Consider the following 72,089-nt stretch of genomic DNA (forward strand, 5'->3'; position numbering starts at 1 on the left):
TCCCTCGTCGGGTTTTTGAAAATTCCAAGGAATCTTGAATTTGAACATAATATTGAATTATGTATCAATATTATGTAATCCTTCTTCTCCTAGAAGATCCATGAGGTCATAATGCTCATCATCATTAATTGGTTCTGGATCAAAGTCATCTTGAAGCATGTCTATAACCATTCTTGAATAGAGTTTGCAGTAATTGTCAAAAATATTCTGTGTCTCTGTTTTGAAATGGAACTTGGAATCTTGAAGATAACTTCCAAATTTGATGTAAACCTTGAGAATTGGAGTTGATCCAAATAGAGTGTAATTTTCAAATCTATGGTCTAGGAAATGGTGTTTGAAAGCAAAAGTCTTGAGTCTTTGATGTTTCATCTGTTCGTCCATAGGTCTTGAACAATTGTCGATATAAAATGTTTTCATTGGATCTGTAAAAATATTAAAAAATTGAAGACCTCTGACCCATACTCTATGGGTAGCTGGGTGAAGTTCTGTGTCTATCCATTCTGGAACCGTTGAAGCAATTTCTAATTGAACAAAAGGGAATCTTTTACTGAATTGATTTTGAATAGCTTCTTTTAGTAACAAACTATTGAGACTTTGAAATTGAGCATCATATTTGAATATGAGTTGGGAAATCAATCCTAAATCGAAAAGGTCATTGATATTAAAATGTTTTTTGGTTATTTGAGATATGAAGGTCTTGAAAATAAAAGGCTACTATTGAAGTGGTAACAAGAGAATAGGTAAGATGACCATCTAAAGGGTGAATTCCAATCATTGTTTTATTATCAATGGCTGGACTTTGTGGGTTTGAAGAAAGACATCTTTGGATAATAGAAAATTTTGAGATAAAATTTTTCTTGGCTAAAGAATAAATATATTCAGAAATGAAATTTGGAATAGGACTAAGTATTGATGTAGTTTTGAAGAAAACTCGAGCTTGGTTTATTGGAACTAGAGGACTGGTTTTGTCCAATTCAACAGAACTGGGATTGTCTTGAATAAGATAGTGTTTTTTAAAAAACTCTATCTCTTGGGTTTTTGCAATAAGTGCATTTTGTAATTGAAAAATCTCATCTGATGGTTCTACCATCTTTTCTTTTAATTTTAAATTTTTTATATCCGATTCAATAGAAAAAGGATCAGATAATTGAGAAAGCTTTTGAACTGCTTGAGCCCTGGAGGCATCTAATCTTGCTATATAATCAATGAAAAATTTAGGCCCTAGTCTATTTCTTGCATACTTGAATGCATTTGTCAGCTGGACAAATGAATGAAAGACAGGTTTAGAGTATCATTGATAGATTCTTGCAATCTTTCGAGAGAATTGTAAATTCCATGAAATCTACCATTTAAGAGAACAAAATACTTGGGCTGTGTTTGTGGAGATTTGTACTGGAAAGAGAAATAATTGGCTAAAGCATTTTAAACAAAGGCTTTTTATTTTGAATTATTGGGGGAAATATTCCATAAGGAATTTAAAAGGGTTTTTTGATATTGATCTAGGTTATAAGGCTGGCTTGGCTTGAAACATTTGTTTGATGACTCTGGAAGTAAAGAAAGAGGCATATCTCCAAATACTAAAAACGTATCTTCTTGTGATCTAACTTGTGAAACTGGACTCTTGCGCTTATATGAGATCTTGAGATCTAGCTTAGAGAGAACTACTTTTAGAGATTTTGTAGGGGTGAGTAAAAATGAGATTAACTGGTATCTATTTATAGAGGGTTTTTGTCTTTTTAGTTTTATACTATTAATTTTTTGAAAAATAGATACTTGTTTTAGAGTATGTATATCTCTACTTGTTAGTGGATTGAAAAAAGGAAATGTAATTTTTTGATTCAAAATTATTGAATTTATTCCTTTTTCATTTACATGAAAATGATATAATTGAATTATAAATGGAGTACCAAGAATAACATCTTGTTCTAAATCTTTAACAAGATAAAATATATTTTTAAAACAAATATTTTGATTACACACATGTGCATTTGAGAGTTTGTATTTTATTTTTAAAAGACTTCCGTTTGCACCAAATAATCTTTCGGTTGTTTTTTCGAAATACTTGGTTGAAATTAATCCTTCACGGATACAGTTTTGATCTGCACTGGAATCAATTAAAAGTTTTGTTTTTAATTTGAATTGTTTATTGACAACAATTGTTCCTTGAGAGTACCATTTTTGAAGACTAATTTTATTTATGACACATAGAAGTTTATCTTCTTTGTCGTCATATTCAAAATTAGAATTTTGAGGAGTTGTATTTTTACTTGAAGATGCAGAAGTATTATTTGAATTAACATCTTCTTCAAGAACCGAAACAAGAATATTATAGTCTAAGCAAAGTTATGTCTAGATTTTAATTCAAAAGTTCAAGAAACACCTTCAACAAGTTCTGATCTTCGATTTGAAATTAATCAAATGAAGAATCAAATTCAAGAACTTCAGAAAGATATTTATGATGTTAAAATCAAACTCACTCTTCTAAATCCTCCTTGACCAAACAATGAAGATATTAATTCAAATAATACTTCTCCATCTTCAAGTAAAAATACAACTCCTCAAAATTCTGATTTTGAATATGACGACAAAGAAGATAAACTTCAATGTGCATAAATAAAATTAGTCTTCAAAAATGGTACTCTCAAGGAACAATTGTTGTCAATAAACAATTCAAATTAAAAACAAAACTTTTAATTGATTCCGGTGCAGATCAAAACTGTATCCGTGAAGGATTAATTCCAACCAAGTATTTCGAAAAAATAACCGAAAGATTATTTGGTGCAAACGGAAGTCCTTTAAAAATAAAATACAAACTCTCAAATGCACATGTGTGTAATCAAAATATTTGTTTTAAAAATATATTTTATCTTGTTAAAGATTTAGAACAAGATGTTATTCTTGGTACTCCATTTATAGTTCAATTATATCCTTTTCATGTAAATGAAAAAGGAATACATTCAATAATTTTAAATCAAGAAATTACATTTTCTTTTCTCAATCCACCAACAAGTAGAGATATACATACTCTAAAACAAGTATCTATTTTTCTAAAAATTAATAGTATAAATCTAAAAAGACAAAAACCCTCTATAAATAGATACCAGTTAATCTCATTTTTACTTACCCCTACAAAATCTCTAAAAGTAGTTCTCTCTAAGCTAGGTCTCAAGATGTCATATAAGCGCAAGAGTCCAGTTTCACAAGTTAGATCACAAGAAGATAAGTTTTTAGTATTTGGAGATATGCCTCTTCCTTTACTTTCAGAGTCATCAAACAAATGTTTCAAGCCAAGTCAGCCTTATAACCTAGATCAATATCAAAAAACCCTTTTAAATTCCTTATGGAATATTTCCCCCAATAATTCAAAACAAAAAGCCTTTGTTTTAAATGCTTTAGCCAATTATTTTTCTTTCCAGTACAAATCTCCTCAAACACAGCCCAAGTATTTTGTTCTCTTAAATGGTAGATTTCATGGAATTTACAATTCTCTCGAAAGATTGCAAGAATCTATCAATGATACTCTAAACCTGTCTTTCATTCATTTGTCCAGCTGACAAATGCATTCAAGTATGCAAGAAATAGACTAGGGCCTAAATTTTTCATTGATTATATAGCAAGATTAGATGCCTCCAGGGCTCAAGCAGTTCAAAAGCTTTCTCAATTATCTGATCCTTTTTCTATTGAATCGGATATAAAAAATTTAAAATTAAAAGAAAAGATGGTAGAACCATCAGATGAGATTTTTCAATTACAAAATGCACTTATTGCAAAAACCCAAGAGATAGAGTTTTTTAAAAAACACTATCTTATTCAAGACAATCCCAGTTCTGTTGAATTGGACAAAACCAGTCCTCTAGTTCCAATAAACCAAGCTCGAGTTTTCTTCAAAACTACATCAATACTTAGTCCTATTCCAAATTTCATTTCTGAATATATTTATTCTTTAGCCAAGAAAAATTTTATCTCAAAATTTTCTATTATCCAAAGATGTCTTTCTTCAAACCCACAAAGTCCAGCCATTGATAATAAAACAATGATTGGAATTCACCCTTTAGATGGTCATCTTACCTATTCTCTTGTTACCACTTCAATAGTAGCCTTTTATTTTCAAGACCTTCATATCTCAAATAACCAAAAAACATTTTAATATCAATGACCTTTTCGATTTAGGATTGATTTCCCAACTCATATTCAAATATGATGCTCAATTTCAAAGTCTCAATAGTTTGTTACTAAAAGAAGCTATTCAAAATCAATTCAGTAAAAGATTCCCTTTTGTTCAATTAGAAATTGCTTCAACGGTTCCAGAATGGATAGACACAGAACTTCACCCAGCTACCCATAGAGTATGGGTCAGAGGTCTTCAATTTTTTAATATTTTTACAGATCCAATGAAAACATTTTATATCGACAATTGTTCAAGACCTATGGACGAACAGATGAAACATCAAAGACTCAAGACTTTTGCTTTCAAACACCATTTCCTAGACCATAGATTTGAAAATTACACTCTATTTGGATCAACTCCAATTCTCAAGGTTTACATCAAATTTGGAAGTTATCTTCAAGATTCCAAGTTCCATTTCAAAACAGAGACACAGAATATTTTTGACAATTACTGCAAACTCTATTCAAGAATGGTTATAGACATGCTTCAAGATGACTTTGATCCAGAACCAATTAATGATGATGAGCATTATGACCTCATGGATCTTCTAGGAGAAGAAGGATTACATAATATTGATACATAATTCAATATTATGTTCAAATTCAAGATTCCTTGGAATTTTCAAAAACCCGACGAGGGAATAGTAATGAAAATACTTTCAAGAAGTTGTATTATTGTAATCAATTATTAAAAAGAAAAAACAAAACAAGAAAAAGAAAAATCAGACTACACGTGAAAAAAGCAGTAGTCAGTTGTCAAGAAAAAATACATTTCAAAAGCAGACTACACGTCAAGAAAAAGCAGTAGTCACAATTTTATTTTCAAAAGATGTAAAGATTATGTCGGCCAACACAAGCAATTATTTTTCTTTACGATAAAGAAAATAAAAAGAAGACAAGACATTTACTTCAAGACAAAGCAAAGGAAAAGAAGACAAGACGTCCACTTCGCCACCAAGAAAAGCAATAGAAGATAAGACGTCCACTTCGCTCAATAGTCAAGATTCTTATCAAGTGCTTTCAAGAAAGCAAACAAGACAAGACCCTTCACCATTATTGACAAGGAAGGAATCCTACTACAGGCGTCCTTCAACTGCTATAAAATAGGCAAGACGATCAAGAGGAGAAGAGCCAATTCAAGAACAAATTCAGGAGCCAATTTAGACAGAGCAAAACATAGAGAGATAAATTTTAATATTTTCCCTCTGTATCTGTTTTAAATTCCTCTGATTCAATTCAAGTTTTTGTATTCAATCTTTCAATAGTTTTTGTATTTCATTCTTTTAAGTTTATCAATAAAATAATTCTTCGATCAATCCATCTGTCTACTTCTTTTACTAGTACAATCATGCCTTTCCGCCGCTTCGATACCCTGTCCCCTTGTCGTCCTGGTACATCACCGTAAGAAGCATAAGTTTCTTCATATCGGTTTAGTTCAAGTAGCACTAAAGCCTTTATTATATAGCAAGGCTTCAACTTTTAGGTAGCGTATCGCATAAAATGTATTAATAATAAATCCAAACATTTTGCTATCAATAAAAATACATGCGAGCATATACGAAGACTTCAACTTCTAGCTAGGTGGCGTATCGAATAAAATGTATTAATAATAAATCCAAACATTTTGCTATCAATAGAAATACATGCTAGCATGTACGAAGACTTCAACTTCTAGCTAGGTAGCGTATCGAATAAAATGTATTAATAATAAATTTAAACATTTTGCTATCAATAGAAATACTTGTGTATTTGATCTCTTTAATTTAATGTGTATTTTATCTCTACAATATATATATATTTCATGATTTCAATTATTGAACCAATATCCGAGCATATACCAATGCAAGACTCCAACTTCTACGTAGCGTATGGAATAAAATGTATTAATAATAAATCCAAACATTTTGCTATCAATAGAAATACTTGTGTATTTTATATTAATATTGATGAGTTGTTACACAATTTGACTTTTTTCCGAACTCAAGCCCAGTGACTCAATTCATTTGGGTCCCATATTATTTAGTTATTTATTTAGACACTTTATCAAGGCCCATATATTTTTAAAAGCTCATAAGAGGCTCAAGCCCATAAAACTCTTCGACTATCTAGAAATAGCTCAAATTCTCTCATTCTTAAGGTACACACTCTATAGTCACATGTTCTAGTTCTCTAGAACGTTTATTGGGCAAATAATGACTTGAGCGTCGGAGTGTCTTCGTCGGGCAACCCCTGGCGCCACTCACTTTGCTTTGTGATGCAGGTGACAACCCACGAAGTTCGGTCTTTGTAACAGTTCGAGTATTATCCGGTTATCCAGATCTCCACAAATTACCCAAATTCTCTCCAATCAGGTAATGTCAATTTTTTGCTACATCAGCTTGGCGCCATCTATGGAAAATTGTTCACTGCATCATTGAGAATGCATACTCCATCACAAACAAATAAAAAAAATAATCGCAATGGAGACCCACCTCCAATTTCCAAACCACCGCCTGGATTTAGTTTCACGCAGAAAACATTGACAGCCTTAATGGAAGGAACATCCACACGCGCAACGATTGAAGCGGTCGCTTAGTTCATGGAATCCCGTCAACTCCGAAGCACATACAAGAGAACTCATTGAAGAGAGCTCTCATCTCATGACCTCGGTAACAAAGAACCAAAGAAAACTAAGTCTAAAGTGAATGACAAAGATCCTGATGGGAACGAGAAAAATACTACTCCTAAAGAGGGGGAAGCAAGTGCGCTCTCACAGTTCACGACATCTCTGACGAAAACAAAACCACCAATCCAACCCGTGGAGATGGATCTCACACGTATGTAACTGGAGAGAATTCGTCAACAATCTTGCCTGTACGTCGAAGCCCCTTCACTAACGTCATTCTATCTGAAGCATTGCCTAAGGGAGTCCAAATCCCCAGCCTACCTGAGTTCGATGGAACTAGCGATGTTAAATTCTACTTTAACTTCTACAATTTTTACCCAAAAGCAAGAAGCTAAAATTTGATGCTTTATTGGCTGATAATTTTTTGTTTAAGATATAAAATTACAAGTTGACATATATACCTTTAATAAACTTATCATATTACATATGTTTTTTTTTTATTATTTTTTAATATTTTTTTAATTTTACATTATTATTACAAGTATTTTTTTAAAATTTTTTTAAATTTTACATTATTATTACAACCATTTTTTAAAATTTATATATTACATTTTCATACATTTTTGTAGGGAAAATTAGCATTTTGGTCCTGTATGTTGGCTTATTTTTGGTTTTGGTCCTGTATGTTGGCTTGTTTTGGAAAAGATCCTGTAACTCGATTTTGTTTTTGGATTTAGTCCTATATGTTGCCTTATTTTGGTTTTGGTCCTGTAAGTTGGTTTATTTTTTGGTTTTCGTCTTGTATGTTATCATGTTTTGAAATTTAGAAGTTGATCTCTAATTATTTTTGTAATAAATATTTTTTATTCTTTCATGTTTTATCTTCTTACTGGTTTGAGATAATTACAACTAACTAATAAAAAAAATATTTGTTTACGCTTAAACTTTTTTTAATCTAAATAATTTAATAAAATCTAAAATATGTTAATTTAATGTATTAAATGTAACATACTTTTGTTATTTTAAAAAGTAACAAAAAACATTCATTTATATCGTTCTCAACTATAACTTCGATTTTTTTATTTATTTGGTACTAAGTGTTCACCCACTTAGCACCTATTAATGATCATATAAATAAGTTCCAACCTAAATTAACAAAATTAGCTAAAAAACTAAAAATATATTTATCTTGTTAAAGATTTAGAACAAGATGTTATTCTTGGTACTCCATTTATAGTTCAATTATATCCTTTTCATGTAAATGAAAAAGGAATACATTCAATAATTTTAAATCAAGAAATTACATTTTCTTTTCTCAATCCACCAACAAGTAGAGATATACATACTCTAAAACAAGTATCTATTTTTCTAAAAATTAATAGTATAAATCTAAAAAGACAAAAACCCTCTATAAATAGATACCAGTTAATCTCATTTTTACTTACCCCTACAAAATCTCTAAAAGTAGTTCTCTCTAAGCTAGGTCTCAAGATGTCATATAAGCGCAAGAGTCCAGTTTCACAAGTTAGATCACAAGAAGATAAGTTTTTAGTATTTGGAGATATGCCTCTTCCTTTACTTTCAGAGTCATCAAACAAATGTTTCAAGCCAAGTCAGCCTTATAACCTAGATCAATATCAAAAAACCCTTTTAAATTCCTTATGGAATATTTCCCCCAATAATTCAAAACAAAAAGCCTTTGTTTTAAATGCTTTAGCCAATTATTTTTCTTTCCAGTACAAATCTCCTCAAACACAGCCCAAGTATTTTGTTCTCTTAAATGGTAGATTTCCTGGAATTTACAATTCTCTCAAAAGATTGCAAGAATATATCAATGATACTCTAAACCATGTCTTTCATTCATTTGTCCAGCTGACAGATGGATTCAAGTATGCAAGAAATAGACTAGGGCCTAAATTTTTCATTGATTATGCAGCAGGATTAGATGCCTCCAGGGCTCAAGCAGTTCAAAAGCTTTCTCAATTCTCTGATCCTTTTTCTATTGAATCAGATATCAAAAATTTAAAATTAAAAGAAAAGATGGTAGAACCATCAGATGAGATTTTTCAATTACGAAATGCACTTATTGCAAAAACCCAAGAGATAGAGTTTCTTTAAAAACACTATCTTATTCAGAACAATCCCAGTTCTTTTGAATTGGACAAAACTAGTCCATTAGTTCCAATAAACCAAGCTCGAGTTTTCTTCAAAACTACATCAATACTTAGCCCTCTTCCAAATTTCATTTCTGAATACATTTATTCTTTAGCAAAGAAAAATTTTATCTCAAAATTTTCTATTATCCAAAGATGTCTTTCTTCAAACCCACAAAGTCCAGCCATTGATATTAAAACAATGATTGTAATGCGCCCTTTAGATGGCCATCTCACCTATTCTCTTGTTACCACTTCAATAGTAGCCTTTTATTTTCAAGACCTTCATATCTCAAATAACCAAACAACATTTGATCTTAATATCAATGACCTTTTCGATTTAGGATTGATTTCCCAACACATATTCAAAGATGATGCTCAATTTCAAAGTCTCAATAGTTCGTTACTAAAAGAAGCTATTCAAAATCAATTCAGTAAAGTTTTCCCTTTTGTTCAATTAGAAATTGCTTCAACGGTTCCAGAATGGATAGACACGGAACTTCACCCAGCTACCCATAGAGTATGGGTCAGAGGTCTTCAATATTTCAATATTTTTGCAGATCAAATGAAAATAATTTATATCGACAATTGTTCTAGACCTATGGACGAACAGATGAAACATCAAAGACTCAAGACTTTTGCTTTCAAACACCATTTTCTAGACCACAGATGTGAAAATTACACTCTGTTTGGATCAACTCCAATTCTCAAGTTTTACATCAAATTTGGAAGTTATCTTCAAGATTCCAAGTTCCATTTCAAAACAGAGACACCAGATATTTTTGATAATTACTGCAAACTATATTCAAGAATGGTTATAGACATGCTTCAAGATGACTTTGATCCAGAACCAATTAATGATGATGATCATTATGACCTCATGGATCTTCTAGGAGAAGAAGGATTACATAATATTGATACATAATTCAATATTATGTTCAAATTCAAGATTCCTTGGAATTTTCAAAAACTCGGGGTGGGAATAGTAATGACAATACTTTCAAGAAGTTTTATTATTGTAATCAATTATTAAAAAGAAAAAACAAAACAAGAAAAATAAAATAAGACTACACGTGAAAAAAACAGTAGTCAGTTGCCAAGAAAAAATACATTTCAAAAGCAGACTACACGTCAAGAAAAAGTAGTAATCACAATTTTATTTTCAAAAGATGTAAAGATTATGTCGGCCAACACAAGCAATTATTTTTCTTTACGATAGAAAAAAAAAAAAGACAAGACATTTTCTTCAAGACAAAGCAAAGGAAAAGAAGACAAGATGTCTTCGCCACCAAGAAAATCAAAAGAAGATAAGACGTCCACTTCGCTCAATAGTAAAGATTTCCATCAAGTGCTTTCAAGAAAGCAAACAAGACAAGACCCTTCACAATTATTGACAAGGAAGGAATCCTACTACAGGCGTCTCTCAACTGCTATAAAATAGACAGGATGATCAAAAGGAAAGAAGAGCCAATTCAAGAACAAATTCAGGAGCCAATTTAGACAGAGCAAAACATAGAGAGATAAATTTTAATATTTTTCCTCTGTATCTGTTTTAAATTACTCTGATTCAATTCAAGTTTTTGTATCCAATCTTTCAATAGTTTTTGTATTTAATTATTTCAATTTTATCAATAAAATAATTCTTAGATCAATCCATCTGTATCCTTCTTTTACTAGTACAATCATGCCTTTTCGCAGCTTCCATACCCTGTCCCCCCGTCGTCCTGGTACATCTGGTATGCAGGATTACCAAAACTCTTTGCTGAAAGAGTTAGGGAATCTATTCGCACGCAAAATGCAAATTCAATTCCTTATCCTTCTCTAACTTATGGAGAAATCATAAGTTACATCAATGTCGAAGGATTAGCTTTGTGCAATGATTTAAAAATTAAAGAAAAACTCAAACGGGAGCATAATGAGAGCAGAAGAGAACTTGGTTCCTTTTGTACTCAATATGGTTTCGAACAATTACTTCCTCCTTCAAGAAAACATAATAAAAAAAATAAACATAAATTTCAAAGAAAGTTTTACAAGAAATCTTATGAAAGAAATTATTTTGAAAATTCAAGATATTCAAAACCTTTTAAAAAATCAAAAACTTTTTATAAAAATTCAAAAAATCATTTCAAAAATAAAACTAACCAAGTTACATGTTTTAAATGTAAACTTGGACATTATTCAAATAAATGTCCAATGCAAGCAAAAATCAATGAACTTCAAATAGATGATGATTTTAAAAATTAATTATTAACTTTAATTCCTTCATCTTCTCATGATAATCAAGAAGATATTCTTTTTCCTATTCAAGAAGAATCTGATTCTGATTATTCAAGTTCTTCTTCTTTAGAAGAAGGAAAAGAATTTTGTAATTGCAATAATGAAGTTTGTGATTGCAAATCTACAATAAATGTTATCACAAATGAACAATAAATATTACAAGATGTTATTAGTAAAATAACTGATCCAAAATTAAAAGCTAAATTTGAAAATCTTCTTCAAGAACCGAAACAAGAATATTATATTCTAAACAAAGTTATGTCTAGATTTAATTTAAAAGTTCAAGAAACACCTTCAACAAGTTCTAATCTTCGATTTGAAATTAATCAAATGAAGAATCAAATTCAAGAAATTCAGAAAGATATTTCTGATGTTAACATCGAACTCACTCTTCTAAATCCTCCTTTACTAAATAATGAAGATATTAATTCAAATAATACTTCTCCATCTTCAAGTAAAAATACAACTCCTCAAAATTCTGATTTTGAATATGAAGACAAAGAAGATAAACTTCAATGTGTCATAAATAAAAATAGTCTTCAAAAATGGTACTCTCAAAGAACAATTGTTGTCAATAAAAAATTCAAATTAAAAACAAAACTTTTAATTGATTCCGGTGCAGATCAAAACTGTATCCATGAAGGATTAATTCCAACCAAGTATTTCGAAAAAACAACCGAAAGATTAATTGGTGCAAACGAAAGTCTTTTAAAAATAAAATACAAACTCTCAAATGCACATGTGTGTAATTAAAATATTTGTTTTAAAAAATATATTTTATCTTGTTAAAGATTTAGAACAAGATGTTATTCTTGGTACTCCATTTATAGCTCAATTATATCCTTTTCATGTAAATGAAAAAGGAATACATTCAATAATTTTGAATCAAGAAATTACATTTCCTTTTCTCAATCCACCAACAAGTAGAGATATACATACTCTAAAACAAGTATTTATTTTTCAAAAAATTAATAGTATAAATCTAAAAAGACAAAAACCCTCTATAAATAGATACCAGTTAATCTCATTTTTACTCACCCCTACAAAAACTCTAAAAGTAGTTCTCTCTAAGCTAGATCTCAAGATGTCATATAAGCGCAAGAGTCCAGTTTCACAAGTTAGATCACAAGAAGATAAATTTTTAGTATTTGGAGATATGTCTCTTCCTTTACTTCCAGAGTCATCAAACAAATGTTTCAACCCAAGCCAGCCTTATAACCTAGATCAATATAAAAAAACACTTTTAAATTCCTTATGGAATATTTCCCCCAATAATTCAAAACAAAAAGCCTTTGTTTTAAATGCTTTAGCCAATTATTTCTCTTTCCAGTACAAATCTCCTCAAACACAGCCCAAGTATTTTGTTCTCTTAAATGGTAGATTTCCTGGAATTTACAATTCTATCAAAAGATTGCAAGAATCTATCAATGATACTTTAAACCATGTCTTTCATTCATTTGTCCAGCTGACAGATGCATTCAAGTATGCAAGAAATAGACTAGGGCCTAAATTTTTCATTCATTATGCAGCAAGATTTGATGCCTCCAGGGCTCAAGAAGATCAAAAGCTTTCTTAATTATCTGATCCTTTTTCTATTGAATCAGATATCAAAAATTTAAAATTAAAAGAAAAGATGGTAGAACCATCAGATGAGATTTTTCAATTACAAAATGCACTTATTGCAAAAACCCAAGAGATAGAGTTTCTTAAAAAACACTATCTTATTCAGAACAATCCCAGTTCTGTTGAATTGGAAAAAACCAGTCCATTAGTTCCAATAAACCAAGCTCGAGTTTTCTTCAAAACTACATCAATACTTAGTCCTCTTCCAAATTTCATTTCTGAATATATTTATTCTTTAGCCAAGAAAAATTTTATCTCAAAATTTTCTATTATCCAAAGATGTCTTTCTTCAAACCCACAAAGTCCAACCATTGATATTAAAACAATGATTGGAATGCACCCTTTAGATGGTCATCTCACCTATACTCTTGTTACCACTTCAATAGTAGCCTTTTATTTTCAAGACCTTCATATCTCAAATAATCAAACAACATTTGATCTTAATATCAATGACCTTTTCGATTTATGATTGATTTCCCAACTAATATTCAAAGATGATGCTCAATTTCAAAGTCTCAATAGTACGTTACTAAAAGAAGCTATTAAAAATCAATTCAGTAAAGGTTTCCCTTTTGTTCAATTAGAAATTGCTTCAACGGTTTCAGAATGGATAGACACAGAACTTCACCCAGCTACCCATAGAGTATGGGTCAGAGGTCTTCAATTTTTCAATATTTTTACAGATCCAATGAAAACAATTTATATCGACAATTGTTCAAGACCTATGGACGAACAGATGAAACATCAAAGATTCAAGACTTTTGCTTTCAAACACCATTTCCTAGACCACAAATGGGAAAATTACACTCTGTTTGGATCAACTCGAATTCTCAAGGATTACATCAAATTTGGAAGTTATCTTCAAGATTCCAAGTTCCATTTCAAAATAGAGACACCGGATATTTTTTACAATGACTGCAAACTCTATTCAAGAATGGTTATAGACATGCTTCAAGATGACTTTGATCCAGAACCAATCAATGATGATGAGAATTATGACCTCATGGATCTTCTAGGAGAAGAAGGATTACATAATATTGATACATAATTCAATATTATGTTCAAATTCAAGATTCCTTGTAATTTTCAAAAACCCGGGGAGGGAATAGTAATGACAATACTTTCAAGAAGTTGTATTATTGTAATCAATTATTAAAAAGAAAAAAAGCAAAACAAGAAGAAAAAAAAAAGCAGACTACACGTGAAAAAAGCAGTAGTCAGTTGTCAAGAAAAAATACATTTCAAAAGCAGACTACACGTCAAGAAAAAGCTGTAGTCACAATTTTATTTTCAAAAGATGTAAAGATTATGTCGGCCAACCCAAGCAATTATTTTTCTTTACGACAAAGAAAAGAAATAGAAGACAAGACATTTGCTTCAAGATAAAGCAAAGGAAAAGAAGACAAGACGTCCACTTCACCACCAAGAAAAGCAAAAGAAGATAAGACGTCCACTTCGCTCAATAGTCAAGATTCCCATCAAGAGCTTTCAAGAAAGCAAACAAGACAAGACCCTTTACCATTATTGACAAGGAAGTAATCCTACTACAGGCGTCCCTCAACTTCTATAAAATAGGCGGACGATCAAGCGGAAAGAAGAGCCAATTCAAGAACAAATTCAGGCAGCAAATATTGTTGATCAGATCAAGAAACGGATTAAGACTAAACAGGATCATCAGGCCAGTTATGCTAATACCAAGCGTAGGCCTTTGCAGTTTGATGTTGGGGAGAAGGTATTTCTGAGAGTTTCACCTTTCCGCAGGATTCTCAGATTTGGCCTTAAGGGCAAACTGTCTCCCAGATTTATCGGTTCGTTTGAGATCTTGGAGAGCATTGAAGATTTAGCGTATCGGCTAGTTTTGCCACCGTATGTCCAGTATTCACGACGTGTTCCACGTATCTTTGTTGCGACGGTATTGCGGCGGATCAGTCTCATATTCTGCAGCCGTCTGAAGTTCAGGTGGATACGGATTTGACCTATGTTGAGAGACCTATTCGTATCCTGGATCATAAGGATAAGGTCTTGCACAATAAAGTCATTCCTTTGGTTTTTGTTCAGTGGCAGCGTCGAGACACTGAAGAATCCACTTGGGAGATCGAAAGCAGGATGCGTACAGAACATCCTGAGTTATTTTGATTTCATTTTCAAGTTATTTTCAGTTATGAACTCTGTAAATTATGCATTTGAATAAAGAATGTTTCTGCATGTTGTTTTTGTTCAGCACTTAAGATCTGATTTCGAGGACGAAATATCTTAAGTAGGGGAGAATAGTAGGCCGTATCCAGAATAGTGAGTAATTGTTAATTAATCCAATAATCATGTTAGTTTAGATTAAACATGATTAAGGGGACTTCTAATGGATTAGCGGAGTCCGAAATGGACCCAGAATGATCAGAAATGGTCCGGAGTGTCAGGTGGAACGGACGCAACGTCCTAGGATCGGACGCAACGTTTGTGCCAGCAAGAATGCGTCACTTCTTATGCACTTGATGTGACGTTCGGACGCAACGATGGCGAACGGATGCAACGAAGGTAGAATGGACGCAACGATGGAGGAACGGACGTTCCGTTCGATGTCTATAAATAGAGGTGCCGAGATTCATTTTCAGGCACACCCTTCACCTCTCTTCTCTAGATTCCTTGGTCTTCCATCTTAGATCTAGGGCTTTCTAGGCATCCCATCGGAAGTGTCATAGCTATCCAGGCGTTGTAGAGGAGCTGTGGCCTAGTTTTGAGGCAAGAGACAACAAAGGGCTGACGACGGACGAAGGTATAGCTTTTGCTTCCTAAAAATATTTAGGAGTATGCAATAGCTTAGTTATGACTTTAGAGCACTTTAATGATATTAGTATCATTTCGCAGTGTAGTGCGGACTATAGGCGTGGACTTAGAGCTGGTAGAGCGTGCCTAGTATTTGAGGTACGAAAGTACTGTTCGAGATATCTTGACTGAGTATGCATGTATTATGTGACTGCATGATTTATATGACATGATTTTATGTTGCATACATTTGCATCTAGAGCTATCTCTTTTAAGATGTCTAGTAGTAAGGTTTTACCCTATCCTGTTAGTGGATGGACTTCCATCAATTTGGGTCCCACGTATCCACTGATATTTTCGGTATGTGAGCCACCTCCTGAAGCGACGACACAGCGTGCTACATACCAGGGCCTGGTCTGTCTTTGTTATCTGATTCTTGACCTCTAGTCAGTAGGAGGTACACTTGAATTCATGTAGACTCATACTCTCGTGCTGAGCGTTTTATGCTCACGTTTCGTACTCTGTGTTTCTGAACACCCTATTCCATGGGGCAGGTTTGCGATTGGATGAGGCGGGTGGATACAAGAGGGGCTAGGCAGTGGTTGGCCAGTTGGAGCTTCACCTAGGGTTTATTCTTATTGTATTGGGTTGATACAGTATTCGATTTGGTTGTATAACTATTTGGGTAATTGCATATTTCTTTCCTTGGGATTGTATTAATGTTTATTGTTTCCGCAGCTTAATTCTGGTTTACTGTTTGATTAAGTTAATTTAATGCCTAAGTTCTGTTAAGTAGGTGATCTCGGTAAGGGTTACTACAGGAATGAACATTAAGCGGTCTGGTTATGGTTTACGGGTGTCAAACCCGTTGACCCGCTGGGTGGGACGGGTCGACCCACAATTGTTTTTAAAAAAATATTAATACATAGTGAATATATAATGAAATGCGAGTGAATGTGATTCAATATATTAAAAATGAAAAAATATAAAATGTTAAAAGTTGAATTGTTATATATTTTTTATAGAATAAATGTAATATATTTTTTATGAGATAATGAAATATTTGATAGAGTATTTATAAGTTCAATTGTGCAAATCCTTATGTTTTAAAATTAGTATTTTTTCTTTAAATTTTTTTTAAAAAATAATTTTTATAAAAAAATACAATGGTCGGGCTGGACCCGGACCGGAACCTCTGGTTCAATGAACAGGACCGTAACCGGCCATGAGTGGGCCGGTTAATGGTCGGTCTTTTGTTGAATCTAACCATGACTAAGGGAATGCGTTTGTTCCGAAGAACCTTGTCTTTCCTGTCGATAATTCTGAGTGGTTTCTCCACGTATGACAAGTCAGGCTCTAACTGAACTTCTGTCAGATGTAGTACATGTGACACATCTACCACATACTGACGGAGAAGATACATGTGGGACACATTTTGAATAGTAGAGAGATATGACGTTAAAGCCAAACGATAAGCCACATCTCCAACTTTCTCTAGGATTTCAAACGGACCAATGAATCTCGGCACTAACTTGCCTTTGAGACAAAACCTCATCACCTTCGGGAAAAATGAAAATCTCAAGAACACATTCTCTCCTGGCTCAAAATCCAGAGGTCTACGCTTGATGTTGGCATAACTAACATGTCTGTCTTTTGCGCCTTTGAATCTATTCATGATCAATTTGAATTATAAAAAATCGGCTGAATAAATTCTTTCCTCTGAACCTGTCATTCTCCTACCTCATCCCAGAACAAAGGTGTACGAAAATAGTGATGATAAGTGAAATTTATACACTTAATTGCATATGTTGTAACTTGGTTTTTGTGATGTATCGAGTGGTATTATGCGTATTTTGTTGTTGTTTTTGTCATTTGTAGGATATGAAGTAAGTTTGAGGTTTTATGTCACATATGGAGCGCAAAAAAACATGAAAATGGTGGTGGAAAATAAATTGGAAGAAGAAAAGAAAACTCAATAAAATGGGAGATCTTGAACAATGCTTCCGCTCCATAAAATGGTGCCCCGCGCTGTTAAACACAAGAAACCAGAATAAATAGTGCACTGGTGCCATAATTGCAGCACCTCTGCACCGTTGTATCTTGAGCAGCACAGGAAAAACCAGACTGAGCAGCGCACTTGCATCGTTTCTCTAGCGTCCCCGCAATTTTGAAAAACAGGGCAGCGCTCCTGCGCTATGTGAGGGCGCAGCTGCATCCTGGGCAGAAAAATATTGTTGCGTCGGAAAAATTGTGCAGAATTTTGAATTTTTAAAAGTCTCTATTTTTCGGGCTTTATTCAACGGCCTTCAAGGACATATAAAAGGAGGAATAATCGGACCCTAAGAGGAGAACACACGCACAAAACGTAGCACACACGAGAGATTTCGGGAGAGAGAAGAAACTATACACGTTGGGCGGCTAGGTTTCTCCATTGTTCATCATTCTTTTTGTTCATAATTTTTCTATTAAAAATTCAATCTCCCTTGTGGCTAAGTTTTAATTTTTGGTTTAGAAAAACAATACCTTGAAGTTTTAATTTTCTTGTGAGATTTTGATACGTTTCATTGTTTGATTTTTTGTTTGAATATCAAGAATTGTTTGAATTTGATTATTATGCTTGTGTGTTTGATTATTAGCTTGACACCTAGTAAATTTTCATATAATCTAAAGCTAAATTAGATATCGAATTTGTAATTATTTGATCTCTCTAGTTTGTAAAGAAACTACGATTGATAATTTATGCTTTCGAATTTATTAATTCGTAGGAACATCGCTTGACTAGATTAAATAAATCCGCTTGTGTTTGTATTGTTTAGATTCATCAATCTCACTAGTTTTAATGTTACCTGGATTTAAAATTTGATCGCTTGTATTTTGGCTGATTGATTGGTAAGAGTTAATTTAGAACACTTATTTCTATTTAACTAAAAGATAAGGTGAGGTAGAAATTGATATTTCAATTATGAATATTCAAATATAAATTAATTATTTTTAGATAATCGATGATCGAGTTAATAAACTTCAAGGGTGTAGTCGACCGATATCAAGGCCTGTTTCATTAATTGTTAGTGAATTTAAATTTTAATCTTGTATGCTAGTTAATTTGAATGTTAGAATTGATATTTCTTTATTTTCTAAGTTTTTAAGAATTTAAACTGAACGAACAAAAAACTCCCTTTTTCTTAACTTTTGGTATTTTAAATTTGTAGCACAATAAATTTCAATCCTCCTCGTGAGAACAATTCCTACTCTCGCTACTACATTTATTTATTTGATTTGTGTGTTAATTTAGGCGTGACACGACAAAGCGTTACCAGGCGACAATAGAGATCCTCAAACTGTGTCATACCAATACTACAATGATAGCTATTATTATATGCAATACTGCGATGATAGTTATTATTATACGCAAACTCTATCATTGGTAAATGATCATGCCAAGATAATCCAAAGTCCATCATTGAAGCCCTCAGCATATCCTCTAATGTTCGAATAGTCATCTCTGACTTTCCGTCAGTCTCATGATGATATGTTGTACTCAAGCTCAAAGTAGTGCACAAAAACTCGTTGAAAGCTACCCAAAAACCATGAGGTGAACCTCGGGTAACTATCACTGACTATATTATGTGGTACTCCATGTAGGCGTACAATCTCCTACATGTACAGTCTGGTCATGCGATCAAAAGTATGCTCCTGGTTGTAAGGGAAAATATGTGCAGAATTGGACAACCTGTCCACGACAACCCAAATGACATCACAACGCCTGGAGAAAATCGGAAAGTGGGAGACAAAATCCATTTCCACTCGAGAATCTCCAAACTCTGGAGTAGACCACACGATCTACGATGCTCAGCCTTGACTTGCTGACAAACAATGCATCTGGATACAAACTGATACACACTGCACTGCATTCCTTTCCATCAAAATCTCGTACTTAGATCCTTGCACATCTTTTTATTGCTTAGGTGCACGGTAAATTTACTATGATTGTCTTGAGATAGAATCTCCTCACGCAAAGTCGAATCATCAAGCACAACTATTAATCTTCCAGACAAACAAAACAATCTATCCGACTAAAAATGGAAACCAGAGGTGTTGTCTCCCTGAGCAAGCCTGGCTAACTTCTGCGTCTTAAGTTCTGAAAATTGCATTTGCCGAATGCAGGAACAAAAAATTGGTTCAGCTAACACTGAGAAGACTCAGATCCTTTATTGTTCCTTCTTGTGGCGAAAAGTAAAACCCAAAGAACACCACAATTGAACTGCACTGGTGCGAAGAGCACTGACATACACCTTACGGGTAAGCGTGTCTGCTACTGGGTTCGCAAAACCTGGATGGTAGTTGATCTCGTAATCGTAATCCTAGAGAAGATTCATCCAAAGACGTTGTCTCATGTTCAACTCAACATGAGTGAAAAGATATTTTATACTCTTTTGGTCAGAGTAGATCTCACAGCACTCACCGTACAAGTAATGTCGCTAGATTTTGAGTGCAAAGACAATTACTGCAATCTCTAAGTCATGCATTGGATAATTCCCTTCATGGGTTTTTAACTGTCTGAAAGCATAGTCAATCACATGCTTATTCTGTGTCAGCACACAACTCAAACCTTGAAGAGATGCATATGTGTAAACCACATAACCTTTGGAACCAGACGACAAAGCAAGCATAGATGCGGTAATCAGGCGCTTCTTCAACTCATAGAAAATTTTTGCTTACTGTCAGCCGACCAGACAAAAAAAAACATATTTCCTTGTCAATTGTGTCAATGGTCTAGCAATCTGTGAGAAATTCTCGATGAATCGCCGATAGTACCCTGCTAAGCTCAAGAAACTACGAATCTCAAAGGTTGTCGTCGGGTGTGACAAGTTTAGAATATCCTCTATCTTACTCAGATTTAGTGAAACACCATCTCGAGAAATGACATGACCAAGAAACATCACTCGATCAATCCAAAACTCGCACTTTCTGTAATTGACATACAACTGCCTCTCTCGCAGAATTTACCGTACAACTCTCAAGTGTTATGCATGCTTATCAACATCTCGCGAGTAGACCAGGATATCGTCGATAAACACCACGACAAACTTATCCAAATAATCACAGAAAACCATGTTCATCAAATAAATGAATACTGTAGTTTCATTCGTCATTCCAAAAGACATTATCACTAAGAACTCATAGTGACAATACCTCGTACCAAACGCGGTCTTCGAAATGTCCTCCTCTCAGACTCGCAATTGATAATACACTGACCTCAAGTCAATCTTGAAATAAATTGAAGTACCCTGAAGTTGACAATTTTATTAATTTATCCGCTGGAGAATTGATGTGGCATCAACCATTAATATATAACATGTGTTCGATGCCCCCTTAATGCTAAAAGAAAAAAAAATTACCCACAAATATTGAAGAAATGAAAAGTATTACCCATAATTTATATTTTTTTAATTTAATGTTAAAGCTAGATAGAGACGTATAGTAGCTATTATAACATAAATAAGAATCACAAGACACAAGCACATATCAATGAAATCAATTGAAGCAAACAAAAAACAGCATGCTCTGTGCGTTCCCTTTCCAGCGCAAGGCCACATCAACCCCATGCTCAAGTTGGCCATACTTCTCCATCACAAAGGCTTCCACATAACCTTTGTCCACACAGAATACAACCACACCCGCCTCCTCCAATCCGGAGGCCCCGCCGCCGTCCAGGGACTTCCGGACTTCTGCTTTGAGACCATCCCAGACGGTCTTTCTCCGGCCGACGGTCGTGCAGACGCTCAAAACCTTACTTCTCTCCTTTTTTCAACTCGAAACAACTGCTTGGCTCCCCTCACGCAACTTATCAAGAAACTGAACCGCCGTGCGCCGCCGGTGAGCTGTGTGATTGCTGATGCGATCATGACTTTTGCTCTGGACGCGGCGGAGGAGATAGGAGTTCCCGGTGTGATTCTGCGGACTGCCGCTGCTTGCAGCTTCTCGTGTTATAAACACGCCGCTCATCTTGTGGACAAAGGCCTTGTACCACTCAAAGGTAATGGGATTTTTTTTGTTACTTACTATGTTAAAAGATAAATTAATGAGTTGAATTTGCGGCGAATATATTTTCACATTTTGTGCTCTAATTTGAGAAATAAATTAAAGTATAGACAAGACAGATTTTTTTTTTTATTGTAGATAGAAAAATTAGGGGTGGAATCAAGCTTAATTAGCTATTGTTTAATACTTGGCTATTGAATAGGAAGACTTTTTGGTTGAGTTTAAGTACATTGAGTGGGTAACGAGAATTTCAAAATCAAGTAAAAACTTATAATATTTTGTGATGTACAGAATATAATATTTTTGGTTATTTTTTCATCCCAAAATATATAAAAATTTGACAGAAAAAAATAAAATCATGTGAAGTTAAAAACTTTGGACATTTCGCCCCATTGAAGGTCCGCCTGGAGTATATATATTTTGTTTCTGTCTGCCCTGTAGTTCAGACAAAAATAAGTAATTTTAAATATATATATTGGGTAAACCACTGTTAAAAAAAATTAAATAATATAGCATTGGATTGGTAATGGACGATAGCGTATATAGATAGATGGTTGGTCGAAGTCTATGGTCCAATTCGGCTGCGCCTACGATTGGAGTTTACAATTAACTCACGTAACATTCATTCTAGAACTAAGAAACGGCAACTAATCTCAATGTATAAATACATCATAAATCTTCAATTAGACAATATCGGGTCTGTTTTGTTTCAGAAATCTTTGACTTGACTTAAATCATAAAAAATATTATAACTTTTATTAATTTATGATTCGGATCGACGTATCTCATAAATAAAAATTTATAAGATCTTCTCACAAAAGCCCTAATTTAAATATATAGGCTAGAGATTTAGGCCTCGTTTGGTTTCAAAAGCCAGACCAAAAAAGCACTTTTTTAAGTGTTTTTCATTTAATAAATTGTTTTGGTTGACCAAAAAAGTGCTTAAATAAGCACTTTTTTAAGTCAAAATTAGAGCTTTTTCAAAAGCCAAAAATTATAGCTTAAAAAGCGTTTTTTTAAAAAAATGTCTACCAAATCCAAACGGGACCTTAGGCCGGTCTAATAGCTCTAAATATAGTATTTGAGAGCATTTGAGTGTTTAGTAAAATATATATTGAGTTGAATTGCAAAAACTCAATTTAATATATTTCATTTCAAAATATATATATTTTCCCTGTTTTATCAATTTTCCTTCTATTATGTACGAAACCCAACAGCAACATAATATAGAGAGTGAAATATAAGATACAAAAATTGACTTGGTGGCTAGATTTTAAAAAAATGATTTATTGGCTAATTTTGGCTACCAAAAATGATATCATCCTCCCAAAAATAGCAATCTAAATCTGAATGTGATATATTAAAATTTAAAATATATATATAGAGTTTCTTTCAAGTGCCCACCTACCATGCCCACCAATGATGTGGCATTATTCTATTGGACCTACAATTTATCACATCTTTATCACATCCAATAGAATAGTGTCACATCATTGGTGGACATGGTAGGTGGACACTTGAAAGAAACTCTATATATATATATATATATATATATATATATGTCATTTTCTAATACAATTTCTTAATATCATAAGCTTTTGGTATGCTGTGAAATAAGAACAAAGATATGTTGCCTGTACATCTAAAATCATACTCTGATTTGAATTCAGAAAATTGATTTATTTTGGATTTTTAACCTCTATTTTTTAAAAAAAAAAAGAAGTTTAGTCATTTCTCGCGAAAAAACCTGCGTTGATAAAAAATCCACATTTCTAACATTTCAAAAATAATAATAATAGAAAGAGAGAGGATATTTAAAATTATAGATTTAAAAAAGAAAAGGTTTTAGAACACCAACATAACAGAGTATTGCAGGAAGTACATGATTTTCGTTATTATTATATGGTTAAATGCATGCTAATAATTTGGACTAATAATAATAATATTTACGACAGATGAGGAAGGATATTTGGACACTCCAATAAATTGGATTCCAGGAATGATCCCTCTACGCCTCAAGGATTTCCCCAGTTTCGTTCTAACGACCGATCCCAACGACGAAATGTTAAACTATGTAATAACAGAAACTGCTCGATCTTCAAAGGCATCAGCCATAATCATAAACACTGTTTTTGATTTGGAAAAGAATGTTCTGAACGCACTTTCTTCAACCTGCCCACCAATGTACACCGTCGGCCCGCTGCAGCTCCAGATAGATCGCGTTCCAGACGACCATGTTCTCAAACGGATGAGCTCCAGTCTCTTGCCTGAAGAGCACGAGTGCCTCCAGTGGCTCGACTCCAAGCCTAAAAACTCAGTCATCTACGTCAACTATGGCAGCATTGCGGTTTTAACTCCTCGGCAGGTGACCGAGTTGGCGTGGGGGCTTGTGGACAGCAACAAGAGCTTCTTGTGGATCGTCAGGCCGGATTTAGTCTCGGGAGAGAACGCGGCGGCCCTGTTCCCATTCGGATTCTCCGAGGCAGCGAAAGACAGAGGTTTCCTCGCCAGTTGGTGCCCTCAAGAGAAGGTGCTCTCCCACGGGGCGGTCGGGGGATTCTTGACGCACTGCGGATGGAACTCGATGACTGAAAGCTTGTGCAGTGGGGTGCCGATGCTGTGCTGGCCGTTTTTCGCCGATCAGCGGATTAATTGTCGGTATGCTTGCGACGAATGGGGCGTCGGATTGGAGATCTGTAGTGATGTGAATAGGGAGGAAGTGGGATTTCTTGTTAGGGAATTGTTGGATGGAGAGAGAGGTGTGGAGATGAAGAGAAGGGCTTTAGAGTGGAAGGAGAAGATGGCCGAAGCCATCGGTTTTGGAGGTTCTTCCTATTTGAATTTGAGTAAATTAGTAGACCAAGTTTTACGTGCGTGATTTTTATTTTCATATTATGTTTTCCATGATTTAACAATGGGATATGTTCCTCTCAAGAATATCTCACGTGTTGGAGTGGATAAGTTTTTGGCCTCTTGATAAATGGTCATAAATAATCGATTGTTTCTACCAATATTTTTGAATTAAACCTGTCGCACAAGCTAAGCTTACTCAGTGTAATTTTACCCGGCTAGGGCAGTTTTTATGCTATTGTGTTAATATGAGGTTTGCACCGTGCGCACCAAACAAAATAACGAACGTAGATTTTACATCATAAAAAAACACGAAAAAAAAAAGCTTAGGATCATATGTTCTAGCTGTTTGCTCCAAAGCATAAAACATAAAGGATAAGGTTAATTTTTAATCATTATTATAGTTTTAAAGGACCTCATCAAATACAAAAGTTGTACCTAAAAAGTAGAGTATTACCCTATATAAACACTACAAAAAAAAACTCGGCTATTTGCCACGTTAGATAAAAACCGTGGCAAATTTTGCCACGGTTTAACTCAAGCGTTGCAAAATGTCACGGTTCAACCGTGACAATTTGTTACGGTTTTTATAACCGTGGCAAAAATGAAGCCATGATTGTAAAAATCGCGGCAAAATTTGTTACGATTTAACTAAAAGCGTCACAATTTGCAACACTTATTTAAACCGTGGCAAAATACTTGTCACGTTTATTACAACCGTCGCAAATTTTCAAGCTTCAATTACACCGTGGCAAAATTTTGCAACGGTTATTTAGAAACCATTGCAAATAATATCTTCGATTGTGTTAATTTGATGTTTGATTCAAAAAAATATGGATTTTTTTGGTTATTTTCGGAGATCCGGCCGTCGTCGCTGTCCAACGCCGTAGAAGAATCCCGCCGCCGTCCGCCTTTTCCGTCGCCGCGGTAACATAATCCATATTTGATATTTAATTAATTTTTTTGTTGATTAGAAATACAATATGATAAATAATCTTGTTTAAGGATTATTTAAAATATTGTTATTCCATGTTAGTTACGACATTTGATGAAAAATTATATACAAATATAAATGTTTAGAAATATTATATGATAAAATATATTTTGTTTAGATTAATTAGTATTTTTTTAGTTAGTAATTAATATTAATGTATTAATAATAAAATATATAAATTAATTTTTTTTTATACATTCATTTACATTTGCAACGGTTCTACAAAACCGTGGCATATTATGTCACGGTTTATTTGAAACCGTAATAAAATTTGTAACGGTTTAGTAGAAACGTGACAAAAAGTTTGATACGCTATATTTACAAACGTGGCAATGTTTGTAACGGTTTATTTACAACCGTGACAAATATTTGCAACGGTCTTCATAAAACCGTGGCAATATTTTGCTACGGTAGTTGTCAAATTTGGCAAATATTGCTACGGTTTGACTAAACCGTTGCAATTAAATGTTACGGTGCATTTTGCAACGGTAAGATTAAACCATTGCAAAAGCGTTGCAAATTTAATTTTGCAACGCTATTTGCGACGGTAGAACCGTGGCAAACTTTCGTTTTTTTTGTTGTGAAAACGGATAATTTTGTCTCAACAATCTATTTAAGATATCTCGTCTTTGATTTTTTAGACAAAAATTCCTTTTAGAATTTTAGAAACAGATCATAAAACCATTTATGAATTCATTTCTAATTTGATCAAATGATTTTATCTCCAAATTTAATCTTGTCTCTAATTTTTTCATAAATTCATTGTTATTATGTGTCGAAATGAATTCGGTCTCTTTTGAAATACAATTTTATTTAGTTTATAAATCCATTCATAATAATAACAATAATAAATAAACAAAAAAATTTGTGAGACGGATTCACGAGTAAATTTTGTGAGACACATCTCCTAAATGAGTCATCCATGATATTGTATTATTTTTATTTTTTCGATATACAGACAATTTTTTTGGTATACAGAATTTTTTTCGGTATCTATACGGTATCAATGTGGATTTTTTCTATATCAAAATTTTGGAATTTCAGTATCGGTATCGGTATGAATTTTTTCATACAGATATTTTTGATATGATATACCGAAAAGCCACCCCTACTCACAAGAGACCAACTAAAATAAATAATACCTCAGAAATAGATTTAAAAAAATCAAAACAACGTACTTAGTAAATGGAAAAAATTAAAATCAAATTAACATTAATATGAATGAATATTCACATCATCCAAGTAAACAGAGTTAATAACTAATCAAATTACAAATATATCTAAATAAATCTTCAATATTTCGAGTAAACTGATGTTCATATCTCTTATAATTTGGTTCAATTTTGCAAATACCTATTAATTGTACAACTGGAATCACAAGTCTTCTCTTTGTAGTTCCAAGGTGATGCGGACTTGGAAAGTGCGCGAGTTGATCAAGTTTCCAAGAAGTCATGAGACCTGCTGGAGTTGCTACAGGGACTGATAACGAGGGGTCGGAGCAAGATTGGATAATTTTGAGCTGAACTATAATACTAATTACTCTGCTGACCCGGACATCAGCTTTGGGAGAGATGACCTGAAAGATGTGGCATTACCTTTCTAATTATGATGTGACTCGCATCTTCGTGGATATAGGGAGCTCGGTCATCGTTCAAAGAGACCTTGGATCAAATGAAGCTAGATAGGTTCGAGTTGGAGCCCATAACCATGGCTTTGTATGGATTTACTGGTCTTGCTTTGCAACCCTTAGGTCAGATAATGCTCCCGTTGTCATTAGGGAGTAGAGAGCAGCGCGTCACGAATATGACTTGCTTCACGGTGGTTGATACTCCATCTTATTTTAATGGCATTTTGGGTCGACCTGCCCTAAGCAATTTTTGAGCTGTGACATCTACTTATCATCAAAAGTTGAAGTTTTCGGTTGGCAGAGATGTGGGAGTAGTCTGAGGTGATCAGAATTCAGCTTAATTGTGTTATGTGAATGAGGTGAAAACTGATGCCAAGAGGAGTCGAAAATAAATAGGAATGGTGTCAATAGGCCGAATGTCGAGAGCTCTTGGCCGGGATGTGTTGTTGATGGTTGAGGAAGGTCATGAAGTGGTTGAGCTGAGCTCTAGGGGTCAGGAAGTCAAGTTGGCGGCCGACCTGAGCCCACAATTGAATCAAACCCTAGTGGATTGTTTGAAGAAAAACCAGGATGTGTTTGGCTGGACCACATCCGAACTCATCGGTGTAAGCCCAAAGATCATGGTACATCGGGCTCAACACTCTCTTGGGAGTTCGGTCGATAAAACAGAAGAAGCAAAATTTTGGACCTGAGAAACACAGAGTAATTAAGAAGGGGGTGGATGAACTCCTTATAGCTGGTCATATCAGTGAAGTACAATTCCCTACTTGGCTATCAAATGTGGTCATGGTGCCCAAGAGCTCAGGTAAATGGAGGATGTGCGTTGATTTCAGAGATTTGAACAAGTCTTACCCAAAGGATTGTTATACATTGCCTCGAATTGATCAGTTGGTTGACTCTACTGCAGGTCATCAGTATTTGTGCTTTATGGATGTTTATCAAGGGTATCATCAAATCCCCGTAGCTGAGGAAGTTCGGGACAAGGTGAGCTTCACCACCTCACATGGAACTTTTTTGTTATATAGTAATGCCCTTTGATTTGAAGAATGTAGGAGTCACTTATCAGAGGCTAATGGACAAGGTGTTCTCTAAGCAGATTGGCAAAAATTTGGAGGTTAGTGTGGATGACATTTTGGTAAAGTCGCAAGATGATCTGGGTCCGATAGTCGACTTGGCGGATACTTTCTCTATGCTAAGATCCTATGGGGTGAATCTTAACACGGAAAATGTGTTTTCGGAGTGAAAGGTGGGAAGTTCTTGGGGTACATGGTAGCTGAAAGAAGAATTGAGGCCAATCCGGAGAAAGTGCAGGACATTTGGTCTATGTCACCTTCTCGCAACCTGTAGAAAGTTCATAGGTTGGCAGGAAGGGTAGCAGCCCTAGCTAGCTTCATCTCTAGGTCAGCTCATCGAAGTTTGCCTTTTTTCAGGGTTATCCAAAAAGTAAAGAAGTTTGAATGGGATGATGAGTGTGCAAAGGCATTCGATGATCTCAAAAATTATCTAGACGAGCTTCTGATATTAGCTAATGTTTTGACCCAAATCCAAACATAGAATTAATTGGTAATTAATGAAGTAAACATGTTTAGAATGGTTAAAACATGATTAAACAATCTCCAAATGAGATTAAGGAGTTCAAAATCGGATTCAGAACACTCGAAAATGACCAGAGGGTTCCAAGTTCTCGGGTGGATCGGAAGATCCAAACTCATGGATCGGAGGATCTGATCTTGGAGGGTTCGGAATATAAGTTGGAGTTCGGAAGGGACTAGTTCGGATGATCCGATCTCCATTGGATAAGGTAAGATAAGATCGAGATTTGGTTGGATAGTTGCAGGAGTTCGGAAGATCCAAAGAGAAGATCGGACGATCCGATCTGTTCGGAGGCTCCGAGTGAGTTCGGAAGCATGGGGAGTTCGGACGATCCAAACTTAGGATCGGACCATTCGAAATCTGTCGGCAACCAGCTGTTAGGATAAGGGACACATATTTGGAGGGGAATCGTTGGGATGATCGGACGATCCGAACATGGGGATCGGATCATCCGATCTTCGCCTATAAATAGAGGCGCGAGGGCCTCATTTCCAACCGCACCATTTCCTCTCCTCTCTCTTTCTAGCTCAATTTTAGGGGCTTTCGGGCGTCTTTCGTAGGGCCAGAAAGAGACGGAGCATTTTTTGGGTAGTAGCGGAGCGGTGCCCAAGTTGTGGGACAGTCGTCATTAGCGGACTGACTACGGGCGCATGTATGGTCCGAGATCCTTAAAAATATTAGGGAGTATTTAATAGCTTAGTTAAGGCTTTTAAAGCATGATAAGTGATACATGGTTATTTTGCATTGTAGTGTGGACTGTAGATGTGGTGCATCTAGGAGTAGATTATTGAGGTACAGACGTACTATCCAAGACACCCTGGTTAAGTCTACATGATTCTATGATTGCATGTTTTATGTGCCACTGATTATATGTGCATTTATTATGTTACGGATATTATGATGCATGCATTGTCACGTTGAGCCTGTTTTCATTGATATTATCCATAGAGGGGTCGGTAAATCCCATTATATTTGTGGGTGAATTCTATGAATTTGGAATCTGGTGTTAATTCCATAGGATTTATGGTATGGGATCCATCTCTTGATGCGACGGCCCAACGTGCTACATACAATGGCGCCTTTTATTGAGCGATTTTCTATCTATGATAGGTTTCCAGTACCCATTCATATGCATTTGTATTTGCATTTATAACATGTGTATACTAATACCTTTGTGTTGAGCATTATTTGCTCACGTCCGTGTATTTTATTTGGACACTCCATTCGATGGACAGTTACAGGTTTCCCAAGTTCGGAGACCAGTGAGTAGTTGGCAACCGAAGAGTTCGGAACTCAGTTGGTGCCAACGATTTTAGTTAATCTTGACTCTTTTGTATTGGATTTTAGATTGGGTTGTATTATTGATGTTATGGGTTTCAGTTTTTACCGATTATATTATATCGGATTAGTATTTGATTTAAGTTTTCGCAGTTTTTCTCTAATTTTGTTATCTAAGTATAATTGCATACTTAAGTTTTGGTTACTTAGTGATTCTGGGATGTGTCACTACATTTATGGTATCAGAGCATGCAATATGAGCCTTTGGAACAAAGTGCTTGGATATTTTGGTTATCCGTGTAGAGTGAAGATTGGAACATCAGATGTGGTGATGGTAAGGCACCTAGGTTTGCCCAAGACTATCATCATCGGGATGATCATCAGAGACTGGATTGGTGTAGGTTCCCGCAAGAAGAGACCTGAGATAAGGATCATGTCCGAGATTCCAGGAGTAGCAGAGGATTGGTTGGAGCGCGTGAGATGTCCATGCTCATTCCTCACTAAACTGTGTACACTCCTCTGAAGATTCTCCACACGTAGTTGAGGAGATTGTCATAAGGGTCTTGCTTCATCTATCAGGTAATGGTCCCAACAAAATTGGAAGAATCCAGATAGATTAGCAAGATCTTTTGGATTTCGTGTATGTTAGTTTCTTTTAGCATGCTTGTATTGATGCTTGGAAGAGGCAAACGGGAAACTGCTCGTTCAAATAAGTAGATACCAGGAGATATAAAACATCTAGTTGTATGAGGTATAATAAACAGATTTTAAGTATTGTATTAAGATTTGTTGTAATAAGTACTTCTGTTATAAGTATTTGAATAATTGTATTATTGATTCCAGAATTTTGTGAATTTCTTAGTGACTGTAACTAAGGATTTGTAGTAAGAATTTTATTAAACCTGATTCAATGGTTTAATATTTATTATCAGTGTTGGATCATTTGGATGGTCTACTTGTTATCAGTTGATTAGTGTTCCATTATTGAACTCATAGGTTGTTTGAGTAAATTGATTGTGCATACTTACCATATGATTAGTTCTGGGAATTTACCTAGAATGGTGAAGTAAGTATGTGACTTTTTATATTATTTTCAGGGGCATGATTTATACTAGTTGCTGTGTGATTTGATTTGGGTAGTTTCCTAGACCAGTTGATTAAGATTGAGACCTTAATTGGTTGTTGTTATGGATGATGGGTTTCATCAGGAGCAGGGTGGTTGTTTGTACCATGTGTTGTATGAAAATTATATGAAGCCAGAAGGATCTTGAAAAAAATTATATGAAAATTTAAAAGGGAAAATTGCTTTTTTGGTCCTGTATGTTTGTCACTTTGCGATTTTGGTCCTTTATATTTTCAGATTGCAGTTTTAGTCCGCTATCTTTATTTTTTTGGCAATTTTAGTCCTTTTTCCGATGTGGCGCTGACGTGGCACAAATTCAATGCTGATGTGGAGCTGACGTGTACAGTGCCACGTCAGCATTTTCGAAGAAAAAGGACCGAAATTGCCAAAAATCGAAACATACAGGACTAAAACTGAAATGTGAAAACATAAAGGACCAAAATCGCAAAGTGGCAAACATACAGGACTAAATTTGCAATTTTCCCAATTTAAAAATATTCTTAAGCCAAATTTCTTCATCAACATGAGTGCATCGGAAAATTCAGGAATTCTGAAGAACGAACCATTTAAAATGGGTTTGCTTTGATATATTAAAGAAAAAAAAAATACGTTTAAAACCATTTTGATTATATATATATATAATATTAATTAAAATTAAACCCTTCATACTATTATACTAACCAACTTTTTTTTAATACTTACAAAAATATCTTTTAACCAATCATCACGTGTGTGACTTGATAGTATCAATTATAATGGAGATATAGAAATAAAGAGAATCCAAGAAAGTTTTTGAATTCAAAAACAATAGTACTATGATATTTCAATTAGTCATGGCTCTAATTAAATTGCAACTCATAGCAGCAGCAATAATGCATGTGAATCATATATATTCCCGAATGAAAATTAGCACTTGGGAAAATCTGGAGGTGGTGGAGGCAGCCTAGTCGAAGGCGTCGGCCCGTTTTCGACCACCAAAGCCGTAGCCAAGCCCCAAGACATGTGTGCATCCAAATGACAATGCATCAACCAAACTCCTGGATTATTAGCTCGGAACCTGATTACGGCCCACCCACCAACCGGAACCGCTATTGTGTTGCGCTCTTGCGGGTTGACAAGATTGAACCTTTTGCTATCGCTTGCGCGATCGAAGTTGCCGAATCCTTGAGCCAACACAAAGAAATTGAACCCATGGAGGTGCAGAGGGTGATTCTCTATCCCGATCAAAGCAGTATTTTGTAGCACAATCTCTACTATTGCATTGAATCTCACTTGCTTGACTTTGGTGGATTTTGTGATCATTATGAGCCCTTGATTCATGCTGTTGTTCGAGTTGGTGTAGTCGAATCGCAATGGCGGGTTGTCCGGAAAATCTGTGGTGTATATACCCCTTACATTTCTGAAGAAGGCCTCTAGCATCGACATCTTGGTAGGGAACTGAAAGGATGCATTGTTCATGCTTGTAGCGGATCTTTGGCCCATCGGGCCCAAGCACCAAGATCTACCGGGTGCCCCGCAAGGGGCTAAGCCCATTCCAACTGTAATGAACATGTGTTCGTCGATTTTGTTCGGGACCCCGTTCCAAAAGGGCCCAGTAACAAGCCCAGTTAGGTTGGTGAAAAATCTATGGGCTGTGGGTGTATCATCGTACGCAGGAAGAATTGGCATAATTATAGGTTGGGATTGTTTTGATCCTTTGTACTCTATGATACCTCTTGTGATGGTGTCGGAGAACATCATGTCCGTCGCACTCTGGTAAGGATTTGCGGCCATATAGTATCGTCCTGCAGTCTGATCTGCAATTAGTAGCACGTCCGCGGTCTGACCTTGTGCTAGCACGACCACGTTAGTTACGTAGGGGTTCGTGTAGGACGCATCAACTGCCACCACCTCCATCGTATGATTAGCTATCTTGAAGAACAGTATGTTACTGAGTGCAGCGTTGATGATTCGGAGAAGATATCTTTTTCCTTGCTCCACTTCTAACTTAAATGTGTCTACATGTTGCATTACAATAATGAATGTGTGACAAATAATATTAAAACTAAAATGCAATATGCTAGCAATTTCATGATATTAGTAGGACTTACAATCCGAGGAGCATGGGTAAAGATCACCGGGCCTGCCGTTTATCGTAAAGGCATCGGACATGTTCGGCTCAGCTCCGGTGGCTAGCGCTTCATTTTCCACGCCCAACACATTAGCATTCCACCACTCTCCTACAATTATAATAAACTAATTAGGTAAGACAGATCCAATAAGTTACGTTGGGTATTACGTTCTCTTCAAATATTTGGTGTAATTTCTTCTTTGAATTTTTTTTTTGAAATAATTGGTTTAATTTTTTGAAAAATATAAAGATCAACTTTTTCTAAAATCACACTACTCAACGTACAAAATTAGACGATGAAGTATATATATATTTTTATAAAATTGAATTGATTTTTTTTTCGACACTTACCAAGAATGATGGGGACTTCCCTATGTGGCTTAGGGAATGGATATGATCGACCGGCTCTAGGCCTGATGATTAGGGCTCCATGAACCGTGGCTCGAAGCCATTTAACATGTGCGTGCCACCAGAGCGTGCCCTCTTGACCGGTGATGGTGAACCTGTAGGTGTAACTGTGGCCAGGCCTGATCGGACATTGGGTTGCATATTCGGGTCCATCCGCCCAACCACTTAATAACTGGAATATCCCATGCCTGCGCATCAAATGAATACCAATTAGTTATTATCAGTTTCGGATTTTCATATCAACAAGCATATTTGCTTAGGTTGTATTTCAGGAGGCCAATACAAAATTTATTATACGGTGATAATTAATTTAATTCTTAGGTTTTATTTGGTTATTTGCATTGAACAATTTCATTTCAAGAATGAATTTGGATTTTGAAATTACTATAATCCTAGTATATATTATTCTGGGAGTGTTACTTCATTTATTATTTTCTATTACAACTTGACTACATTACCCTTTAATCAATTTTAGTAAATTCCTTAATATTTTCATAAAATCCTAAAATAAGTTTTCTAAATTATAACAACTCAAAATATTATTGTTATATTTGTCAATATTTTTAAATATAATATACAATCAAAAAAACATTATTGATTTAAAGATTAACCGTTCATTACCCTTTAAAAAAACCCATTCATTATTATGTTGTATTTCCAATTTTTGAGATATTTCATTCTTTACTGATGTAATTTGATATTCGATTGTACTTGTACTAAAAAAAAGTCCAATTTTTGAGATATTTCATTCTTATTTTTTCAAAATTTATTTTAATTTTTATTGTAACTTTAAAAATCAAACTTTTATTTAATCGCAATAACTTATAATATAATTAAAGGGGTATGACTAACAATAAAAAATTTTATTTCAAAAAAATTATAAATTTTCAAATTTGAAGTTCATATATTTGTATAATAAACATTTTTCTAACAAAAAAATAAAATAGGGTATGAATTATATGAAATGAATGAATGGAGTTCAACAATATCTAATGGCATTGCAATTATGCTCTTAATCATTAAATATGTATGACATGCTTTCAAAAAACATATTCTAAAATAATAAAAAAATTTAATCTTAATTGTTAATAAATTTAAATTTAAATCTTATCCCAGACACTTAATATAATCTTGGTAAATCAAAATTATGTAGCATTCTATTAAAAAAATTGAATAAAATTTTTTATATCGTACAAAATATTGAGATATAATATGAATATAATATTAACTTTTAAGATTAAAAAAAATATTTTTTTTATTTTATGATTTTTTTCATATGAATAAAAATCGTCAAAATTTTTTGAGATATTAAAATTTTAGTGGTTGAAGAACAGATCTGAGATTGAATTTGAGTTTTTTTAAGGTAGATAGATATTTTATCATATAAAGAAATAATTAATTAGGGGTAATTTTGTCTATAAGAAAATTATATTGATAAAGTGGAGTGTTATCGACTTTTTTTGGAGTATAAATAACATACCTAATCATCATCATCATCATCATATATATATATATATATATATATATATATATATATTATAGTAGAGACTCTCTAATTAACTAACTTTCAATTAATTGGTGAAAGTTGATTTAAAATTATCATTATATCCAAATTTAATTTTCAATAAACCAAATTATAAACAAATTAGTCATTTTATATGTATTTTTTTCAGTCATTAGATGTTTTATTATTTACCAAAATGACACTTAGTGTGTGTCATTTGATTTTTTTTATTTAAGAAAATGTCACTCACTTTTTAAAATTGATATATCAATTTCGTTTTTGTGACTATTTGTATAAGAAAACACTATTTTTTTTTTGTATTTCTTTAAAATTTTATTTTTTATTTTATTTTTTGTTTTCGTTAAAAAAAACCGAATTGTACATGTGTCAAGCGTACAGCGGAATATATTGATAATTTGAAATACCATTAAAATAAATCCGTTAAAACAATTAGTCAAACAATTTGAGTGGATTTGAATAGGAATTTGAAATTCATCTAGACGTAGTTAGTGGTAAACTAACCACACCAAAATATGTCTCATTAACATAGTGCGCCCAAAAAGGCTTCTACACCAGTGCATGATTCTTTGTTTGGGGTCCTACCATATATTGAAAGAATCAAGGCCGATCAGTATTTTATGCAAAAAGTTCTTCTCATCGTAGTTAAATAACTAATATATGTTCAATTTTATAACTACGTGGTTAAAAAATCTCTAATAACATACGCATGTGAATAACAACGTTTATTAAAAATACAATGAAATTAGTCGATTATGTACACAACTTTAATGGACTAAAATTGATCGTCAAAACACAGTTACAGAATTAATTCTACAAAAGAAAACGGATGATGGCGTTGGGTGGGCCGTGGGAGTGAATTGATAAAATTAAAAGTTTAGGGTGTGTTTGTAATCACTAAAAAAAATTTATTGTTAGATTTTAGCTTAAAAATCACTTTTATGTATTTTTTAAACTCAAATTATGTGTTAGCTTATGCTTAATTTAATTGAAATTCAAAAGCAGGTCATATGGTGATTATGATTCTCCAAAAGTGATTCTAATAAAAATGTCAATGTTAAAATAACTCTATCACTTATTTATCAAACACTACTCAACTTTGATTTTTAGATTTTTACATTTGTTTCCAAACACTACCAACTTTGATTTTTCTTAACTTTTTTATAATATATAAAATTAATCACTTGTACAAAAACATAATATACTTTATTGTAAAAAATCGATTATAGTAGCTTGATAAAGACCTTTAAGAGAATCCGTATTTTCATAATTTTGTTTTTTGCTCAATAATTTTTAAGATTATAGATTATATGATTATTTGAAGTTGGATAAGTTTTAGATAAAATTGAGATAATTTGCGTGCCGATGAATTTGCGATGAGGGATTATTTCATTATCAAATGTTGAATAAAATAATATTTTTTATTAAATATAAAACCGGATCATCACATCGGAGTTTATAAATACTAGTCGCGCCTACACACGCGTTGTTTGTGTGATTAAAATATGAATATTATTTATTGTATACATATATTATATTTATTGTTTCCAATCAATTTAAATTTGAAAATAAAATGAAAACACAAGAATAGAGAAATCACGGAAAAATGAAGTTTAAAATAAAGATAAAGATTTTGTTCCTTTTTGTTTTGTTTTTAAAGGATATTTTAGATATTTCTTCTTTGACTTCATTAAATTATTTTTAATTCGTTTACTAAGTGTTGTTCTATTTTAATAATAGTATTTTTAATTCGTTTACTAAGTGTTGTTCTATTTTAATAATAGTATAAAATACAGTAAGATAGAGTAAATAAAAACCTCAGTATAGACTATAGATAATCAACAACTTACCAATGAATGGTGAGATTATAAGGTGAGTTGTTGAAGACGTGGACCACTAGAGTGTCACCCTCTTTCACCCGAAGAGTTGGCCCCGGAAAACTCCCATTTACCGCAGTAATTATTTGGTGGCTGCAGAGTCGATTGATGGTTAAATTTTGTACCTATATAATCACGAGAAGATATTTTGTATTATTTAGCACCAAAATTTGTTAGAATTAATTTTTTTTATTTTTTTTTGTTAAGCCGAGTTAAACCGAATGTCCTGTTAAATTAAGAGTCGTGTTCGAGATAGTCAAAATAATTTGTTTATTAAAGGTTTGTAATCTGCTGTTATAATATTGTAAAAATTGGACTACTTTCTTTTCTTTTTCTTTTCTTTTTTTTTGCCATCTGGCATCAAGTATCTCAATCTAAACTCATCCTAAAAATTTCAAATCAAGAATTTTAAACCTGCACAAAATTAAATTACATCAAATCGTTTCCCGAATCAAAGTTTTCCATCTAAAAATAGCCAAATTAATTAAGTTATCTTTGAACGTAAGAAACAAATTAACGATAAGTCAAAGTAAGAGAAGAAACATTACATGAAAAGAATGTTCAACCAAAGCGGCTGAAGAAAAAGAAGAAGACGTAGCCAATGAAGCCAAAGCGCAAACAAGCATGAAGACGAGATTCACCATCGATGTTTACTCGCAAATCCTCGCTTTCCAAACCCAATTCCTGCAAATAACATTCATATAAACTGCAGCAAAAAAATTAATGTGTGAAGTGTTGACTATAAGGGAAACACTTATTTGAAGCAGTAGTAGTTTCAGAGGAAATTTCCGAAAGACAAAAAAAAGATAAGAAAAGTTTGGTGCTACAATAAAGTTCGTGAAAACAATGGCTAGCTAGTGGGTTTTACATGAATTTTATTTGCAAAAAGTGTTTGCACATACATACTCCATATTAGAGTAAGTGTGGTATACATTTACTCCAAAAAATTAAAGTTTGTGGGGAAAATGTCAAGTGGGTGTATATATGTAAAAGGACTGATTATACTATTGCCCTGCTAACAAAGGTGCATGTGTAGACAGTTTTTGAGCTATTATCATTTTATATATATATATATATATATATTTGGGTAAATAAAAGGAGATGTATTTATAAGAGGGAAAAGTTTGTAAAACAAGTTCAGTAAATTGGCCGATTTAATTGGCTTTTCATTTGAAACCAGTCAAAGTTTGGTCTTCCATGCAAGATTTTTATTTTTATTTTTTTAATCTTTAACGTTTTGTGCTCGGAATCACCAGAAGTGCTTGATTGGCATCTGAAGATATGCTTTCTTGACATTAAAAAATTGTATGGAACTGGATTACTTGGATGCCAATATTTATGAAAACTACTAATTTGATCTTGTAAGTTGGCATATGTTCGATTTCCTCTATAACTTGTAAAAATTTGGCCAACATACACCATATATATATTTGAGATTTTGATAAATTTTCACCGGAAACCATTCGAATTAACAAAAATGGAATTCCTAGCACCAATGACGGCAAGCAATGACGACGACGATGATGATGATAAATTAACAGGACGAGAAATTAAAACGAAAAAACGCAAAGCCACGTAATTTAATTACATTACAATACCGATATTATACAGCTGCGCACGAGTTGATTTGTGCATGAGACCTTATATAAAAAATAATTATACAATCGAAATTAAAATAATTTTATTCAAATCCGGAAACCATAACAAAATAGTAATTTCCTAACACAAAAAAACCGTATACCTCAATAATTATTAATTCAAATAGTAGCAGTGATTAATTAAATGGCGACTCATGTTATATAACATGCAGCAACATTAATGTGAATCATTCTCCGGTCCGAATGAATTTAAATTAACATTTGGGTAGATCAGGAGGTGGCGGAGGCAGCCTACTGGAAGGGGTCGGCCCGTTTTCGACCACGAAAACCATGGCCATACCCCACGACACATGCGCATCCAGATGACAATGCATCAACCAAACTCCTGGATTATTGGCTCGGAACCGAATCACTGCCCACCCTCCAACCGGAACCGGTACGTTGTTAAGCTCTTGGGGGTTGACAAGATTGAACTTTTTTCTATCCCTCAAAGGGTCGAAGTTGCCGAATCCTTGAGCCAACACAAAGAAACTGAACCCATGGAGGTGCATGGGGTGATTCTCTTTCCCGATCAAGGCAGTGTTTTGCAGCACAATCTCTACTGTTGCATTGAACTTCACTTTCTTGACTTTGGTGGATTTTGAGGTCATTATGAGCGCTGGATTGAAGGTGTTATTCGGGTTGGTGTAATCGAATGGCAACGGCGGATTGTCCGGAAAATCTGTGGTGTATATCCCCCCAACATTTCCATAGAAGGCCTCAAGCATTGACAATTTGGTAGGGAACTCTAAGGATACATTGTTCAAGCTTGAAGCAACTTTTTGGCCCAAAGGGCCCAAACACGGCGCGCCACCGGGGGCATCGCAGGGGATCAGGCCCAGTCCAACTGTTACGAACATGTGTTCGTCGATCTTTTCAGGAACCCCGCTCCAAAAGGGAGCCGTGACAAGCCCAGTTTGGTTGGTGAAAAATCTATTGGCTGTGGGTGTGTCATTGTAAGCTGGGAGAATTGGCATAATAGGCTTAGATCGTTTGGGGGAGCTTTTATACTCAATGACACCCGTGGCGACCGTGTCGTCGAACCTCACGATGGTCGCACTCACGTAAGGGCTTGCGGCCATATAGTATCGCCCTGGAACCTGATCTGCAATTAGTAGTACGTCCGCGGTCTGACCTTGTGCTAGCACGACTACGTCAGTTACGTAAGGGTTCGTGTAAGACGCATCGATGGCCACCACCTCCATCTTGTGATTGGCTATCTTGAAGAACAGTATGCTGTTGAGTGCAGCATTGATGATACGTAGAAGATATCTTTTCCCTTTCTCCACTTTTAACGTGAATATGCCTACAATCATTACAATAATAATCAAAAATTACCAATACAAGAAATTAGAATAATTTTATAAAGAACTCAAATACCATGTGTAACACTACTTACGGTTCGCGGAGCAGGGATAAAGATCACCGGGTCGGCCATTGATCATATATGCATCGGATATATTCGGCCCACCCCCGTTGGCTAACATTTGATTTTCCACGTCTAGCACATTTGAATTCCACCATTCTCCTGCATTAGTATTAAGAAAATATTTGCTAATTAATTTGAACTCCAAAAAGGGTTTAAAAAAAAAAAAAAAAGATAAACCATGTACAAACAACCGGCCTGAAATTATGTACACTACTTACCAAGAATGATTGGGACTTCCCTATGTGGCTTGGGGAATGGATATGATCGTCCGGCTCTAGGCTTGATGATTAGGGCTCCATGAACCGTGGCTCGAAGCCATTTAGTGTGCGCGTGCCACCATAGAGTGCCCTCTTGGCCGGTAATGTTGAACCGATGGGTGTAGCTGTGACCGGGCTGGATCGGGCACTGGGTTGTATATTCAGGTCCATCTGCCCAACCGCTCAGTAACTGGAAAACCCCATGCCTGCATGCACATCATGATTCTCATAAGTTTTGATTACTTCTGTACGTAATTAGATAGTCTTAATTAGTATGTAATAAAAATAATAATATTTTTTTTATGAGTTCGGTCGGATTAAATTAAGTCGGAGACGTATTTTATAAAATCATGTCAGTCTCACGAGACGTTCGTAAATTTAAAATATGGCTGTTAAAAAGAAAAAAATTGTTATTTTAGGAGTAGTTGGCCAATACCGCATGCTAATGGTTCAAATTTCTTGACCAGACTCTTTGAACAAATTTTTCTAATATATATAATATCACAAACGGCGTCCATATCATTTCATATTATCGTTGTTGGACTTTCACATCGTCAATCATATAGTTCCATACTTTCTGGGTTGCATATTCTTTAATTAATGCATTCAATTAATTCGGTTGGATTTGAATTGAAAAAAAAAATATTTTCAATATTAACGGCTTTTGAATGTTTTCCCTACATTTTATCATATCGTATCAATAAATATTCATACACTGGTTGAAATTTAAATGTTTTAAATTAAATCAGGATGGATGAATATTTTTGAACAAGACAATAGAGGATTTTTTTTCCTTCCAAATATTAAAATCGGTATCAGTCACTCTACTATATATACTATAGACAAACACACAAATATAATATATATATATCCTCTATTATAAATAAAGAGTAGCATAGAGTAACCTTGGTAGTTGGTACCATCTCAAATTTACGGTTATAAATCTTATTTTTCTTTTCTTTATAATTATTTATTTCATTCAAAATTTATTTAGAAAAAAATAAGATAAAATATTTATATTTTTTGACATAAGATAATATATTTATATATATATAGGTATATATATAAAATATTATACCATTGAAACGGTCTCACGGATCAATTTTGTGAGACGGTCTCTTATTTGAGTTACCATGAAAAGAATTACTTTTATTGATATAAGTATGATTGATCCGTCTGACGGATCGAGACCGTCTCACAAGATACATATTCAATATAATATAATATAAATAAATAAATTATTTATATAAATAATAATTTGATAAATTACCAATGAATGGTGAGATTATAGGGTGACTTATTGAAGACATGGACCAGTAGAGTGTCGCCCTCGTTCACCCGAAGAGTTGGCCCCGGAAGACTCCCATTTACCGCAGTAATTACATAACTTTTGCAGAGTTGATTGATGGTTAAATTTTGTACCTACAAACAGTACTTACCGAAATCAATTTGGTGAAATTTAGTACCAAAAGTTGTTGAAACTAATTATTATTTTTAAGCAGTCAAGTCAAACTAAGATTCGGACATATTCCAGATGGTCATGCTAAGAATTTAAAGCCTTAGAAAATATCTCGATCATACTTAGCATAGAAATTTAATTCAAGAATTTGATTTCCCAAATCAACATCTTTATGTCTTCCGACTAATTTCAAATGTAAAATATAAATAACCGCACTTACTTCACATAGCTAACTTTGAGTTACGTTTGAGTTATTGTACAGTTTAAGATAATCGTGTATTTTTATCATTAGCTATAACTTTTAATACAGCTACAAACACACAATTTCATAACCGATATCAGAGTCATGTTTATCAAATGTATTGTATTTAAAAACACAATACATTTGAGCTCATGTATAGCTTTAAAAGTCAAATTTGTACAGTTAATTAGCATCGACCATAATTTTAGTAGACACAGAAGAAATACTACTTAAAATTTCTCTGAACTAAAGAAATTAACAAACATGTTGACGAGCGGCCAATAAAAATATTTTCTTCTTGAAAAAAAGAAGTAATTGATAGTATATATATAATATTGCAGTTAATATATGTAAAAGTAAGCCAAGAAACTTTACGTGGAAAGAATGCTCGACCAAAGCTGCTGAAGCAAATGAAGAGGAATAAGCTGCCACTGCAGCCAAAGCGCAAGCAAGCACGAACACAAGATTCACCATTGATATTTACGCTGTGATTTCCCACACAATATTCTACAAATAAAAGTCCCCGTGGTTGCAGAGAAAGAATAATCTGAATATCTTATATATAAGGGATACGAAGCAGAGTCAGATGAAATTTCTTGGAAAAAGTAAAAGTTCTAGAAGAAAAGAATTAAGTGGTATAGACTTTTTTTTTCCTTTGCAGAATGTGCGTACACATATGTATTCCATTTATTTATATATATATATTTATATTATTCTATGCGTCTGTTTTTTCGACATTCATGAACACTACAAGATGTTCATCGTCCGAAATATCAAAATTATATATATTTGTATGTAACCATCGGGAGCGGTTTCCATGTACTTACATAATTTAATTATTTGAATAAATAAAATTTAAAAAAAATACAAGAGAAAAAAAAACCCAAGTTTTAATTTCAGATAAAAATAGAAGTAAATTGAATAAAACATGAAGAAGATGGAGAAAAGTACAAATTCTGTAACTAATAAATTCATACCATCAAAATTATATACTCCCTCCGTCCCGATTATATAGTCCTATTTTTTTCACACGGATTAAGAAAAAATTATTGGAAAAACAAATTTTATTCAAGCTAATTCCTATTTTATCCCTATTTAATGTATTTAAAAATAATTGCACAATTTTCAAGGTGTAGTTAATAGGGGTATATTAGTAAATAAGTGTAAAAAATATTACTAAATATAATATATGACTATATATTTGGGATAAAAAAAATGTAGACTATATAATTGGAACGGAGGAAGTAACAAATTATGCATAAGTAAAATTAAAAATAAAGTTTTAATTTGGTGTCATGTTAACACAACAAAATAATTAGCATAAATTATTCAAGTATTATATAATAATAAATATAGTAAAGATATATATTATATAGACGCCATATTAGAGTAAAGTTGTAGAGAAAATGTCAAAGGGAGTTAGGAACATATGCGTGTGGATAACAAAATACAAATAATTAATATGTAGCTTATAAATTTCAACAAATTAATAAACTATCTACCTCGGAGTCAACACCATTGAACGTACGACTACTTTTTGTTTAATATTGCATTGACGTCCACCTCTCTACTCTTCTACACAAAGTTTTTGAGATCTCGAATTTGAATTTGTTGATTTTGTTATGTTTTTTTAACACTTCATACGTAAACATTTTTCTTAAAAAAAAAAGAAGATAGATATCATTCATGTGTATCTTGATTAAATAAGTTTTGTTATGTTCCCGGTAAAATTTGGAATATATATATATATATATATATATATATATATATATATATATATATATATATATAAAAGTTTTTTTTATGGAGCCCAACACTATATGCCCACTTCATGTTCATCATTTACAATAGATGAGTTGACCAGTACAATAGATGAGTTGACTTGTACATGGTGGGCATGAAGTGGGCATATATTGTTGAGCACCATAAAAAAACTATATATATATATATATATATATATATTTTTGATACTTAATAATGAGATTTTTTTAGATAAATACCACTATCAGTCAATTGTGGATTCTGTAATTTATTGAACTTGACAAGACTACCCAAAAATTCTCATTATTGGCTAAATAAAAAAAAAATTCTCAACCTATTAATCACATATTCACATTTAATACCCCAAATCTAGCCGTTAATTTGGAGGAGAATAACCTCACCCATCATCTGTTAAGTTTGAGAAGAGAACTATATACTTTTCATTTGGCATCTTTATTCCCGTATAAGTTAGTTCTCTTCTACGTCATGGAGCACTCGTTAGTCGGGGTTTGGTTCATCAAATCATGAATTATAAATAGGGTAATATTATGTGTATCTAGAGGATTACAGTAGGTTACACGTTAGCATTAATTATAAAATTATGCCAAAACTATTTTACACATTTTCTTTTCACCTCCACTTTTTTATTTTCTTTTATTTTGCTTACACAAGATCTGGCTACCCTCCACGTCGCGTGAAAGACAGAACCAAGAATTCGGAGGAAAATATGTGAGTATGTAATCGAGTAAATGAGATGCAAAAATGAAGGAACTTGAGTAGCTTGTAAAAAAAAAAAACTTCTTTCGATTTAAAAATAAAATAAAATAAAAAAGCTAGTACCAACTTTAATATTAGATTCTATTTTTAAAATTTTAATATCACCTCCAAATGTTTATTTTGCTAACACGTAGAGTCTTAATTATGTGTGACATATTTTTTTAATACTTTTCAAATAATATTTATGATTTTATTTTAATATTTCTTCTTCGATTATTTTTATTTGACCTATCAATTTGAGTTATTTGAAAATTAAATTTCAAATTTGATAAGAAAAATTATGATATTTTAACGAATAGATAAAAGATAAAACAAATTAAATAGAGTTTATTGAAATGAATATAACCACCATAACACATAAAATTGATGTGAAAAAATATGAATTTCACGATTGTAGTTTGAACATAAAAAAAAAATTTAATTAATATAAATTCTACTAGTGCATTTAATTGCATGTCCAATTATCCAATCACTTCATCTTCATTCGAGGAGCGTCTTGACGAGTATAGTGTTGTCGATGCCTGATCAACACCATAGTTGGATACAAAATTTACTTCGTAATCCATATTCCAAGGATGGTGATGAAAACCCTATACATATTATGCAAATATAAGAAACATACATACATACATACATACATACATATATAATTAGCAACATAAAACACAAACAATATAATAACATACCATTAATTTTTGTGAGAAAGAGAGTTGAGTCATCGTAGAATTTTGATCAGGTGGTTGAATAAATACACTATTGTGTTCAATATTTTCTGGTTGGGAACTTTTTTCTTTGCTTAATTTCACCCATACCTACGAAATCAACATATATATGAATAAAATACATGCTACAAATATATAACAATTAATTAAAAAGTATCATGAATATTTTGTACCTTCGATTTCTTTGAACATTTCTCCAATGGACCTTTCATTCGAAACTTCCTAGGGGCTCCTTTTATTTAAGTGTATTTCGGGTCAAGAACTTTGCAAGTAGAAGCTTGGGTTGCATCATCAATATGATCATATTGTACTTGCATGCTCATGAGTGGGGATATCGAATTACGTCCACAGCCTGGTCGCGACTTTGATATAGCAAGATCACTTGCTTTACTTTCAATCCACTCGAGAAGCTTTAGAGTTTCATCATCATTATCTGCTGCCAAATCTGCAACATTTGTAAATGCCTTGCACAATTTCTCATAATTTAACTGATCGGGAGTAGTTATCCATCCATTATAATTGATCTTCACCCTCATATACAATCTACTCACATCCTTCCTCCAACGTCGAAGTATATATTGCTCAGGAATAACCGACAACTTGTCACGGATCAAAAATGCAATAGCGTGCCTAAAAATTATTCCCCTAATCTCAAATAGGTGACAACTTCAAGAAAATGTGCATTTATCTCTCTCAAACTTAATTTCAAACCTTTTTTCCTTAACTTTCACCCGCACTGTAAAATCTTCTATTACCACATATCTCGTAGTAAAAGACCCCTCATCAATGGATTCAATGTCACAATACATATTTCCTGTCAATTCCTGTTGAAATTCTTTAAATTTTGCAATTGTAAAAGCACTCTGAAATTTCCTCTCCATATCAAATCAAGTAACACAAGGGACCATCTGGGAGAAGGATCTAAAATCAGCTTGAAACTCTTTCTCTACTTTACTCCTCATAGCTCGCTCATATTGCTCCACAAACTTTTTTAAAGATGTTTTTGAATGGACATACCCGTCAAAAAAATCATTCATACTCTCACTCCATTGAGTTGTTGAAATTCCGGCCCAAAACGAAGTTATGAGAAAACATGGAACCCAACGACTTCTCTCCCTAAAAAGCCAATCAACCAATCATTATTTTGCAATTCATATGTATCAAGCATAGAAAACCAACCCTGTTCAAACTCGTCTGTACTTTGTGATTGATACACCAATTCGTGTATAGACGAGAGTATGGAAGCTTTTTGACAATGATATCCAAAATTTTCAGGTAATTTCTTTAGTATATGCCACAAACATCACCTGTGTTTTGAGTTTGGAAATACTACTTCTATGGCATTTAGCATTGCCTTGTCTTGATCAGTGATTATCCCTTGAGGTGCTTGAAATTCCATCACTCTAACCATATCCTAAACAACCAAACAAATGTTATTGTATCCCCATTAGAAAGTATACCACACCCAAGTAGTGTTGAGTGACCATGATGATTTATACCAACAAAAGGAAAAAATGGCATGTCGTACTTGTAGTTAAGTATGTTGTATCAAAAGTTACTACATCCCCAAATTCCTTATAAGCTTGCCTACACCTATTATCAGCCCAAAATACATTCTTCAATTGACCCTAATCATCCAAATCCAAGCTAAAGAAAAAACCAGGAGAAAGTGATTGCATTTTTGGGAAATAAGCTTGAATAGTAGCAGCATCTCCCCCTCCAAGTCTTAATTTCCTAACCTTATCAATATAATTTCGACAATCATTTTCAATAAAGGTCATATTCTCGTATCCACCCGCTTCAACAACAACTGAGTTATAACTTTTATGAAGAGGAATAACTGCAATATCATTTACCTCTAGTTGTCGTTTCACGTTAGCATTCAATTGACGATAACATCGAAATAATCTAGATTTGGATGGAATAGTTTGGTGATTGTGCTCAAGATGGACAACAGTAATTCTCCACACTCCAACAACATCTGAACAAGCTGACAACCTAGCTTTACAGCCTGTTCGACCAGTTTGTTGGGGCTTCAGTGTAGTGCTTGTATTACTACATTTTCGACCTTCTCGGATACATGTGAATGCTATGTACGTAACATCCCCTTTGTTATTCTTTTGTAAATTTCTTTTTCTAACCGGAAAACCAACATGATATGCATACCTTTTGTAAAATTCAAAAACTTCATTTTCATTTCCAAATTTCATCCCAAATTTGGGCTCAATCTAACTGCCTGCTGCAACCAAAGGATCATAATTCACTAAAACATCATCTTCCGCAACCAAAGCACCTACACAAAACGCATCAAGTTTTAACCGAAAAACAAGCATTATATCCATAGCGCTAGATAAATAAATTATGGTTGCAGAGGGTTAAATTTTTTTAAAAGCATAGAGGGTTAAACAAATTCGAAAATATATCTCTAAATTCTATTTTCTATTTAAATCAATAAACGTGTAGTAGAAATGGAATGAGAGATATTAAATTAATTACCTAAGTCAGACATTATATTAGATAGCTTCCCCGAAAACGGTTCCTGTAAATACACCGAGAAGGAACCAAATATAATTAGAAGAATAGTGCATAAAGAATTTTGAGATAAAACATCAAAAATCGATGCGAAGAATCACATAAAATTACCGATTGATCAATAACTATAGGTAATAATACTTTACAGTGGTTAAAATTTTCACAACAATTCAAATAAGTTTTAAGTACATGACTCATGCATTCATCATGTAATCTGACTCCTAATAATTTATTGGAAATTCCATCTACCCAATTTTAAAAAACAGTGTAAACGCACAAGTGCCATTCGAGTCGAGGCTTCCAAAGTTGTTCTAAAGATAATCAAAATTGCACTAAAATTTTCTCATTCAATAAAACAAGAAACCGTGTGTTGTGTCTACATATATCTTGGAAAGAATTCTCTTTTCTTGTGTACTTGTTTGTATATTGTTCGGGCAAGCATCTATATAACAATAATATTCATAAGCATAACCATCGACTCTGGTCATTCGTCTTCCGTCCCTATGATTTCTCAACGATATTACATCATACATACATGTGTGTAAAGATTTATGAAGCTGCTTGAAAATTTCGTGATAGGATTGTGACATAAAAGTTGAAAATTGACATAGGTACGTATAAGGACCACTCTTGAGAATTAAAAAAACAAACAAAGCAAGGCGTTCGTGTTTTCTTTCGAAAAATTTTGCACACAATAAATCCATTGAATCTAGTACTAACCTTAATTTACACTGATAAAGATGTCCAACAAAGAGACGAGCAATATGCGGGTGTCTTGATTGGCAACGGAATAATTCTCTGTTCTGGATTTTTTTTTCACGTCAACGGAAGGGTTTGGAGCGAGGGTTTAATGATTATAATGTAGAAGGGTTTGGAGAGAAGAACACAGAAGTCTGGTCAAGTGATTGATGATATTAATAATTATATATTTAACTCTCAAAAAAATTAATTTTTAAAATATTTAATGCTAGCGTGTAACCCTACATGTAACCCTCTAGGTACACATAACATTATCCTAAAACAAATTAAATAGAGTTTAGTGAAATGAATATAACCACCATAACACATAAAATTGATGTGCAAAAATATGAATTTCACTATTGTTTCAAATTCATAATGTTTGAACATAAAAAAAATTTAAATCAATCTAAATTCTACTAGTACATTTAATTGCACGTCCAATTATCCAATCACTTCATCCTCATTCGAGGAGCGTCTTGACGAGCATAGTGTTGTCGATGCCTGATCAATACCATAATTGGATACAAAATTTACTCTGTAATCCATATTCCAAGGATGGTGATGAAAACCCTATACATATTATGCAAATATAAGAAACATACATACATACATATATATATATATATATATATATATATATATATATATATATAGAGTAATTTTCAGCTGCCCAACCATTCCTGCCAAACTCGTCTCCGACCATTAAAACCCACTATCGGGTTTTAGTTGTTTTTTTTTTAAAAAAATTCGTATCACTAAAATCCACTACCGGATTTTAGTTGTCGGAGACGAGTTGGGCATAATTGGTTGGGCAGCTGAAAATTTCTATATATATATATATAATTAGCAACATAAAACACGAACAACATAATATCATACCATTAATTGTTGTGAGAAAGAGAGTTGAGTCATCGTAGAATTTTGATCAGGTGGTTGAATAAATACACTATTGTGTTCAATATATTCTGGTTGGGAACTTTTTCCTTTGCTTAATTTCACTGATACCTACGAAATCAACATATATGAATAAAATACATGCTAAGAATGTATAATAATTAATTAAAAAAGTATCAGGAATATTTTTTACCTTCGATTTCTTAGAATATTTCTCCAATGGACCTTTCTTTCAAAGCTTCCTAGGGGCTCCTTTTGTTTTATTGTACATCGAGTCAAGAAATATGAAAGTAGAATCTTGGGTTGCATCATCAATATGATCATATTGTACTTGCATTCTAATGAGTGGGGATATAGAATTACGTCCACAGCCTGGTCGCAACTTTGATATATCAAGATCACTTGCTTTACTTTCAATCCACTCTAGAAGCTTTATAGTTTCATCATCATTATCTGCTGCCAAATCTGCAACATTTGTAAATTTCTTGCACAATTTCTCATAATTTAACTGACCAGGAGTAGTTATCCATCCATTATAATTGATCTTCACCCTCATATACAATCTACTCACATCCTTCCTCCAACGTCGAAGTATATATTGCTCAGGAATAACCGACAACTTGTTACAGATCAAAATTGCAATAGCGTGCCTACAAATTATTCCACTGAACTCAAATAGGTGACAACTACAAGAAAATGTTCTTTTATCTCTCTCAAACATAATTTCAAACCTTTTCTCCTTAACTTTCTCCCGCACTATAAAATCTTCTATTACCACACATCTCGTAACAAAATACCCCTCATCAGTGGATTCAATGTCACAATACATCTTTCCTGTCAATTCTTGTTGAAATTCTTTAAATTTTGCAATTATAAAAACACTCTGAAATTGCCTCTCCATATCAAATCGAGTAACACAAGGGACCATCTGGGAGAAGGATCTAAAATCAGCTTGAAACTCTTTCTCTACTTTACTCCTCATAGCTCGCTCATATTGCTCCACAAACTGTTTTAAAGATGTTTTTGAATGGACATACCTGTCAAAAAAATCATTCATACTCTCACTCCGTTGAGTTGTTGACATTCTGGCCCAAAACGAAGTTATGAGAAAACATGGAACCCAACGACTTCTCTACCTAAAAATCCCAATAAACCAATCATTATTTTGCAATTCATATGTATCAAGCATAGAAAACCAACCCTGTTCAAAATCGTCTGTACTTTGTGATTCATATACCAATTCGTGTATAGACGAGAGTATGGAAGCCTTTTGACAATGATATCCAAATTGTTTAGGTAATTTCTTTAGTATATGCCACAAATACCACCTGTGTTTTGAGTTAGGAAATACTACTTCTTTGGCATTCTGCATTTCCTTGTCTTGATCAGTGATTATCCATTGAGGTTCTTAAAATTCCATGCACTCTAACCATATCCTAAACAACCAAACAAATGTTAATGTATCCTCATTAGAAAGTATACCACACCCAAGTAGTGTTGAGTGACCATGATGATTTACACCGACAAAAGGAGCAAATGGCATGTCGTATTTATTAGTTAAGTATGTTGTATCAAAAGTTACTACATCTCCAAATTCCTTATAAACTTGCCTACACCTATTATCAGCCCAAAATACATTCTTCAATTGACCTTAATCATCCAAATCCAAGGTAAAGAAAAAACCAGGAGAAATGACTGCATTTTTTAGAAATAAGCTAGAATAGAATCAACATCTTCCTCTCCAAGTTTTAATTTCCTGACCTTATCAATATAATTTCGACAATCTTTTTCAATAAAAGTCATATTCTAATATCCACCCGCTTCAACAATAACTGAGTTGTAACTTTTATGAAGAGGAATACCTGCAATATCATTCACCTTTAGTTGTCGTTTCATGTTAGCATTCAATTGACGATAACATCGAAATACTCTAGATTTGGATGGACTAGTTTGGTGATTGTGCTCAAGATGGACAACAGTAATTCTCCGTACTCCAACAACATCTGAACAAGCTGACAACCTAGCTTTACATCCTGTTTGACCAGTTGGTTGGGGCTTCAGTGTAGTGCTTGTATTACTACATATTCGACCTTATCGGCTCATGTGAGTGCTATCTACGTAACATCCCCTTTGTTATTCTTTTGTGAATTTCTTTTTCTAACTGGAAAACCAGCATGATATGCATACCTCTTGTAAAATTCAAAAACTTTATTTTGATTTCCAAATTTTATCCCAACTTTGGGCTCAATCTCACTGTCTTCTGCAACCAAATGATCATAATTCACTAAAACATCATCTTCTGCAACCAAAGAACCTACACAAAACGCACCAAGATTTAACCGAAAAACAAGCATTATATCCATAGCGCTAGATAAATAAATTATGGTTGCAGAGGGTTAAATTTTTTTTTAAAAGCGTAGAGGGTTAAACAAATTCGCAAATATAGCTCTAAATTCTATTTTTTATTTAAATCAATAAACGTGTTGTAGAAATAGAATGAGAGATATTAATTAATTACCTAAGTCAGACATTATATTATATAGCTTCCCCAAAAACGGTTCCTTTAAATACACTGAGAAGGAACCAAATATAATTAGAAGAATACTGTATAAAGAATCTTGAGATAAAACATCGAAAATCGATGCGAAGAATTGCATCTAATGACACATTGATCAATAACTATATGTAATAAGACTTTAAAGTGGTTAAAATTTTCACAACAATTCAAATAAGTTTTAAGTACACGACTCATGCATTCATCAGGTAATCTGACTCCTAATAATTGATTGGAAATTTCATCTACCCAATTTTAAAAAACAGCGTAAACGCACAAGTGCTATTCGAGTCGAGGCTTCCAAGGTTGTTCTTAAGATAATCAAAATTGCACTAAAAGTTTCTCATTCAATCAAATAAGAAACCGTGTGTTGTGTCTACATATATCTTGGCAAGAATTCCCGTTTCTTGTGTACTTGTTTGTATATTGTTTGGGCAAGCATCTATAGAACAATAATATTCATAAGCATAACCATCGACTCTGGTCATTCGTCTTCCGTCCCTACGATTTCTCAACGATATTACATCATACATACATGTGTGTAAAAATTTATGAAGCTGCTTGAAAATTTTGTGATAAGATTGTGACATAAAATTTGAAAATTGACTTAGGTACGTATAAGGACCATTCTTGAGCATTAAAAAAAACAAACAAAGCAAGGCGTTCGTGTTTTCTTTCAAAAAATTTTGCACACATAAATCCATTGAATCTAGTACTAACCTTAATTTACACTGATAAATCTATGTCCAACAAAGAGACGAACAATATGCAGGTGTCTCGATTGGCAACGAAATAATTCTCTGTTCTAGATTTTTTTTCACGTCAACGGAAGGATTTGTAGCGAGGGTTTAATGATTACAATTTAGAAGGGTTTGGAGAGAAGAACACATAAGTCAGGTCGAGTGATTGATGATATTAATAATATATATTTAACTCTCAAAAAAATATTTTTTAAAATATTTAATGCTAGCGTGTAACCCTACGTGCAACCCTAGATCTAGCTACACATAGCATTACCCAAATAAATATAATTGATAGAAGTTTGATCTGATGATTTAAGAAATTGTTTAATGGATTGCTTACGCCATTGTCCATTATTACAAACTAATTAATCTAAAATATTATGGTTATTTTACTTTATTTTTTTAAATGCACCCATTTGTATCCCTATAAATAACCTCTGTAGAATGTGAGTAGGGACATTATACACGTATATATATGCGTGTGTCAATATTTTACTTTAATTCTATTTAATCTTAATGAAATTTGATAATTTAAGAAAAAAAATGTTAAGCCTTTGGTACAATTGGTTTATAAAACTACAAAAAATATTTATAAATGTTCGGAGACTTTAAATACTTTTACGTTACCCTCTTCTTATTCTTGGAAGGAAATTCACTAGAAAACTTTGAATAATAAATTTTTTTTACAAAATTCCAACTTCATTTTGGTCTTAACTCTATAGACTAAAACTCATAGCGCACTCTATACAACTCAACAATATACAAAATTGTTACAAGATATTGAATTTAAAAAGTAAACTATTTAGCACAAATGATCCTTAATGATTAGATTGAATTTATGTGTGAAGTATGCTTGACTGAATTCAGTTTAGCACATGAATGCTTTTAAATTTTTGCTTGTAGATTGCGGAGATGCGAGAGAGTTACTAAACTGATAATCTTTTTATTTATAGACTTGGATTTCAACGGTCATGAATTTCAAAATAGACCTGTTTCATTTATGGTAGCCGTTGTTTTCGTCTTGTCCACTTCAGCAGTCCTTTCTGACAATAGTAAAAATATAGTGTGCTTGGATCTGCAACGTTTGTTTGTATGGAAAAACTTATCCAAATCTGGTTGTCAAGGTAAAATGATATCCTTTAAGTTTAGTGAGGATTGATATACCTCATCTAGTTTGGTGAGTTCATTTTAGTTTTTTTTTTTTACACACATCATTTTAGTTTTCAAGCCATGGTCTAAGTCCTTGTCCAATTTAGGTCATCCAATATAGCTTAGGGACTTAGTCACTTAGTTTGGTTGGCTTGGTTCAGTTTAGCTGAGTTCAGTGCTTCCTTAATATTTTTTTAAACACCAAAACCTTAATTGATCCAAAAAATTTTCTTTCTTTTGTGTTTGACAAAATCTTTGTATTAACTCCTCGTCTGAGGCAAAAGAAGCTGTCGAACTGGTTTGAACTTTAAAAATATTCATAATAGACTGATTAATCAAGAACTAATAGTTTCATTTGAGAGTAGAATTCTTAGACTGATACAAATAAACTGAGAGAAGTGTAGATAAAATGAACACTGAAAATCGCCTATCTCAGGCTTCTATGATGGCTCTGTCCTTTTTCTTTATGGCTCTGGCTGCTCTGACCCTGACTGTTTTTTTTTTCTCAGTTGATCTCTGCTCAGTCTTCTTAGTTTCCCCCTTTTTGTCAAAGCTGGGTACTCTCAGTTCTTTTTTCCTCATAATATGTAAAATTTATTGCAGCTCAGCAGAAATATTATCAATATTAACAGAAAAATTGGCCTATACGGAGTTGATCTTGGCAGTGAGTCTTCATGGACTGATCGAACTTTTTAGAAAAGGGAATCCGTCAAGAGAGGTGTCCAGTTGAGATGCAAAAGCAGCATTCTTCATTATTCTTTCTAAATTTATAAATATTAAATTTACGCCCTTTGAGAGATCAGCCAGATCCTTCATAACCTTATCCTTGAGGTTCTCCACAACTGCAAAATTGAGATCTTGGCTAGTCTTGACTCTTGCTAATGTGGAAGAGATGGAGGTTAGGCTAGCTGCAATGTTGTTCATAAAAAAATCTTCAGTATCGTCTTGTTCTGGAGATTCATCTAACTCAAGAACTTCTTTTGCTATGAACACAACCATAGAATTAAGTATTTGGTCCTGTTTTTGCAATTGGAGCAACATTCATTGGAATATTTTCAGAGGGAACCATCGAAATTGATTTTTGAACTTTAATAGGTGTAACCAAAATTGATCAACTAGAACTGGTATTGAAATTAATGGAATTTCAACTGAGCCTAAAGCTAGTTGGATGGTGGTTGCCGCAGTTACAGCCTTCTGTTATGTTTTTTTTCTATCGCTTACAAGCACATGAGGTTAAATTTTAATGAATAATGAGTAGAGTATTGTTCTGATAGAGACTGAATAATTAATATTACACCGAATATTCGTGACTAGTCCTAGTTAATCCTATTTAAAACTACGATATTGTCAAAATTCTAGATTACTAAATTTTTTGTCAATATTAAGTATTAAATCACAGATAAGAGGCAATATATAAGAGAATTTAGAGGTGCGACTCCACTCAACTTCTACAATGTCTCTTCTCAGTGGCGTGGGTCGCAGGTTCTTTGGATTTATTGGCCAGGATTTTGATGATTATCTATCCCTTTTTTCCAAGAGATGAACATATTTTAATTATCTAAAGTAGACTGTAATGTTCCTATCAACAATATAATTCTAACCTAAGCCTTGCCCCACGGAATGGGGTGTTATATGCCTTCCGACACTATGTAGTGACCCGCTCTAAAATCACCTACTAATCATACTTAGACATAAAATTAAAACTTAAATTAGAAAAATCAATAAATAGCAAAATTAAACCAATACAACCAAACAACCGGCAGAATACAACCGACACTCAAACCAACAATGAAACATTTTTTATACAACCCCATAGAATGAAGTACTGAAAAATAAGACCCTTAAACCGAAACCTGATACAAAAAAAACTCCAATCCCTGGACTGTTGCAACTCAACGACCTCTACCTCCTGTTCCATCCAATCTAAGCCTTTTCCCACAGAATGGGGTGTCCACACAAAATCAAGGAAGTGAGCGATAACGCCCAGTACAAAATTATGAGTATACATATACTATGAATTCTAGTGCAAATAAACGGGTACCGAAAACCTATCACGGTAAAATTCTTGCTCAATCAAGTTGCACCATAATATGTAGCACACTGGGCCGTCAAATCAGAAGATGGCTCAAACACCAATATTGAAACTGTGGATATTGGTGACCTGATCCCGTAACCAATGCGCCCAACCATCCACTCAAGAACTCGAGGCTGAGCTACCCCACTACGGGTTATATCAAGGTACATGCTCAACATGAAATGTGTGCAGCATAATAGTCATGACATAATATATGCACATAAAACATGCCATATAAAATACAAACATAGAACATAAATACTAAACCAGGATATCTTGGATAGTACGTCCGTACATCTACTCAAACAACTCAAGAAACCTAGCAACTCATGTACTCAAGTCCAAGCCTATAAGCAAGTAATCATCATATCACTCTCTGCGTACTAAAATCCTTAAATGGAATATGATGATGTCGGAATTTTACCTCGGGTTCGGTATGGTAGAATTGATCCTCCAAATCCTTTATGAAACAGGTCGGGTCGGGCACCATTGAAATCTGCACAAGCAACAACTAGTTCAAGGGGAACCGAATGTATTTTTGACGTGACCCCTCCGATGCCTAAGTCAGTGTCTTGAAGGCAGAGGGTATGATTAATGCGAAAACTGAGAAATGTGAATGCGCGAATGTAAAAGTGAGAGTGAATGTGTGATGAATAATGAATAGTGTGTAATGAATGAACACAACCATAACAGTACCTGTATTTATAGGAATAAAATAGAGTAAGTTACCTAGTCGAATTATAACATGCCATGTACTAGAACTCTTCATCCATTGGACCCTTCTTACGTTTATCTCTATCTTGTGAATATTTGAAAAGATCCAAGCTTATCTCATATATATCAGAGTCCTACTTGAACTAGAAAAAGATACCTGCGGCCCATTAGAAATAGCCCAGGTCGGCCCATAATGACCAGCCTTGATCAAAGTCCAACATAGCCCAAACTGGGCTGGACCTTGACATGTTGGGCCATATCGGGTAGATCCATTATAAACGGGCTCGGATTGAAATATTTCTCGGGGTAAAAATAGTACCTCCCTAACTGGTCTAAAAAAAGAATGAGTTTAGACCAAGAATGTAGACCGGACCCCGAACTTCCTGATCCTCCTTTGGACGGCCCAGATTTGAATCCGCGTGATGTGTTTTCAACGAAAGATCTAGATGAAGGTCTGATTAGAACCGAGCTTGAATAAAGAGCAATAGACGACAACCTGATGAAGCCGAGCTCAAATAAAGAGCTGTAGATAACAATTGATGTTGCCGAGCGGATCGGGCTTTTAAGATAACAACGAGTTGCGTGGGATTACATGATGCCGAGCTTGGTCGGGCTTTGGAGAATACCACTGACATGAATTTATGATGCCACTGATGTGGAATTTTTGATGCCACTGATGTGAGATTTTGATGCCACTGATGTGGGCCACTGAATTAGACTTTGACTGTCAGACCTGCCTGAGCTTTGTATACCACTGATGTGGGCCACTGAAGTGGACTTTGAGTGCGAGACCTGCCTGAGCTTTCTATACCACTGATGTGGGCCACTGAAGTGGGCTTTGAGTGCGAGACCTACATGGGCTTTGTATACCACTGATGTGGGCCACTAAAGTGGGCTTTGAGTGCCAGACCTGCCTGGGCTTTGTATACCACTGATGTGGGCTTTTGATGCCACTGGTGTGGGCTTTTGATGCCGGACCTGCCCGGACTTTATAAAGTGTACGTTGAACCATAAATTGTGCCTTATTGCTAGATTGCATGCCCGATATGATATAATTGGGCCTTACTGTGAGATTGCATGTCCGATGTGATATAATTGGGCCTTACAACGATATTGCATGCCCGATATTATATAATTGGGCCTTACTGCGAGATTGCATGCCCGATGATATAAAATAACCCAAACAAAAATACAAGGGAAGAGAAGTCCAACAAATTTGATCACAAGAAAACAAACATGCAATTTTGATAGTAGAAGATGCCTCAAAATATTATTAATAATGATAATAAATAATAATTTAATAATTTAATTCAAACATAAAAATGATTGAAATACTTATCTCGTTCATGCGTTGTCGATGACATGACTTTGGATGTATATCAAGATAATATCTTCTATAATTTGATCAAAGAACCGACTTGATGTATCAAGCAAAAATCGATCTCAACCGTCCATAATGTGCGTCAAGATGTTTTGAAATCATGATAAAAATTTCAAATAATTTCAACGGTTAGATTTTTCAGAATGACTTTTTCAAGAACACTGCTCAGAAACTATGCAAGCAGATTGTGTTGCAGCTCGGCGGTCTGAGCCAACCTTCTCCAAGTCCCAAAATTCCGATCATGATATTCACCCACTAGATACTAGATAAATAATTATAAATACTCATACCAAATTTGAACTCGATCCGATGGTTCAATTAATTCCAATGATTTTCGCAAGGTTCTGATGCGCAAGCCATGCGAAAATATACAGAACCTGTGCGAGTGAGCAGATGCTGTTCGGATGTCAAAATCCCATTGTACAAGACTCTATTCACAATCTCCACTGTTCAGATCCTAGAAAACATATTAATAAATATGTCTGCAAAATTTGAACTCGATCCGACGGTTCAATTAATTTCAATGATTTTCGTAAGGTTCTAATGCGCAAGCCATGCAAAAATATACAGAAACTGTGCGAGTGAGCAGCTGCTATTAGGATGTCAAAATCCCATTGTACAAGTCTCCATTCACGATCTGAACCGTTCAGATCCTAGAAACATATTAATAAATATGTCTGCAAAATTTGAACCCGATCCGACGGTTCAATTAATTTCAATGATTTTCGCAAGTTTGTGATGTGCAAGCCATGCGAGAATCCAAAATTTGTTTCTTCTCTTGTACTCATCATCTTAACCCTTTGTTTTCAACTTCCCACAGACGGCGCCAATTGATGATGTTGGAATTTTACCTCGAGTTTGTTCTGGTACAATGGATCCTCCAAATCCTTTATGAAATAGGTCGGGTCGGGCACCACTGAAATCTGCACAAGAAACAACTAGGTCAAGGGGCACCGAAGGAGTTTTTGGCGTGACCCCTCCGATACCTAAGTCAGTGTCTTGAAGGCAGAGGGTATGATTAATGCAAAAACTATGAGATGTGAGTGCGCGAATGTGAAAGTGACAGTGAATGTGTGATGAATAATGAATAGTGAGTAATGAATGAACACAACCATAACAGTACCTGTATTTATAGGGATAAAATAGAGTAATTTACCTAGTCGAATTATAACATGTCATGTACTAGGACTCTTCATCCATTGGATCCTTCTTAAGTTTATATCTATCTTGTGAATATTTGAAAAGATCCAAGATTATCTCATATATATCAGAGTCCTACTTGAACTAGAAAAGGATACCTGCGGCCCATTAGAAACAGCTCAGGTCGGCCCATAATGACCAGCCTTGATCAAAGTCCAACATAGCCCAAACTGGGCTGGACCTTCACATGTTGGGCCATATCGGGTAGACCCATTATAAACGGGCTCGGATTGAAATATTTTCTTGGGGTAACAGAATAATATTTACTCCTAGATACTAATCAGAGTCTAGCATTGTACATGCGTCCGTCGTTAGTCCTTTGATGGAGATGACCCCAAACTCAAGGCACAACTATGCTACAATCCCGGCAGCACCTCGTTATTGATTGACCTTCGAAAAGATGCCTAAATACCCTAAAAATCTTGCTACAACCGAGAGAGAGAAGAGGGAAATTGTAGTGAACCTGATTTGAATCACCTACTAACTAGCAGTCTTAAGCATGCAGTCAGCTTAATTAAAAATAGTTAATTAACAGATTAAAAATTGCGGAAACATATATCATAAAATACATAAACCGACAGAATTCAATCGGTACTAAAACCCAAATCAGTAGTGATACAACCATATAGAAATGTAGGCAATAAAACTAAAATATATTATAATAAAGCTATATAGAATCCTACTGTATAATATACCCTCTGATAACCCCTATTCTCTAGTCCTGTCTCAAAATTCCCGCTTTATCCAACCTGCGACCTGCCCCTGTCGAATGGGGTGTCCAAGATAATACCAAGAACGTGAGCGACTATTGACCAGTATGTAAACATGAGTAAACATATAAATATGATGCATGCAAGCATGATGAATGGGTATCGGGTCATCCATCAAATCATGCTCAGAACAGGCGCTATGGTATGTAGTACGCTAAGCCGTCGCATCAGAAGACACTCCCATACCACAATCTCGTGGACATAACTGGATCCCAAAAACCATTGAATCCATCAAAAAATAACATGGGGCTGAGTGACCCCTATGTAATGGCTATCTCAAGGAAATAGGCTTAATGTGTATGTGCACATGACATATGAATATAAAAACAATAAAACATATCTCATGCCACATAATCATGCCACGTAAAATGCAACATATAAACATGCATACACGTTGGCTATCTCAATCAATATTTACGACGTACCTTCTACGTAATAGTTCGAGTCTACGTTAGGACTTAGATTCGAATCCTACAATCAAATATTTATTGTATCATTAATCATGTTCTACAAGTCTTAACTAAGCTAACAGATACTCCTATTTTTAATAGGATTCTCGAACCATACCTTCGTCTGCAGTTAGCCCGTTTATGTGTTAAAAATTATATATCAAAGCTTCAAAACAAGTCCCAAGTAAACCAAATCAACCTTAAACTGACTGGCGGCCAGCAAAGTGGCGGTGGCACGGCAGCGACAGCAGCGGCGGTTGGAAAATGGCAGTTGCCGGAGTTGCGAATTTTTTGCACAATATTTATATCAAAACAAAGCTTATGACATAAAGAACACAACCCATCAATCAATTTCAAGTTTCCGGAGACTTACGACGGTAAAATGAGGCGGCAAAGGTAGCGGTCGAAAATGGGTCTCTGTAAGATACGCGAGAAAATTTTCAAAAGGGATATCAATGTAAAGCTCTCATCACGAGGATTACAAACGTATATTTACTTTTGAATTTAGACAATCGGAGGCAGAGTTACGTCGGTTTTAAGATGACGGTGGAGGAGAGATCGTATAATAATATACACTTGTTTACATGTGTGTATTCATTTATTTATTCGGGTTTACCACTTGACCCGATTTGAGTTATTTGAACTCTTATGTGCTATAAAAATCACATACGTATTTTAATATCGTCTATAAACCGATATTTACTAATACATAGTTTTAACACACAATTCAATTATTTTTAATCTCATTTAATTCCTTGATCATGTATTTAGTAACAATTAAATTAATATTTAATTAATTTAAAACAGAGTATGTGTTACTACATTCTCTCCAACTTAAGAAATTTCGTCCTCGAAATTTAAGTATGGGTAACAATCTAGGAACCAAATATTCATGTTTATTTATGAAAAGATACTGTACCTATCATACGTATATTCAAAAGATACTATACATGCCATACGTATCAACAGAATATATAACAAACAACTCAGGATGTTCCGCTCGCATACAAATCTTGAGCTCCCAAGTCACTTCCTCTACGTCTCTACGCTGCCATTGGACCATAAATAATGGTATAGTCTTGTTCCGGAGTACCTTTTCTTTGTCAAGGATCCGAAGTGGTCTTTCCACGTATAACAGATCTGGTTCTAGCTGAACGTCAGTAGGTTGGATAATATGTGACTTATCAGCTATGTACTATCAAAGCAATGACACGTGGAATACGTCATGAATATTTGAGAGATATGGTGGTAACGCCAGACAATAAGCAATATCTCCAAACTTCTCCAGAATATGGAATGGCCCAATGTACCTAGGCTATAACTTACCTTTCAAACCAAACCTCATCACCTTCCTGAAAGGTGATACTCGAAGAAGTACATGTTCACGAGGCTCGAACTGTAATGATCTACGGTGAACATTAGCATAGCTAGCCAGATTCTTCGTTTGATCAGATCAACCTTGTCTGTAGTTTGATGTATTAACTATGGCCCCTCAACCTGCCGTTCTCCCACCTCATCCAAAAATAGTGGAGTACGACATCGTCGCCCATATAAAGCCTCAAAGGGTGCCATGTAATACTGCGGTGATAACTATTATTGTAGGCAAATTCTACCAAAGGTAACTGTCCTGCCATGACAAACCAAAATCCATAACAGATGCTCTCAGCATATCCTTGAGTGTTCGTATCGTCCGCTTTGGCTGTCCATCAGTCTCCGGATGATATGTTGTACTCAAACTCAGAGTGGTACCCATTGTCTGTTGAAAACTACCCTAGAACCGTGAGGTAAATCGTGGGTCCCTGTCACTGACTATTCTTAGTGGAATTCCATGTAATCGCACTATCTCCTGGATGTATAAGCGTGTCATGCGATCAAATGAATACTCTCTATTATAAGGAATGAAATGTGCAGATTTTATCAAACGATCCACAACGACCCAGATAGCATCACACTGACGCGTGGTCATGGGCAAGTGGGTGACAAAGTACATAGTCAGATCCTCTCACTTCCAATCGGGAATCTTTAAAATCTGTAATAAACCACCTGGTCGTTGATGTTCTTCCTTGACCTGCTGACATACAAGGCATTTAGAAACGAACAGGTACACACTTTGCTTCATTTCCTTCCACCAGAATCTAGATCGCATGTCCCTATACATCTTTATGCTTTCAGGATGAACTGTCAGTCGACTTCTGTGAGCTTGAGAAAGAATATCATTCCTTAGCTCTGCATCATCAGGAACAACCACTCGATTAGACAAGAACAATAAACCATCAGATTGGTAATGGAATCCAGATGTATTAACCCCATTGGCTAAACGTGTCAATCGTTGGGTCTTAACATTAGACATTTGAGAATCTCTAATCCTAGAGTACAATGCTCGATCAGATAGAACCGTATACAAACGAATTCCATTCCTTCATTTCTTGTGATTAAGTGTGAAACCAAGAGAACAACATTCCTGAATCATGTGATATAAATCAATAGTCTGAAGTGCAAAAAGTCTTACCTGCCGACTCAGGGCATCAACAGTAAGATTAGCAGAACCTAGATGATACATAATCTCGTAGTCATAGTCTTTCAATAAATCCATCCAACGTCTCTGTCTCATGTTCAACTCCGCCTGAGCGAAAAAATATTTTAGACTCTTGTGATCCGTGAATATCTCAAATTTCTCGCCATACAGATAATGCCTCCAAATCGTGAGAGCAAATATAATGGAGTCCAACTCAAGATCATGTACTGGATAATTCATCTCATGCGTCTTCAGCTGTCGAGAGTCATAAGCTATCACATGTCCATGTTGTTTCAGTACACATCCCAACACCTGACCAGAGGCATCTGTGTACACAACATAACCTCCTGATCCAGATGGTAGAGCGAGAACAGGTGCAGTGGTAAGATGTCTACGCAGCTCTCAAAATGATTCTTCACATTCTGAGGAACACTTAAAAGAAATATCCTTCCGGGTAAGCTGTGTCAAAGGCTTGGCTAACTGTGCAAAATTCTCAATGAACCAACTATAATAACCAACTACACCCAAGATACTACGGATCTCAGCTACCGTCGTCGGACGAGACCAGTTCAGCACTGCCTCAACCATACTTGGATCCACGGATATTCCTTCCCTGGATATAACATGACCAAGAAACATGACCCGGTAAATCCAGTACTCACATTTGCTCAACTTAGCATACAACTGCTTTTCTCGTAGCGTCTACAATACAATTCTCAGATGTTGTGCGTGCTCATCTCTATCATGAGAATAAGCCATACTATCATCGATGAAGATGATAACAAATTTATCTAGATAATCTCAAAATACTCTATTCATCAAGTCCATAAAGACTGCAGGTGAATTCGTCAATCCAAATGGAATCACCTGGAATTCATAATGTCTGTACCTATTTCAAAAAGCAATTTTTGAGATATCTGAGTCTCGTATACACATATGGTGGTATCCCGATCTCAAATCTATTTTAGAATAAATAGAAGTACCATGTAACTGATCAAACAGATCATCAATTCGTGGCAACGGGTACTTATTCTTGATGGTGACACAGTTCAGTTGCTTGTAATAAATACACAACCGCATCGATCCATCCTTCTTCTTGGCAAACAATACAGGTGTTCCCCACGGAGAAACACTCGGGTGAATATATCCCTTATCCAGCAGATCCTGAATTGCTGCTTCAATTCCTTCATCTCTGACGGAGCCAGATGATAAGGTGCTTGGGATATAGGCGATGTTCCTGGAACTAAATCAATGTCAAGCTCCACCTCTCTGACAGGAGGAAAACCAGGAATCATCGAGAAATACATCAGGAAACTCGCTGAACACTGTAAAATCATCAATACCCTGGATACTCCTGGAGATATCAACTGCATAGATGAGGTAGCCCTCACCACCTAACCTTAAGGCACGACAAGCCTTCAGAGCCGACACAAGTGGCATCGGAGGTCGCGCTCCCTCACCATAGAAGTACCAGCTATCACCTCATCCGGATGAAACTATACCAAGCGTTGATAACAATCCATAATAGCGTGGTACAATGTCAGCATGTCTATACCCAAGATACAATCAAAATCTGCCATCGTTAGAATCATCAGATTGGCAGACAACACATGACCTTCAAACTCCATAAGGCAACTCATCACTAGATTCTTAGTTACTTGCTTCAGCGGAGTAGATACAACTAAATCCAAGTCTAATGATACACATGGTAATCTATGTCTCTTAACAAAACGGCTAGAAATAAGAAAATGCAATTCGCCGGTATCAATTAAGACAAGTGCAGGAATACCACATATCAAAAAGGTACTTGCCGACATGCGATCGTTCTCCTCCATAGCCTGCTTCTGAGTAAGAGCAAACACCTGCCCTTGAGCTCGTGGACGTAAGGTAGAAGGACGTGGTGGTTCTGGCGACTGACGTGGAAGAACAGAAGCCTGATATCCAAAATTTTGGGATCCCGATCTACTAGCAGCTACTGTCTGAGTAGGAAAATCTCTCCGGAAATGACCCTGCTCGCCGCAGATGAAACAAGCACCAGTTTCTCTTCGGAATTCTCCTATACAATGGTTCCCACCACAGTGATCACATGGGACTTCCTAATTCTTCTTCCCAAATCGGAACATGCCTCGAGAACTAGAAGAAGAAAAAGTAGAGATAGAAGTAGAACCCGACTTCTTGAATAATGAACATTAAATACCAAATGCGCATTTAAATCCCAAGACTAAATTCCCAAAGATTAAGCATGCTCTGATACAAAAAATGTAGTGACCCTACTTTGAATCACCTACTAACTAACAGTCTTAAGCATGCAATCAACTTATTTAAAATACTTAATTAACAGAGTAAAACTTGCGGAAACATATCCCACAAAATACATAAACCAAAAAAATTCAACCGGTACTAAAACCCAAATCAGTAGTGATACAACCATATCGAAATATAGGCAATAAAACCGAAATATATTAGTATAAATCTATATCGAATCCTGCTGTATAATATACCCTCTGATAACCCCTGCTCTCTAGTCCTGTCTAGAACTTCCCCGCTCTATCCAACCTGCGATCTGTCCCGTTGAATGGGTATCCAAGATAATACCAAGGATGTGAGCGACTATCGCCCAGTACGTAAATATATAAATATGATGCATGGAAACATGATGAATGTGTATCGGGTCATCCATCAAATCATGCTCAGAACAAGCGCCATGGTATGTAGTACGCTAGACTGTCGCATCAGGAGGCACTCCCATACCACAATACCGTGGACATAACGGATCCCATAAACCATGGAATCCATCCACAAATAACATGGGGCAACGACCCCTATCTCAAGAAAATAGGCTCAACGTGTATGTGTACATGACATATGAATATAAAAATAATAAAACATATCTCATGACACATAATCATGCCATATAAAATGCAACATATAGAAATTCATACTCGCTGGCTATCTCAGTCAATATTTACGTACCTTCTACATAATTGTTCGAGTCTACATCAGGACCTAGATTCCAAGCCTACAATCAAATATTTATTGTATCACTAATCATATTCTACAAGTCTTAACTAAGCTAATAGATACTCCTATTTTTTAATAAGATTTTCGGACCATATCTTTGTCCGTAGTTAGCCCGTTGATGTGTTCAAAATTCTATATCAAAGCTTAGAAACAAGCCCTAACTAAACCAAATCAACCTTAAACTGACTGGTGGCCGGCGAAGAGGCGGTGGCACGACATCGGCGACGACTGGAAAATGGGAGTTGTCGGAGTTGCGACTTTTTTGCACAATATTTATATCAAAAAAAGCTTACGATATAAGGAACAAAACCCATCAATCAATTTAAAGTTTCCGACGACTTAAGATGGTGAAACGAGGCGGTAAAGGCGGCGGTCGGAAATGGGTTTTTGTCAGAGTCGCGAGAAAATGTTCAAAGTTGATATCAATGGAAAGCTCTCATCGCGCGGATTCCAACCGTATATTTACTTTTGAATTTCGACAACCAGAGGCAGAGTTACAGCATTTTGAAGATGATGGTGGAGGAGAGAGAAATTCACGGGAAATGGAACAAAGGAGAGAGAGAAAGCAGTGGAGGTGGTGATGTGACGTTTAACGTGCATGTGCGTATGTATATATATATCTCGTATAATAATGTACACGTATTTAAATGTGTGTATTTTTATTTATTTATTCGGGTTTACCACTTGACTCGATTTGAGTTATTTCAACTCCTGTGTGCTATAAAAATCACATATGTATTTTAATATCGTTTATAAATCGATATTTACTAATACATAGTTTTAACACACAATTAAATTATTTTTAATCTCATTTAATTCCTTGATCATGTATTTAGTAACCCTTAATCATGATTATCATTTAATTAAATTAAAACAGGGTACGGGTTACTATAGAAATGAGTAAGGAAAATGAAGATGTCGGCCCTATATATAGGTCACAATCGGACCTTCCAATATCAAGTTCGGACGTTCCGATCGCACTTCAAAGCTTCCGATTGCCCTTCCAAACTCCCTCCACCGAACGCGTGTCTATGATAGGACAACTCAAGCTTCCGACAGAGTTTGGACCTTCCGAACTGAGGGTTCGGAGCTTTTGTTTTTACCTTTGTCAAATCACCAATCAGATACCCATATTGGCCGTCGGAAGAGGTTCGGAGCTTCCGATCTGCAGTTTGCAACTTCCGAGCGGCTCGATACCTCCGATCTTTAACATTGCCTTTGAAGGGTTTGGAACCACCGATCTAGAATTGGTTCAAATTCGGATCTTCCGAAATACTCAAATACTTGAATTCCTCTTGACCATTTCTGATCGATATGAATCCGATTTCCAACTCTAATTACCCAAACGAGGATCTTTTAACCATGTTTTGACCAATCTAACATGATTAGATAGTTAATTAGATTAATTAAGATATTGGGCTACTACATTCTTCTCAACTTAAGAGTTTTTGTCCTCGAAATCTTGACTAAGGTAACCACAACGAGGCACACTATTAATACAACACTGCAATCAACAAATACAATTGAACTACTCAGTAAAGTACAATAAAAATAACTCAGGATGCTCAGAACGCATACGACTATCTAATTCCCAAGTCAATTTTTCAATGCTTCGACGCTTCCACTAAACCATGACTTAGGGAATGCACTTGTTCCGTAGAACTTTGTCTTTTCTATCGATAATCCTGAGCGGTTTCTCCACGTACAACAAGTAATGCTCCAACTGAACTTCCAGTTGGTGCAGTAATGCGACTCGTCTGTCACATACTGACGGAGAAGAGACACGTGCAACACATTCTGAATGCTGGAGATATTCGAAGATAAAGCCAAACGATAAGCCACATCTCCGACTATCTCTAAGATCTCAAAAGGACCAATGAATCTCGACGCTAACTGGCCTTTGAGACCAAATATAATCATATTCTGGAAAGGTTAAACTCGCAGAAAAACATTCTCTCTTGGCTCAAAATTCGGAGGTATGCGCTTGGTGCATGTTGGCAAAACTGGCATGTCTGTCATGCATGACTCTGATTCTCTTCTTGACAAGTTCGACTTTATCAACAATCTACTGAATCAAATCTAGTCCCTCAACATGTCGTTCCCCTACCTCGTCCCAGAAAAAGGTGTACGAGATCAGAGACCATAGAAAGCCTCAAACGGCTCCATGCCAATGCTACAATGATAGCTATTATTATACGCAAACTCTATCATCGGCAACTGATCCTACCAGGATAATCCAAAGTCCATCACTGAAGCCCTCAGCATATCCTCTAATGTTTGAATAGTCTTCTCTGATTGATCGTCAGTCTCCGGATGAGATGTTGTGCTCAAACTTAAAGTAGTGCCCAAGGCTCGCTGAAAGCTACCCCAAAATCGTGAGGTGAATCTCGTGTCACTATCAATGACAATACTCAGCGTTAATCAGTGCAGAAGTACAATCTCCTAAATGTACAATCTGGCCATGCGATCAAAAGTATGCTCTCAGTTGTAAGGAAGAAAGTGTGCAGACTTGGACAACCTATCCACGACAACCCAAGTGGCACCACAACGCCTGGAGGACATCGACAAGTGGGTGAAAAAATCCATAGTCACATGCTCCCAATTCCACTCCGAAATCTCAAAGCTCTGAAGTAGATCACCTGGTCGACGATGCTCAACCTTGATTTGCAGATAAACAAGTCATCTGGACACAAACTGATACACACTTCACTTCATTCCTTTCTACCAGAATCTCGTCACTACAACAAAAATGCTAAAAAAACAAGGGTAAAAAACTGATGTTAAAAGCAGGTTAAAAACCGATGTTAAAAGTCATGTGGTTAAAAGTGCGATAAAATACAACGGTTAAAAATCGTTGTCTTTTCAATCGCACTTTTAACAATATGACATTTAACATCGGTTTTAAAGACCTTTTTTACAACGGTTTTTCACCCTTGTCTTTTTTCAGGTATAAAACAAAAAATAATACAATTTCCAATATTATAAAATACTCTAAATTTGAAATTTGAAAATAAAATTTAATATACAATTTTTTAGTATTGTAAATTACTCAAAATTGAATAATTAAGCCGAAAGATACATAATTCCTCAACAATATCATACTGTTAAAAATACTGATAACCCGAAAGATACATAATTCGTCTAAAAATATTTCTCACTCAATAGCCACGACGTTGGAATAATTAAGCCCCTCCAACAGAAGTATTCATCGGCCCATTAGATCGGAATCCACGGCCCCTGCCACAAGTGCCTCTCCCCCAGCCACGACCTGCACAGATAGAAATAGAACAAGTCGTGACAACCAAGATAGAAGCATGTTCCGCATGAATACGACTTGAAAAAAGTAACTACTCAAAATATTTGTTTGTTTACAACTAATTAACTGCTCAAATTTCATGTGTGCAAGGAGCAGCAAGTGAGGCCATCCCTCTCCACCACACGTCAAGATATGTCTTCCATAGTGCCAGATTTATAAACCAAAAATACGAAGTTATCAAGTGCAAATGTATACCATAAACTAAAATACAATCACCATTCTTCAAAAGTGGTAAAGGAATCCCGAATTTCATTTGATATTAATTAATTACTTTGTAACTGGAAGGATGGATACATGAAATGCCACAACAAAAAAATGGATGTGCTGACCAACTACTGCTGAAGACATATGGGAGAGCAACATCAAGTGGGACGATTGAATAGAAAAGAAACAAGTATAGTACTACAACCTACATCTATATCATTGGCGACAACCAATAGACATAAACTGCTGAACATGTGAATCTAAATGATACAATTAACGATCAAAATGAAAACGAGAAATAGTACCACGAGGAGCTTCTTGATCGTAGCCTCTAGCATTGTACTGATTATCCACATGAGGACCATCGTACCCTCCTCTTCCACGGCCACATAACCGTAACCTCTGCCCCGTCCCCTGCCCATAGAATATCCACGATTCAGTCCATAGCCTCCATCCTCATAATCGGCTGATGCAAAACCATTCCCTAAGAAATCAATACAAAAGATACATCATAGGGGGATTCAAAGTTAAACTCGAATTTCCACACATACACAAAAATACAACAAAAAGAACTGCCATAAACATTTAAATTGTTTCATATATTTGAAGAAACGGTAATGAAGTGTTTAGAAGCACTAAATGTCTTTTCAACATTAGGTACAAAACAAGCAGCATTAGTGATCTAAAATATTTTAAACTAAGAGGCGTGATCAAAAAGAAATTTTAGCCCTGCATCTGTACCATGTCTGGAGCCTAAAGGTTTCTCATTCTTGATCTTCCCGGTACTCTTTAGCGGTTTTGATTAATTAGAATCACCAAACACTTTAATTCCAATTTTCTATAAGAAATATTAACATTATAACATAGTGAAGTGTGAAAAGGTTTGATACTTGTATAGAAAATAAAACAATACTCTCCAACCTTCATTAGGTTTTCTGCATGAATTTCTGAAGGCAAAGAAGGTTCTTCTTTAAGTTCCAAGCGTGAAGTTACATTGTTGTTCAACTTCACAACATTCTCAAAAGTCTCACTCACATTGTCAAGTTGCTAGCTGCCATTGAATGTCTGTTGCGTGTTTTTCGCTCGCAAACGCAAGATGTCAAGTTATAATATAGGAATTAAGTCCAAGTCAATCCCATGGAGAATGAATAAATGATATTATATCAAATATTTGCAACTAATAAAATCCTAATCCTATGTAGAGCGACAAAAATGGTTTGATTTTAATAAAAATAAAATTGTGCAAGAAATAAAATTAAATAACCACGAGTTCACAAGATGAAAATTCAATAAGCAATAAATGCTAGTGGTTCGACTTCACTTGACTATCCACCACAATTTATTTCTAATGATTTTTTAATAATAAATTCTTCTAGTTTATTAGCCAAGAATCCCTATTATTTTCTACTACCTCTCTCGACTGTCAAGCAGAAATTCGTATTCTATAGAAAACTCAATATGTCTATCTAAGTTTAACTATTAAATCGGTAAACGGCACGAGAATTCTTCTAATGACTTCCATGGAGTTATATGCCTCTCGAACAATATAAACACCCAAGATGTATTTTTCTATGTCGTATTCAAAATCTTTTCTCTCGAGTGATAGATTTTAAATAAATTATCATTCAATCTATGGCCAGTAAATTGAGAGCATTAAAATCACGAAAACACAGATAAACTATATGAAGAATTCAAATATATATCAAAATATCCAAATCATGGGTTGCAGTCAAGATCCGTCTCCCTCTAGGCTAAGAAATTAGTTCATGACACAATTAAAAATCAAATAAGACATGTTTTTCCAAGATTCCATAAAACTTGAAAAATAGAGTGCAAAGAGAAACTAGAACGAAGTAGAATTATGCTTCTCCGTCGCCGGATGCCACCGTCTTCCGTCTTCGTACCAAGTTCTCGAGCTCTTGTGCACTCCAAAACTCTCAATAGCCGTCCCTATACTCTGAATACACTATCAACCCTCGTATCCCTCAAAATAAGCTATAAAATTATTTTTAAACTCGATTAGAGACTTTCCAAATTTTAGGAGACTACGCAACGCTGGAGCGCCCGTCAAATTTCCTCAACAGCGCTGGAGCGCTGGTATGATAGCGCTGGGGCGCTGACCTGTTCACTTTTAAATTACATTTTTCAACTCTTTTCTTCACCTCTTTTTGACTCTTTTGATCAACTAAAATGAATAACACTCAAATTCCTGCAAACAACAATAACAACAAGAGAAATGCATAATATCGCTCAAAACATAACAAAAGCCAAGCTAATTCATATAAAATATAAATGCAAAAAATGCACATATCAAATCCCCCCAAAATTAAACTTTTGCTAGTCCCGAGCAAAACAAAAACAAAACAATTAAACAAACAAGAAATTAAAAACACACAAGAAAGCTGTAAAACTTAAATAACCCAACTGGCCTCAGATGTTCAATAATTAATCCATGTGTAGCTAATTTTCTCAAAAGTTCTCGTGCGTGTGTGATTATCCAATCCCTTCTAGCCCCCTAACATTCGATCAAATCATGCAAC

The 72,089-nt window shown here is 34.7% G+C and overlaps 4 protein-coding genes and 1 long non-coding RNA gene across 5 annotated transcripts; 1 reads left to right on the forward strand and 4 right to left on the reverse strand.

Moving 5' to 3' along the window:
* Positions 1-21,019: 21,019 nt before the first annotated feature.
* On the forward strand, positions 21,020-24,671 carry LOC140865300 (7-deoxyloganetin glucosyltransferase-like). Its single transcript, XM_073269896.1, has 2 exons — positions 21,020-21,622; positions 23,583-24,671. The coding sequence occupies exons 1-2, from the start codon at positions 21,115-21,117 to the stop codon at positions 24,503-24,505; spliced, it is 1,431 nt and encodes a 476-aa protein (XP_073125997.1). The 5' UTR covers positions 21,020-21,114; the 3' UTR covers positions 24,506-24,671.
* A 7,189-nt stretch (positions 24,672-31,860) lies between these two features.
* Positions 31,861-38,003, reverse strand: LOC140862947 (laccase-7-like). Its single transcript, XM_073265979.1, has 5 exons — positions 37,558-38,003; positions 36,983-37,134; positions 33,554-33,798; positions 33,183-33,311; positions 31,861-33,089 (listed from the first exon to the last, which is right to left on the reverse strand). The coding sequence occupies exons 1-5, from the start codon at positions 37,651-37,653 to the stop codon at positions 31,999-32,001; spliced, it is 1,713 nt and encodes a 570-aa protein (XP_073122080.1). The 5' UTR covers positions 37,654-38,003; the 3' UTR covers positions 31,861-31,998.
* A 662-nt stretch (positions 38,004-38,665) lies between these two features.
* Positions 38,666-42,573, reverse strand: LOC140863289 (laccase-7-like). The gene is made up of 5 exons (XM_073266608.1): positions 42,408-42,573; positions 41,603-41,754; positions 40,294-40,538; positions 40,046-40,174; positions 38,666-39,952 (listed from the first exon to the last, which is right to left on the reverse strand). The coding sequence occupies exons 1-5, from the start codon at positions 42,504-42,506 to the stop codon at positions 38,862-38,864; spliced, it is 1,716 nt and encodes a 571-aa protein (XP_073122709.1). The 5' UTR covers positions 42,507-42,573; the 3' UTR covers positions 38,666-38,861.
* A 4,347-nt stretch (positions 42,574-46,920) lies between these two features.
* LOC140862453 (protein FAR1-RELATED SEQUENCE 4-like) lies at positions 46,921-47,502 on the reverse strand. The gene has a single exon (XM_073265476.1). It carries the CDS (start codon positions 47,500-47,502, stop codon positions 46,921-46,923), a length of 582 nt encoding a protein of 193 aa, XP_073121577.1.
* Positions 47,503-49,012: 1,510 nt separating this feature from the next.
* LOC140867795 (uncharacterized) lies at positions 49,013-50,611 on the reverse strand. Its single transcript, XR_012145269.1, has 3 exons — positions 49,653-50,611; positions 49,445-49,570; positions 49,013-49,135 (listed from the first exon to the last, which is right to left on the reverse strand). It is a non-coding gene; the product is annotated as an uncharacterized lncRNA (long non-coding RNA).
* Positions 50,612-72,089: the final 21,478 nt, after the last annotated feature.

Source organism: Henckelia pumila, chromosome 4 (assembly GCF_033568475.1).
Source record: "Henckelia pumila isolate YLH828 chromosome 4, ASM3356847v2, whole genome shotgun sequence".
Lineage (NCBI taxonomy): Eukaryota > Viridiplantae > Streptophyta > Magnoliopsida > Lamiales > Gesneriaceae > Henckelia > Henckelia pumila.

Bases quoted from the DNA above. Each gene is read 5' to 3' on its own strand.
- LOC140862453 (XM_073265476.1), bottom strand. From the start codon at position 47,502: ATGAAATTTGGAAATGAAAATGAAGTTTTTGAATTTTACAAAAGGTAT.
- LOC140863289 (XM_073266608.1), bottom strand. From the start codon at position 42,506: ATGGTGAATCTTGTGTTCGTGCTTGCTTGCGCTTTGGCTGCAGTGGCA. The intron at 41,755-42,407 runs GTAAAGTTTCTT...TACTGTTTGTAG, and splicing joins TGGTCGAGCATTCTTTCCAC to GTACAAAATTTAACCATCAA. The intron at 40,539-41,602 runs GTAATTTATCAA...ATGTGCATGCAG, and splicing joins TATAATCTCACCATTCATTG to GCATGGGGTTTTCCAGTTAC.
- LOC140862947 (XM_073265979.1), bottom strand. From the start codon at position 37,653: ATGGTGAATCTCGTCTTCATGCTTGTTTGCGCTTTGGCTTCATTGGCT. The intron at 33,799-36,982 runs GTAAGTTGTTGA...TTTGATGCGCAG, and splicing joins TATAATCTCACCATTCATTG to GCATGGGATATTCCAGTTAT. The intron at 33,312-33,553 runs GTAAGTGTCGAA...TTATAATTGTAG, and splicing joins GGAAGTCCCCATCATTCTTG to GAGAGTGGTGGAATGCTAAT.
- LOC140865300 (XM_073269896.1), top strand. From the start codon at position 21,115: ATGAAATCAATTGAAGCAAACAAAAAACAGCATGCTCTGTGCGTTCCC. The intron at 21,623-23,582 runs GTAATGGGATTT...TATTTACGACAG, and splicing joins AGGCCTTGTACCACTCAAAG to ATGAGGAAGGATATTTGGAC.